This window comes from Arachis stenosperma, chromosome 5, assembly GCF_014773155.1.
Source record: "Arachis stenosperma cultivar V10309 chromosome 5, arast.V10309.gnm1.PFL2, whole genome shotgun sequence".
Lineage (NCBI taxonomy): Eukaryota > Viridiplantae > Streptophyta > Magnoliopsida > Fabales > Fabaceae > Arachis > Arachis stenosperma.
Genome location: NC_080381.1, coordinates 29,567,727 through 29,639,815, shown reverse-complemented (window position 1 = coordinate 29,639,815; position 72,089 = coordinate 29,567,727). Strand labels below are relative to the sequence as shown.

Genomic DNA, 72,089 nt, shown 5'->3' with positions numbered 1-72,089 from the left:
AAATCTCATTGGAAGTGGTTATTGTCAAATCAAATCCCTCTCTCCATCTAATCTCTTGAAACTAGGAAACCACTTTTTCAAAATCCCTTGGTTAATAACCGCACCATTATGGTTATTAACTTCCCCATCATCTCTCTCCAATCCTCATTAATTACACCACTAACCTCCTCTCTCCTCACTCTCGATCAGCACTCCCACCCTTTCATATTCAACTTCTCCATTCCTCCTAACATGAAAAAGAAAACGGCACAAAAGAGAAGTGGCCGAACCACCATTCCAAAAAGCCCACCGTTCTCAACACCTCAAACTCATACACATATCCATCTTCATTCTACCTCCTCTTCTACCCCATCACCTCCATCCAAAAGGACCGAAACCATGCGTCGCAAAGTCATCGCTCACAAATCTTCAGGGAGAGGAAAGAACAAGGAGCCTAGCGTTCAAGAAGAAGAAGAGGAATCACATACTTCTCCACCACCATCACCGCCGAAAAGACCCACTCCAACCACAAAAAGCTCTCAGAAAAGGCCAAAAAGCTTTGTTCTGCATGATACAAGAGAACCTGCAAATTTGGAGTCTCTCGACTTCAAGAACAAATTTCACAAAACTCACTCCCATTTTAATCCCTCTCGGTTCTACTCATGTGATTTCTATGAATTTCATAAAGAGGTTTTGCTGAAACGCCCTCTCTGTCTTTCATACCTGGTAAATCTTGAGAAACTGGCAACCAAAGGAATCAACTTTTCTTCCATGTTTGATGCTCTGAAGTGGACTCCACTGCTTCACATTCAGAAACTGGTGTACCCGGGGCTGGTCCGGGAATTTTATGCAAACATGCGTTTAATTGATGGCTCAATTCACTCTTACGTCAAACGTGTTTACATGACCCTCAATCTTCAAACCATCGGTGCTGCTCTTGGATATGAAGAAGAAGGGCCCAAAGTTTACATGGTTGATAAGTGGGATGATCAAGTTGGCATTACACAACAAACTGTCTTGCAACATATCTGTGCAAATCTCTCTGGTTTGGATGGACTAATTCCAACTCATCGAGCACTTGGCCCTGAGAACTCTCTGTTGCACCGTATCATCACTCACATTCTCACTCCACAAGGCGGTTCTCACCACAGAGTAACAGTTTCTGATTCTATCATTTTATTTGCTCTTCTTACTTCTTCCCAAATTTCATTTGCTTATGTTATGATACGTCATATGTGGGAAGCAGTAAAAAGTACAAAAAAGGCTAACCTTCTATATGGCATGTTTCTCACATGTATATTTGAGTATTTTAAGGTTGATTTGACTAATGAAACTGTTGAGAACAAGATTTCAATGATTAAAGGAGGAGGAATTTCGGGCAAGAAAGGCAAGAAATCTGTTCCCTCTGAACCATCTCTCAGTGATCTGGAGAGCCATCCTGAACCCTCAAATGTTACTGCATCAATCCGGGAGGTTCTCAATGAGATGCGCAACATGTCCAAGCTGATGTTAAAATCCCATAAGACTGCCAGGAAATTGGAACATGAACAGGAAAGGGCTTGGAAGAAATGTCATGATAGAGTTGGCTTCATGATAAAGAGCTTTGATGATGAAATAGGGACAGGGGATTTTGAAGCCGATTCCGGTTCAGAATTCAACCTTTCTGATGATTGATGGCTGCTGTTTACTTTTATTTGATATTGGCTTCATTAGGCTCAATCTATTTTTTGTATGAGCATGACTTGATACTCACTGCTCTGTGATACTTTGATACACTTTTCTTACTCTATTATGAATATTTTGCTCTGTTAATCATGTTTTGTGCAGGTGCCCCTTGGATGACAAAAGGGGGAGAAAATTTAGTTTCCAAAATTGAAATTGGAAACAAATAAAAATAGGGGATCAGAACAGGGTTGAAATTTTCAAATTGAAAATTCATGATCACCCTTGTTCAAAAATGCATGATGTTATGGCATTAGTTGTACTATGATCACTGAACTGCATTTGGATTTTTTGTTCATCATGATTAGCTTATTTGGCATTTGGTTTATAATGATGTTTAGTTTATGTTGACACCTGGCTATTGATTCATCATTGATAAAACTGTTGGATTGAAAATTTATTTTTGGCAGTTCCTTTAAATTGTATAAAGTATCAAAAACTGCCTTATTTTGCTCTACAAATATTTTCCATCATGTTGCTTTGCTCTGATATATATTAAATAGGAAAATATTTGAATATTTTGATGTATGTAAGTTTGAGCAGAAAATCAAATTATTGATAACAAATGAGTTTTGTATATCATTCAAATCTGCTCATAAATCAAGCATTTAGCATTATGAATAAATATGCTAAATAACATTGTTATTTTGAAGCTTGATTGAAGTGTTACAGGTTTATGCTTCCCTTGGTAAAATAGCATATGTTAAGGGGGAGCCATGTGACAATTTGAAAAGGGGAGAAATTCAATCTTCAAAGGGAGTACTCGTACTCTAACCTTTAATTTCTTTCCATTTCAATTTTAATAATGTTTGTCATCAAGGGGGAGATTGATGAGTTTGAAAAACTCCAAATTAATATTTGTGATGAGAAAACATTATTAAAATATTTAATTGCAAAATTATTAATTCAATCTTATTTGATTATATGTTAATTAATAATTTTGTAATGCAGGATTTGAATATGGGCCGAAAATAAAATAAAATGCTGCAGCCCTGGTGCGCGAAATTGTGAACAATACTTTTCACAACTCTCATAATCCCCGGTCATGAACTCCAAAAACTTGGTAGTTCAATTCCATGGCATTACACAACTTCGCACAACTAACCAGCAAGTGCACTGGGTCGTCCAAGTAATACCTTACGTGAGTAAGGGTCGATCCCACGGAGATTGTTAGTATGAAGCAAGCTATGGTCATCTTGCAAATCTTAGTCAGGCAGACTCAAATGTATATGGTGATGAACGAAAATAACATAAAAGATAAAGATAGAGGTACTTATGTAATTCATTGGTAGGAACTTCAGATAAGCGCATGAAGATGCCTTCCCTTCCGTCTCTCTGCTTTCCTACTGTCTTCATCCAATCCTTCTTACTCCTTTCCATGGCAAGCTCGTGTAGGGTTTCACCGTTGTCAATGGCTACCTCCCATCCTCTCAGTGAAAGCGATTGCATATGCTCTGTCACAGCATAGCGGAATTCAGCTGTCGGTTCTCGGTCAGGCCGGAATAATATTGATGAGCGGATAATTTGTACGCTTTTTGGCATTGTTTTTAGTATGTTTTTGGTAGTTTTAGTTGAGTTTTTATTAGATTTTTATTAGTTTTTAATTAAAATTCACTTTTCTGGACTTTACTATGAGTTTGTGTGTTTTTCTGTGATTTCAGGTATTTTCTGGCTGAAATTGAAGGTTCTAAGCAAAAATCTGATTCAGAGACTCAAAAGGACTGCAGATGCTGTTGGATTCTGACCTCCCTACACTCGAAGTGGATTTTCTGGAGCTACAGAAGCCCAATTGGCGCGCTCTCAACGGCGTTGGAAAGTAGACATCCTGGGCTTTCCAGCAATATATGATAGTCCATACTTTGCCCAAGATTTGATGGCCCAAACCGGCGTTCAAAGTCACCCTCAGAATTCCCAGCGTTAAACGCCCAAACTGGCACAAGAATGGGAGTTAAACGCCCAAACTGGCACCAAAATGGGAGTTAAACGCCAAGAAGAGTCTCTACACGAAAATTACTTCATTGCTCAGCCCAAGCACACACCAAGTGGGCCCGGAAGTGGATTTTTATGTCATTTACTCACCTTTGTACACCTTAGGCTACTAGTTTTCTATATATAGAACCTTTTTACTATTGTATTTTCATCTTTGGACATCTAGTTCTTAGATCAGATCTTGGTTCGTCTGGTTCCCTCTCTGGGGCCGAAACCAATGATCACTTTTGTTCTTATGTATTTTCAACGGTGGAGTTTCTACACACCATAGATTAAGGTGTGGAGCTCTGCTGTACCTCGAGTATTAATGCAATTACTATTGTTCTTCCATTCAATTCCACTTGTTCTTTATCCAAGATATCACTTGTTCTTCAACATGATGAAGGTGATGATTGACGCCCATCACCATTCTCACCCATGAACAAGGTGACTGACAACCATTCTTGTTCTACAAGCATCTGAGGCTTAGTGAATATCTCTTGGATTCTTCGGAGTCTTCGTGGTATAGGCAGGACCTGATGGCGGCATTCAAGAGAATCCGGAAGGTCTAAACCTTGTCTGTGGTATTCTGAGTAGGATTTAATGACTGAATGACTGTGACGTGCTTCAAACCCTGAGGGCGGGGCGTTAGTGATAACGCAAAAAATCACTGGATTCTATTCCGCGCCTGATTGAGAACCGACAGATGAATTCCGCTATGCTGTAACGGAGCATATGCAATCGCTTTCACTGAGAGGATGGGAGGTAGCTGCTGACAACAGTGAAACCCTACACGAGCTTGCCATGGAAAGGAGTAAGAAGGATTGGATGAAGGCAGTAGGAAAGCAGAGAGACGGAAGGGAAGGCATCTTCATACGCTTGTCTGAAGCTCTTACACCAATGATATACATAAGTATCACTATCTTTATATTCTATTATTTTCGTTTATCACCATCATACATTTGAGTCTGCCTGACTGAGATTTACAAGATGACCATAGCTTGCTTCATACCAACAATCTCCGTGGGATCGACCCTTACTCACGTAAGGTATTACTTGGACGACCCAGTGCACTTGCTGGTTAGTTGTGTGAAGTTGTAGTGATCACAATTTCGCGCACCAAGTTTTTGGCGCCGTTGCCGGGGATTGTTCTTGTGTATGGACAACTGACGGTTCATCTTGTTGCTTAGATTAGGTATTTTTCTTCAGAGTTCTTAAGAATGAATTCTAGTGTTTCAAAGTGATGTTCTTATCATCACCAAAGCTGATTGATCATCATCAATTTAGCTCTTGAATGCAATGTCCTGTTGAAGCTTAGCCGGCCATGTCTAATTCCTTTAGACTAAAGCTTTAGACTAACATTGCATGATTCCTGGAATTCTCATTAAGAATTTTGATACCTTTATTTTCCTTTTCACTTAATTTTCGAAAAAAGCCAAAAAAAAAATTACAAAATCATAAAATCCAAAAAAATACTTCTTGTTTGAGTCTAGAGTCTCATCTTAAGTTTGGTGTCAATTGCATGTTTCTGTTCTTCTTGCATTTTTCGAATTTATGCATGTGTCTTAATTAATCTTCAAGTTGTTCTTGATGATTTCCTTGTTTTGATCTTTGAATTCTATTGACTTGAGTGTTTTGTTGTTTCTCATATGCATTAGTGTCAGTAGTGTTCAAACTGCTAAGTTTGGTGTCTTGCATGCATTGTTATTTGATTCTTGTTGCATTTTAATTTTTCCTTATTATTAAAAATCCAAAAATATTTTTAAATTGTGTCTTTTCAAGTCAATAATACAGAGAATTGAAGATTCAAAACATACTGCAGAGGAATCACACAGAAAAAGCTGGGCATTCAAAAATGCCCAGTGAAGAAGACAGACTGGCGTTTAAACGCCAGCCAGGGTGCCTGGTTGGGCGTTTAACGCCCAAAAAGGTATAGGTTTGGGCGTTAAACGCCAGAATGTGCACCATTCTGGGCGTTTAACGCCAGGATGGCAAAGGGGGAAGATTGTGTTTTCAAAATCAATTTTTTTTCAAGTTTTCAAAGTTTTTCAAAATCAAATCTTTTTCAAATCATATCTTTTCAATCAAATGTTTTCAAAATCAATTTCTTTCCTTTTTCAAAGATACTTACTAACAATTAATGATTTGATTGAACATTTTTTGCCTTTTCTGTTGAGGAAGGTTTTATGTTTGAATCATATCTTTTCTTGTTAGGCAAGTCATTAAATTTTTAAAATCATATCTTTTCAAATTGTTTTCAAATCAAATCTTTTTAAAATTGTTTTCAAATCATATCTTTTCAATCACATCTTTTTAAAACCAATCATACCTTCTTAACCACATCTTTTTCAAAATAGTTTTCAATCATATCTTTTTAACTTCTAATTTCAAAATCTTTTTCAAAAATCACTTGATTTCTTTTCTATTCTTGGTTTTCGAAAATCAATTAGTATTTTTCAAAATGTTTTTAAAATCTTTTACTTAATTTTCGAAAATTACTTCCCTTCTTCTCACATCCTTCTATTTATGGACTAACACTATTCCTTAATGCAAAATTCGAACTCAATCTTCTTTGATAAGTTCGAATTTTCTACCTCTGTCTTCTACCTTTCTTTTCCTCTGACACTTAAAGGAATCTCTATACTGTGACATAGAGGATTCCATATTTTCTTGTTCTCTTCTCTTTCATATGAGCAGGAACAAAGACAAAGGCATTCTTGTTGAAGCTGACCCTGAACCTGAGGGGACCTTGAAGCAAAAGCTAAGAGAAGCTAAAGCTCAACTCTCTGTTGAGGACCTGACCGAATTCTTCAAAGAAGAAGAACATATGGCAGCCAAAAACAACAACAATGCCAACAATGCAAGGAAGGTGATGGGTGACTTTACTGCACCTACTCCTGATTTCTATGGGAGAAGCATCTCTATCCCTGCCATTGGAGCAAACAACTTTGAGCTAAAGCCTCAATTAGTTTCTCTAATGCAACAGAATTGCAAGTTCCATGGACTTCCAATGGAAGATCCTCATCAGTTTTTAGCTGAGTTCTTGCAAATCTGTGACACAGTCAAGACTAATGGGGTTGACCCTGAGGTCTATAGACTGATGCTATTCCCTTTTGCTGTAAGAGACAGAGCTAGAATATGGTTGGATTCTCAACCTAAAGAAAGCCTGGACTCTTGGAAAAAGCTAGTCAATGCCTTCTTGGCAAAGTTCTTTCCACCTCAAAGATGGAGTAAGCTTAGAGTGGAAGTCCAAACCTTCAGACAGAAGGATGGAGAATCCCTCTATGAAGCTTGGGAAAGATACAAACAATTAGTCAGAAGATGTCCCTCAGACATGCTTTCTGAATGGAGCATCATAGGTATTTTCTATGATGGTCTCTCTGAACTATCCAAGATGTCCTTGGATAGCTCAGCTGGAGGATCTCTTCATCTGAAGAAGACGCCTACAGAGGCTCAAGAACTAATTGAAATGGTTGCAAATAACCAATTCATGTATACTTCTGAAAGAAATCCTATGAACAATGGGACTAGTCAGAAGAAAGGAGTTCTTGAGATTGATGCTCTGAATGCCATACTGGCTCAGAACAAAATATTGACTCAACAAGTCAATTTGATTTCTCAAGTCTGTCTGGAATGCAAAATGCACCTGGCAGTACTAAGAAAGCTTCATCTGAGGAAGAAGCTTATGATCCTGAGAACCCTTCAATGGAAGAGGTGAATTACCTAGGAGAATCCTATGGAAACACCTACAATTCTTCATGGAGAAATCACCCAAATTTCTCATGGAAGAATCAAGAGAGACCTCAACAAGGTCTCAACAACAATAATGGTGGAAGAAACAGGCTTGACAATAACAAGCCTTTTCCATCATCTTCTCAGCAACAGACAGAGAGTTCTAAGCAGAATACCTCTGACTTAGCAACAATGGTCTCTGATCTAATAAAAACCACTCAAAGTTTCATGACTGAAACAAGGTCCTCCATTAGGAATTTGGAAGGACAAGTGGGTCAACTGAGCAAGAAAATTACTAAACTCCCTCCTAGTACTCTCCCAAGTAATACAGAAGAAAATCCAAAAGGAGAGTGCAAAGCCATAAACATGGCCGAATATGAAGAGGAAAGAGAGGAGGTGGACGCCACTGAGGAAGACCTCAGTGGGCGTGCACTAACCTCCAATGAGTTCCCCAATGAGGAACAATGGGAATCTGAAGCTCAAATTGAGACCATAGAGATTCCATTGGACTTACTTCTGCCATTCATGAGCTCTGATGAGTATCCTTCCTCTGAAGAGGATGAGTATGTCACTGAAGAGCAAGTTGCTAAATACCTTGGAGCAATCATGAAACTGAATGACAAGTTATTTGGAAATGAGACTTGGAAGGATGAACCACCTTTGCTCACCAAAGAACTGGATGACTTGTCTAGGCAGAAACTGCCTCAAAAGAGGCAGGATCCTGGGAAGTTTTCTATACCTTGTACCATAGGCACCATGACCTTCAAGAAGGCCTTGTGTGACTTAGGGTCAAGTGTAAACCTCATGCCCCTCTCTGTAATGGAGAAATTAGGGATCTTTGAGGTGCAAGCTGCAAGAATCTCATTGGAGATGGCAGACAATTCAAGAAAACAAGCTCATGGACTTGTAGAGAATGTTTTGGTAAAGATTGAAGACCATTACATCCCTACTGACTTCATAGTCCTAGAGACTGGGAAGTGCATGGATGAATCCATCATCCTTGGCAGACCCTTCCTAGCCACAGCAAAGGCTGTGATTGATGTTGATAGAGGAGAGTTGATCATTCAAGTGAATGAAGAATCCTTGGTGTTTAAGACCCAAGGATATCCCTCTATCATCATGGAGAGGAAGCATGAAGAGCTTCTCTCAAAACAGAGCCAAGCAGAGCCCCCACAGTCAAACTCTAAGTTTGGTGTTGGGAGGCCACAACCAAACTCTAAGTTTGGTGTTGAACCCCCACATTCAAACTCTAAGTTTGGTGTTGGGAGGTTCCAACAAGGTTCTGAGTGTTTCTGAGGCTCCATGGGAGTCCTCTGTCAAGCTAATGACATTAAAGAAGCGCTTGTTGGGAGGCAACCCAATGTTTTATAGTTAACTATTTTCTTTTGTTATTTTATCTTTTTTGTAGGTTGATGATCATAAGAAGTCACAAAAATAATGAAAAAAAGCAAAAACAGAATGAAAAACAGGAAGAAAAACAGCACACCCTGGAGGAAGAACTCACTGGCGTTTAAACGCCAGTGAGGCTAGCAGTTGGGCGTTTAACGCCCAGTCTGGCACCATTCTGGGCGTTTAACGCCAGAAAGGGGCACCAGACTGGCGTTAAACGCCAGAAAAGGGCTAGAACCTGGCGTTAAACGCCAGGAATGGGCACCAGCCCGGCGTTTAACGCCAGAAATGGCTCAAAACGTGGATTTTGATGCTATTTGGTGCAGGGATGACTTTTCCTTGACACCTAAGGATCTGTGAACCCCACAGGATCCTCACCAACCCCACCACCCTCTCTTCTTCTTCACCCATTCACCACTCACCTCCATCTCCTCCAATTCTTCTTCTTCTACTCTCTTCTTTCTTCTTTTGCTCGAGGACGAGCAAACCTTTTAAGTTTGGTGTGGTAAAAGCATTGCTTTTCTGTTTTTCCATAACCATTTATGGCATCCAAAGCCGGTTCAACTGAGAAGGCATGACCTCAAGCCCATCACTAAGAAGAAGATGGAGCAAACAAGAGACCCCTCTCATCAAGAGATCCCTAAGATACCTCAAGGGATGCACTTTCCTCCACAAGACTATTGGGAGCAACTGAACACCTCCCTAGGAGAATTAAGTTCCAACATGGGACAACTAAGGGTGGAGCACCAAGAACATGCCATCCTCCTCCATGAAATTGGAGAAGATCAAAGGATCATGAGAGAGGAGCAACAAAGACAAGGAAGAGACATTGAGGAGCTCAAGCACTCCATAGGATCTTCAAGAGAAAGAAAGAGCCGCCATCACTAAGGTGGACCCGTTCTTTAATCTCCTTGTTCTTTATTTTTCTGTTTTTCGAAAATTATGCTTTATGTTTATCCATGTTTGTGTCTTATGATCATTAGTGTCTTAGTGTCTATGCCTTAAAGCTATGAATATGAATCCATCACCTTTCTTAAATGAAAACTGTTTTTATCACAAAAGAACAAGAAGTACAGGATTTCAAATTCATCTTTAAAACTAGCTTAATTAGTTTGATGTGGTGGCAATATTTTTGTTTTCTGAATGTATGCTTAAACAGTGCATATGTCTTTTGAATTTGTGGTTCATGAATGTTAAAATTGTTGGCTCTTGAAAGAATCATGAAAAAGGAGACATGTTACTGAGGATCTGAAAAATCATAAAAATAATTCTTGAAGCAAGAAAAAGCAGTGAATACAAAAAAAAAAAAAAAAAGAGAGAGAGAGAAAAAGAAGGAAAAAAACGAAAAAAAAAGGGGAGAAAGAGAAAAAGAAAGAAAAAGAAAGAAATAAAGTTGTGATCCAAGGCAATAAGAGTGTGCTTAAGAACCCTGGACACCTCTAATTGGGGACTTTAGCAAAGCTGAGTCACAATCTGAAAAGGTTCACCCAATTATGTGTCTGTGGCATATATGTATCCGGTGGTAATACTGGAAGACAGAGTGCTTTGGGCCACGGCCAAGACTCAATAAGTAGCTGTGTTCAAGAATCATCATACTTAACTAGGAGAATCAATAACACTATCTGGATTCTGAGTTCCTAAAGAAGCCAATCATTCTGAATTTCAAAGGATAAAGTGAGATGCCAAAACTGTTCGGAGGCAAAAAGCTACTAGTCCCGCTCATCTAATTTGGAGCTTAGTTTCATTGATAATTTGGAGTCTATAGTATATTCTCTTCTTTTTATCTTATTTGATTTTCAGTTGCTTGGGGACAAGCAACAATTTAAGTTTGGTGTTGTGATGAGCGGATAATTTGTACGCTTTTTGGCATTGTTTTTAGTATGTTTTTGGTAGTTTTAGTTGAGTTTTTATTAGATTTTTATTAGTTTTTAATTAAAATTCACTTTTCTGGACTTTACTATGAGTTTGTGTGTTTTTCTGTGATTTCAGGTATTTTCTGGCTGAAATTGAAGGTTCTGAGCAAAAATCTGATTCAGAGACTCAAAAGGACTGCAGATGCTGTTGGATTCTGACCTCCCTACACTCGAAGTGGATTTTCTGGAGCTACAGAAGCCCAATTGGCGCGCTCTCAACGGCGTTGGAAAGTAGACATCCTGGGCTTTCCAGCAATATATGATAGTCCATACTTTGCCCAAGATTTGATGGCCCAAACCGGCGTTCAAAGTCACCCTCAGAATTCCCAGCGTTAAACGCCCAAACTGGCACAAGAATGGGAGTTAAACGCCCAAACTGGCACCAAAATGGGAGTTAAACGCCAAGAAGAGTCTCTACACGAAAATTACTTCATTGCTCAGCCCAAGCACACACCAAGTGGGCCCGGAAGTGGATTTTTATGTCATTTACTCACCTTTGTACACCTTAGGCTACTAGTTTTCTATATATAGAACCTTTTTACTATTGTATTTTCATCTTTGGACATCTAGTTCTTAGATCAGATCTTGGTTCGTCTGGTTCCCTCTCTGGGGCCGAAACCAATGATCACTTTTGTTCTTATGTATTTTCAACGGTGGAGTTTCTACATACCATAGATTAAGGTGTGGAGCTCTGCTGTACCTCGAGTATTAATGCAATTACTATTGTTCTTCCATTCAATTCCACTTGTTCTTTATCCAAGATATCACTTGTTCTTCAACATGATGAAGGTGATGATTGACGCCCATCACCATTCTCACCCATGAACAAGGTGACTGACAACCATTCTTGTTCTACAAGCATCTGAGGCTTAGTGAATATCTCTTGGATTCTTCGGAGTCTTCGTGGTATAGGCAGGACCTGATGGCGGCATTCAAGAGAATCCGGAAGGTCTAAACCTTGTCTGTGGTATTCTGAGTAGGATTCAATGACTGAATGACTATGACGTGCTTCAAACCCTGAGGGCGGGGCGTTAGTGATAACGCAAAAGAATCACTGGATTCTATTCCGCGCCTGATTGAGAACCGACAGATGAATTCCGCTATGCTGTGACGGAGCATATGCAATCGCTTTCACTGAGAGGATGGGAGGTAGCTGCTGACAACAGTGAAACCCTACACGAGCTTGCCATGGAAAGGAGTAAGAAGGATTGGATGAAGGCAGTAGGAAAGCAGAGAGACGGAAGGGAAGGCATCTTCATACGCTTGTCTGAAGCTCTTACACCAATGATATACATAAGTATCACTATCTTTATATTCTATTATTTTCGTTTATCACCATCATACATTTGAGTCTGCCTGACTGAGATTTACAAGATGACCATAGCTTGCTTCATACCAACAATCTCCGTGGGATCGACCCTTACTCACGTAAGGTATTACTTGGACGACCCAGTGCACTTGCTGGTTAGTTGTGTGAAGTTGTAGTGATCACAATTTCGCGCACCAAATATCCATCGATACTTTTGCGTCTGTCACTAACGCCCCGCCTGCTAGGAGTTTGAAGCACGTCACAGTCATTCAGTCATTGAATCCTACTCAGAATACCACAGACAAGGTTAGACCTTCCGGATTCTCTTGAATGCTGCCATCAGTTCTTGCCTATACCACGAAGACTCTGATCTCACGGAATGGTTGGCTTGTTTGTCAGGCGAGCACTCGGTTGTCAGGCGATCAACCATGCATCGTGCAATCAGGAATCCAAGAGACATTCACTAGAGCCTTGGTTGCTTGTAGAACAAAAGTGGTTGTCAGTCACCTTGTTCATAAGTGAGAATGATGATGAGTGTCACGGATCATCACATTCATCAAGTTGAAGAACAAGTGATATCTTAGAACAAGAACAAGCGGAATTGAATGGAAGAACAATAGTAATTGCATTAATACTCGAGGTACAGCAGAGCTCCACACCTTAATCTATGGTATGTAGAAACTCCACCGTTGAAAATACATAAGAACAAAAGTGATCATTGGTTTCGGCCCCAGAGAGGGAACCAGACGAACCAAGATCTGATCTAAGAACTAGATGTCCAAAGATGAAAATACAATAGTAAAAAGGTTCTATATATAGAAAACTAGTAGCCTAAGGTGTACAAAGGTGAGTAAATGACATAAAAATCCACTTCCGGGCCCACTTGGTGTGTGCTTGGGCTGAGCAATGAAGTAATTTTCGTGTAGAGACTCTTCTTGGCGTTTAACTCCCATTTTGGTGCCAGTTTGGGCGTTTAACTCCCATTCTTGTGCCAGTTTGGGCGTTTAACGCTGGGAATTCTGAGGGTGACTTTGAACGCCGGTTTGGGCCATCAAATCTTGGGCAAAGTATGGACTATCATATATTGCTGGAAAGCCCAGGATGTCTACTTTCCAACGCCGTTGAGAGCGCGCCAATTGGGCTTCTGTAGCTCCAGAAAATCCACTTCGAGTGTAGGGAGGTCAGAATCCAACAGCATCTGCAGTCCTTTTGAGTCTCTGAATCAGATTTTTGCTCAGAACCTTCAATTTCAGCCAGAAAATACCTGAAATCACAGAAAAACACACAAACTCATAGTAAAGTCCAGAAAAGTGAATTTTAATTAAAAACTAATAAAAATCTAATAAAAACTCAACTAAAACTACCAAAAACATACTAAAAACAATGCCAAAAAGCGTACAAATTATCCGCTCATCACAACACCAAACTTAAATTGTTGCTTGTCCCCAAGCAACTGAAAATCAAATAAGATAAAAAGAAGAGAATATACTATAGACTCCAAATTATCAATGAAACTAAGCTCCAAATTAGATGAGCGGGACTAGTAGCTTTTTGCCTCCGAACAGTTTTGGCATCTCACTTTATCCTTTGAAATTCAGAATGATTGGCTTCTTTAGGAACTCAGAATCCAGATAGTGTTATTGATTCTCCTAGTTAAGTATGATGATTCTTGAACACAGCTACTTTATGAGTCTTGGCCGTGGCCCAAAGCACTCTGTCTTCCAGTATTACCACCGGATACATACATGCCACAGACACATAATTGGGTGAACCTTTTCAGATTGTGACTCAGCTTTGCTAAAGTCCCCAATTAGAGGTGTCCAGGGTTCTTAAGCACACTCTTTTTGCCTTGGATCACAACTTTATTCTTTTTTCTTTCTTTTTCTCTTCTCTTTTTTTTTCGGTTTTCTTCTTTCTCTTTTTTTTTTTTTTTTTGCTTTCTCTCTCTTTTTTTTTTGTATTCACTACTTTTTCTTGCTTCAAGAATCATTTTTAATGATTTTTCAGATCCTCAGTAACATGTCTCCTTTTTCATCATTCTTTCAAGAGCCAACCTTCATGAACCACAAATTCAAGATACATATGCACTGTTTAAGCATACATTCAGAGAACAAGAGTATTGCCACCACATCAAAATAATTAAACTATTATAAAATTCAAAATTCATGCAATTCTTTCCTTTTTTCTCAATTAAGCACGTTTTTATTCAAGAAAGGTGATGGATTCATAGGACATTCATAACTTTAAGGCATAGACACTAAGACACTAATGGTCACAAGACACAAACATGGATAAACATAAGCATAAAATTCGAAAAACAGAAGAATAAAAAACAAGGAAATTAAAGAACGGGTCCACCTTAGTGATGGCGGCTCTTTCTTCCTCTTGAAGATCCTATGGAGTGCTTGAGCTCCTCAATGTCTCTTCCTTGTCTTTGTTGCTCCTCCCTCATGATTCTTTGATCTTCTCTAATTTCATGGAGGATGATGGAGTGTTCTTGATGCTCCACCCTTAGTTGTCCCATGTTGGAACTCAATTCTCCTAGGGAGGTGTTCAGTTGCTCCCAATAGTTTTGTGGAGGAAGGTGCATCCCTTGAGGTATCTCAGGGATCTCATGATGAGAGGGGTCTCTTGTGTGCTCCATCCTTTTCTTAGTGATGGGCTTGTCCTCATCAATGGGGGTGTCTCCTTCTATGTCAACTCCAACTGAATAACAGAGGTGACAAATGAGATGAGGAAAGGCTAGCCTCGCTAAGGTAGAGGACTTGTCCGCCACCTTATAAAGTTCTTGGGCTATAACCTCATGAACTTCCACTTCTTCTCCAATCATGATGCTATGAATCATGATGGCCCGGTCTAGAGTAACTTCGGACCGGTTGCTAGTGGGAATAATTGAGCGTTGGATGAACTCCAACCATCCTCTAGCCACGGGTTTGAGGTCATGCCTTCTCAATTGAACCGGCTTGCCTCTTGAATCTCTCTTCCATTGTGCGCCCTCTTCACATATGACTGTGAGGACTTGGTCCAACCTTTGATCAAAGTTGACCCTTCTAGTGTAAGGATGTTCATCTCCTTGCATCATAGGCAAGTTGAACGCTACCCTCACACTTTTCGGACTGAAATCCAAGTATTTCCCCCGAACCATAGTAAGATAATTCTTTGGATCCGGGTTCATACTTTGATCATGGTTCTTTGTGATCCATGCATTGGCATAGAACTCTTGAACCATCAAGATTTCGACTTGTTGAATGGGGTTGGTAAGTACTTCCCAACCTCTTCTTCGGATCTCATGGCGGATCTCCGGATATTCACCCTTTTTGAGTGAAAAGGGGACCTCGGGGATTACCTTCTTCAAGGCCACAACTTCATAGAAGTGGTCTTGATGCACCCTTGAGATGAATCTCTCCATCTCCCATGACTCGGAGGTGGAAGCTTTTGCCTTCCCTTTCCTCTTTCTAGAGGTTTCTCCGGCCTTGGATGCCATAAATGGTTATGGAAAATGAAAAAGCAACGCTTTTGCCACACCAAACTTAAAAGGTTTGCTCGTCCTCGAGCAAAAGAAGAAAGAAGAGAGTAGAAGAAGAAGAAATGAGGAGAAAGGGAACTGCCTTGTATTCGGCCAAAGAAGGGGAGAAGTGGTGTTTAGGTTGTGTGAAAATGAAGGAGTGAAGAAGGGTATTTATAGGAGAGAGGGGAGATGGAGTTCGGCCATTATGGTTGGGTTTGGGAGGGAAAGTGGTTTGAATTTGAAGGGTGAGGTTGGTGGGGTTTTGTGAAGGATGGATGTGAGTGGTGAAGAGAAAGATGGGATTTGATAGGTGAGGGGTTTTTGGGGAAGAGGTATGGAGGTGATTGGTGAAGAAGAGAGAGAGTGGTAGGGTAGATGGGGGTCCTGTGGGGTCCACAGATCCTGTGGTGTCAAGGAAAAGTCATCCCTGCACCAAATGTTGCTCAAAATCACGTTCTGAGCCATTTCTGGCGTTAAACGCCGGGCTGGTGCCCATTCCTGGCGTTTAACGCCAGGTTCTTGCCCTTTTCTGGCGTTTAACGCCAGTCTGGTGCCCCTTTCTGGCGTTAAACGCCCAGAATGGTGCCAGACTGGGCGTTAAACGCCCATCAGCTAACCTCACTGGCGTTTAAACGCCAGCAACATCTTCCTCCAGGGTGTGCTGTTTTTCTTCCTGTTTTTCATTTTATTTTTGCTTTTTTCATTGATTTTGTGACTTCTCATGATCATCAACCTACAAAAGAAATAAAATAACAAAAGGAAATAGTTAATTATAAAACATTGGGTTGCCTCCCAACAAGCGCTTCTTTAATGTCATTAGCTTGACAGAAGACTCTCATGGAGCCTCACAGATACTCAGAGTCATGTTGGAACCTCCCAACACCAAACTTAGAGTTTGAATGTGGGGGTTCAACACCAAACTTAGAGTTTGGTTGTGGCCTCCCAACACCAAACTTAGAGTTTGACTGTGGGGGCTCTGTTTGGCTCTGTTTTGAGAGAAGCTCTTCATGCTTCTTCTTCATGGTGATAGAGGGATATCCTTGAGCCTTAAATACTAAGGATTCTTCATTCACTTGAATGATTAACTCTCCTCTATCAACATCAATCACAGCCTTTGCTGTGGCTAGGAAGGGTCTGCCAAGGATGATGGTTTCATCCATGCACTTTCCAGTCTCTAGGACTATGAAATCAGTAGGGATGTAATGGTCTTCAACTTTTACCAGAACATCCTCTACAAGTCCATGAGCTTGTTTTCTTGAGTTGTCTGCCATCTCTAGTGAGATTTTTGCAGCTTGCACCTCAAAGATCCCTAGTTTCTCCATTACAGAGAGGGGCATGAGGTTTACACTTGACCCTAAGTCACACAAGGCCTTCTTGAAGGTCATGGTGCCTATGGTACAAGGTATGGAAAACTTCCCAAGATCTTGTCTCTTTTGAGGTAATTTCTGCCTAGACAAGTCATCCAGTTCTTTGGTGAGCAAAGGAGGTTCATCTTCCCAAGTCTCATTTCCAAATAACTTGTCATTCAGCTTCATGATTGCTCTAAGGTATTTAGCAACTTGCTCTTCAGTGACATACTCATCCTCTTCAGAGGAAGAATACTCATCAGAGCTCATGAAAGGCAGAAGTAAGTCCAATGGAATCTCTATGGTCTCATTTTGAGCCTCAGATTTCCATGGTTCCTCATTGGGGAACTCAGAGGAGGTTGGTGTACGCCCACTGAGGTCTTCCTCAGTGGCGTCCACCTCCTCTCTTTCCTCTCCATATTCGGCCATGGTTATGGCTTTGCACTCTCCTTTTGGATTTTCTTCTGTGTTGCTTGGGAGAGTACTAGGAGGGAGTTCAGTAATTTTCTTGCTCAGCTGACCCACTTGTCCTTCTAAATTTCTGATGGAGGACCTTGTTTCATTCATGAAACTTTGAGTGGTTTTGATTAGATTAGAGACCATTGTTGCTAAGTCAGAGATATTCTGCTTAGAACTCTCTGTCTGTTGCTGAGAAGATGATGGAAAAGGCTTGCCATTGCTAAACCTGTTTCTTCCACCATTGTTGTTATTGAAACCTTGTTGAGGTCTCTCTTGATTCTTCCATGAGAAATTTGGGTGATTTCTCCATGAAGAATTATAGGTGTTTCCATAGGGTTCTCCTAGGTAATTCACCTCTTCCATTGAAGGGTTCTCAGGATCATATGCTTCTTCTTCAGATGAAGCATCCTTAGTACTGCTTGGTGCATTTTGCATTCCAGACAGACTTTGAGAAATCAAATTGACTTGTTGAGTCAATATCTTGTTCTGAGCCAATATGGCATTCAGAGCATCAATCTCAAGAACTCCTTTCTTCTGACTTGTCCCATTGTTCACAGGATTCCTTTCAGAAGTGTACATGAATTGGTTATTTGCAACCATCTCAATTAGTTCCTGAGCCTCTGTAGGCGTCTTCTTCAGATGAAGAGATCCTCCAGCAGAGCTATCCAAAGACATCTTGGATAGTTCAGAGAGACCATCATAGAAAATACCTATGATGCTCCATTCAGAAAGCATGTCTGAGGGACATTTTCTGACTAATTGTTTGTATCTTTCCCAAGCTTCATAGAGGGATTCTCCATCCTTCTGTCTGAAGGTTTGGACTTCCACTCTAAGCTTACTCCATTTTTGAGGTGGAAAGAACTTTGCCAAGAAGGCATTGACTAGCTTTTCCCAAGAGTCCAGGCTATCTTTAGGTTGTGTGTCCAACCATATTCTAGCTCTGTCTCTTACAGCAAAAGGGAATAGCATCAGTCTGTAGACCTCAGGGTCAACCCCATTAGTCTTGACTGTGTCACAGATTTGCAAGAACTCAGCTAAAAACTGATGAGGATCTTCCATTGGAAGTCCATGGAATTTGCAATTCTGTTGCATTAGAGAAACTAATTGAGGCTTAAGCTCAAAGTTGTTTGCTCTAATGGCAGGGATAGAGATGCTTCTCCCATAGAAGTTGGGAGTAGGTGCAGTAAAGTCACCCAGCACCTTCCTTGCATTGTTGGCATTGTTGTTATTTTCGGCTGCCATGTGTTCTTCTTCTTTGAAGAATTCGGTCAGGTCCTCTAAAGAGAGTTGTGCTTTGGCTTCTCTTAGCTTTCTCTTCAAGGTCCTTTTAGGTTCAGGGTCAGCTTCAACAAGAATGCCTTTGTCTCTGCTCCTGCTCATATGAAAGAGAAGAGAACAAGAAGATGTGGAATCCTCTATGTCACAGTATAGAGATTCCTTGAGGTGTCAGAGGAAAAGAAAAATAGAAGAAAGAAGGTAGAAGAATTCGAACTTGATGAGATAAAGTTCGAATTGTGCATTAAGAAGGAGTAGTACTCCATAAATAGAAGGATGTGAGAAGGAGGGAAGAGAATTTTCGAAAATTAATTAGAAAGATGTCAAAAACATTTTAAAAAATTGATTGATAATTTTCGAAAATTGAAAGTGGAAAAGAAATCAAGTGATTTTTTGAAAAAGATTTTGAAATTAGAAATCAAAAAGATTTGATTGAAAACTTATTTTGAAAAAGATGTGATTAAAAATATATGATTGAAAAAATTTGATTTGAAAACAATTTTAAAAGATATGTTTTGAAAAAAAAATTTTTTTTTTAAAAGATTTGATTTTGAAAATCAATGACTTGTCTAACAAGAAAAGATATGATTCAAACATTAAACCTTCCTCAACAGAAAAGGCAACATATTTGAGATGTTCAATCAAATCATTAATTGTTAGTAAGTATCTTTGAAAAAGGAAAGGAATTGATTTTGAAAACATTTTGATTGAAAAGATATGATTTGAAAAAGATTTGATTTTGAAAAGCTTAGAAAACTTGAAAAAAAATGATTTGAAAAACAAAATCTTCCCCCTTTTGCCATCCTGGCGTTAAACGCCCAGAATGGCCTCCATTCTGGCGTTTAACGCCCAAAATGCTACCTCTTTGGGCGTTAAACGCCCAACCAGGTACCCTGGCTGGCGTTTAAACGCCAGTCTGTCTTCTTCACTGGGCATTTTTGAATGCTCAGCTTTTTCTGTATGATTCCTCTGCAGCATGTTCTGAATCTTCAATTCTTTGTATTATTGACTTGAAAAGACACAAATTAAAAATATTTTTGGATTTTTAATAATCAAAATGCAACAAGAATGAAATAACAATGCATGCAAGACACCAAACTTAGCAGTTTGTATACTACTGACACTATATGAGACGCATAAACACTCAAGCCAAAAGAATTCAAAGATCAGAGTAAGAAATCATCAAGAATTACTTGAAGATCCTTAAGATACATGAATGAATGTATGCAATTGACACCAAACTTAAGATGAGACTAGTGTCTCGACAGGGAACATAACATATTTTTGGTTTTTATGAAATTTTTTTTTTTATTTTTTTGTGTTTTTCGAAAATTAAGTGGAAAAAGATATCAAAATTCTTAATGAGAATTCCAGGAATCAGTGCAATGTTTAGTCTAAGACTTCGGTCCAGGAATTAGACATGGCTTCACAGCCAGCCAAGCTTTCAAAGAAAGCTTCGGTCCAAAACACTAGACATGGCCAAAGGCCAGCCAAGCCTTAGCAGATCACTGCTCCAAAAGCAAGATTGATAAAAATCAACAAGCTCTTGTGATGATAAGTTGAAACTTCGGTCCAATGAGATTAGACATGGCTTCTCAGCCAGCCAGATTTCAACAAATCATCATGAAACTCTAGAATTCATCTTCAAGAATTTCGAAAAAAAATACCTAATCTAAGCAACAAGATGAACCGTCAGTTGTCCAAACTGAACAATCCCCGGCAATGGCGCCAAAAACTTGGTGCTTGTTGCCGGATCAGAAATTTGGCACTGATGTTACCGGACAAAAAGCTTGCTCAAAACTTGAACAATCCCCGGCAACGGCGCCAAAAACTTGGTGCGCGAAATTGTGAACAATACTTTTCACAACTCTCATAATCCCCGGTCATGAACTCCAAAAACTTGGTAGTTCAATTCCATGGCATTACACAACTTCGCACAACTAACCAGCAAGTGCACTGGGTCGTCCAAGTAATACCTTACGTGAGTAAGGGTCGATCCCACGGAGATTGTTAGTATGAAGCAAGCTATGGTCATCTTGCAAATCTTAGTCAGGCAGACTCAAATGTATATGGTGATGAACGAAAATAACATAAAAGATAAAGATAGAGGTACTTATGTAATTCATTGGTAGGAACTTCAGATAAGCGCATGAAGATGCCTTCCCTTCCGTCTCTTTGCTTTCCTACTGTCTTCATCCAATCCTTCTTACTCCTTTCCATGGCAAGCTCGTGTAGGGTTTCACCGTTGTCAATGGCTACCTCCCATCCTCTCAGTGAAAGCGATTGCATATGCTCTGTCACAGCATAGCGGAATTCAGCTGTCGGTTCTCGGTCAGGCCGGAATAATATCCATCGATACTTTTGCGTCTGTCACTAACGCCCCGCCTGCTAGGAGTTTGAAGCACGTCACAGTCATTCAGTCATTGAATCCTACTCAGAATACCACAGACAAGGTTAGACCTTCCGGATTCTCTTGAATGCTGCCATCAGTTCTTGCCTATACCACGAAGACTCTGATCTCACGGAATGGTTGGCTCGTTTGTCAGGCGAGCATTCGGTTGTCAGGCGATCAACCATGCATCGTGCAATCAGGAATCCAAGAGACATTCACTAGAGCCTTGGTTGCTTGTAGAACAAAAGTGGTTGTCAGTCACCTTGTTCATAAGTGAGAATGATGATGAGTGTCACGGATCATCACATTCATCAAGTTGAAGAACAAGTGATATCTTAGAACAAGAACAAGCGGAATTGAATGGAAGAACAATAGTAATTGCATTAATACTCGAGGTACAGCAGAGCTCCACACCTTAATCTATGGTGTGTAGAAACTCCACCGTTGAAAATACATAAGCATGAGGTCTAGGCATGGCCGAATGGCCAGCCTCCCAATGATCTAAGATAGCATAAAACGAAGATAGCTACCAAAAGTCTAAAGACTCAATAGTAAAAGGTCCTACTTATAGATAACTAGCAGCCTAAGGTTTACAGAAATGAGTAAATGACATAAAAATCCACTTCCGGGCCCACTTGGTGTGTGCTTGGGCTGAGCAATGAAGCAATTTCGTGTAGAGACTCTTCTTGGAGTTAAACGCCAGCTTTTATGCCAGTTTGGGCGTTTAACTCCCATTTGGGTGCCAGTTCCAGCGTTTAACGCTGGGATTTCTTGAGGTGACTTTGAATGCCGGTTTGGGCCATCAAATCTTGGGCAAAGTATGGACTATCATATATTGCTGGAAAGCCCAGGATGTCTACTTTCCAACTCCGTTGAGAGCGCGCCAATTGGGCTTCTGTAGCTCCAGAAAATCCACTTCGAGTGCAGGGAGGTCAGAATCCAACAGCATCTGCAGTCCTTTTCAGTCTCTGAATCAGATTTTTGCTCAGAACCTTCAATTTCAGCCAGAAAATACCTGAAATCACATAAAAACACACAAACTCATAGTAAAGTCCAGAAAAGTGAATTTTAACTAAAAACTAATAAAAATATACTAAAAACTCAACTAAAACTACCAAAAACATACTAAAAACAATGCCAAAAAGTGTATAAATTATCCGCTCATCAAGCCCAAGTGTGAATTTGCTTTCCAATTCAGCATTGATTCAAAAATATTCAATGATATATGGCTGAATTTTTGTGATGACTAACTGGGCTAGATTAATATTGTTACTACAAGCCCAAAGAGTGCTTCCTATGTTTGATCCAAAATCCATCAGGAAAGCAATTGTTACTAGTTGGGCCAAGAATAAACCTTATTGCAACCAAGCCCAAAATTATAGTATGCTTCCATGCTTTACCCGAATCCATGAAGCAAAGCCTTAATGCTTCCAACGGATTCCAATTCACTCTTTTGAAGGATTTGAAATTTAATTAAACTAGCATGGGGAACATGAGAGAGAAAGTGTGATTGACATGATGGTGATCATAATGATACACGCCACTCTAAGCTAGGGAAGTGGGACTTTAATTTCACTTTGTTATTACCCATTAGTTTGAGTTCAAATTTCTCTATCCTCTCTCTTACCTCTGCTTCTTCTCTTCGGTTATTACACAGGAAGCCATGGAAGCTATTTGGAGCTACCAAAAGGAAAGGGAAGCAAGCCTAAAGACCATCGAATTGATGGCACGAAAAAGAAAAAGAAAAGTATGATGTGGCTGAGATTATCACCTAATCTGGTAAGATTTGGTGAGGTAATCTCGGATCCTTCATACTCAAAAAGAAGGATGAAGATTCGGCCAGTAGAGAAGATCCTTGAAGGCATGGCTTGTCTTTGGTTCTGCTCAACCACCACAGGAAGTAGCTAGAGTGGCAAAGTGATGGTTGAGGCAGAGATTGAAGCAGATGAAGTCATCATCATCATGAAGCATCAAGGGCCAGAAATCCATCTTGGAGAGGAAGCCAAGGATGGAGCGCTCGTATTGATGAAGAGTGATGATCAAGGAAGGACTAGAGGTAATTGCATGTTGGATTTTGCATGGTTATCTCTTCTCTCTCTATGTGGCCGAACTGGTTCTGTTTGTTGAAGGAGGAAGAAGTTGGTTTGGGTGTTAGCTTCAAGTGTGAAGGCTTCCCTCTTCTTTAAAAAGAGAGAACAGTCACTGTTTGGAGCAAGGAGTAAGATTTGAGAGTGCAAGGCACAGAGTTCTCAGAGCTACCTAAGCTAGCAGTTCTCTTCTCCTTCAATGTTTTCTGTTTAGTATTTTTCTGTTTAATTTTGTCATGTCTTGAGTCTCATGGAAAAAGGCAAACAGTGAGGTTTGTATGAAAAAGCCATAGAGCGGAAAAAGGCAAAGAGTGCAAAATTAAAAGAAAAAGCCATAGATGTCTTAGAGTTCCTTTGTACATCTGTGTTGTGTTTCATGATTCTGTGGGAATCCCCTTGTAAGTTGGGTTAGCACTTTACAAGTTGTAATCTGGATGATTATAGTGAAATTCCATCATTGTTGTGATGGAGACTGGATGTAGGCTGCACTGCACTTAGCAGCTGAACCAGGATATATCTGGGTGTTATCTTCTCTCTCTTCCTACTTCAATTCTGGTTTTTACTGTTCGAGATGAAAAATCAAAAATGTCTCGTGTCAAATGACGAGACAAAATGAAAATGTCTCGTGACTAGGAACGAGCTAAAAACAGAAAAGCTTTCTCTAAGTCCAGCAAGTGTCAGCAAGCAAAAAAGGGGCTAAGATTCAACCTCCCTTCTCTTAGCCACTGAAACCATCAGGGATGGTTTGGTTTGAAACTGTTTGAGAAGACCGAGAATTCTTAACTATTGATTGATGCTGTTGGTTGAAGTCGGTTTAAATTGTGATTTATAGGATTGGTTGATTGGATTCTGAATTTTGTAATTTCCTTGGGTTGAGTGTTGTTGTTGTGATAGTGGTTATTGGAAGTGATTTAACTGATTAACAGATGTTTGGTTTCGTTTGGTTGGGACCCAAAAAGGGTGGCAGAATCCGAGTTTTAGAGGAGATACTGCCGAAATTTTATAAAATTATAAATTTTGTTTTAAGTAATCGTTTAAAAAGATTTAGTTCTTAAACGTTATTTATTTAAGATTGATTTATTTCGAAAAGAAAGAATTATGTTTTGGATTGAGATTGTTGATTAACGGAAAGAAGGACGATGAGGATTAATTTGAAATATGATTTTTGATTAATTTGGAAGTGGGATATGGATTGACGAATGATGATGATATTAAGAATGGCTTAGATATTGATGAATGATGAATGAATTATTTATATGGCTTATGAATTTGAAATATCTGAGATACGAGGTTCCCTGGATTAAGTGTCGTGGCTTGCCACCACGTGTACCAGGTTGAAAACTCGATACTTTGTTGACCCTACGACGTAAGTGTGACCGGGCACTATATAATTTCCCGGGGGAGTCATGTGACAATTAGAAATGGGGAGAAATACAAATCTTCAAAGGGAGTACTCTATACTCTAATTCTTTGATTTCTTTCCATTTCAATTTTAATAATGTTTGTCATCAAGGGGGAGATTGATGAGTTTGGAAAACTCTAAATTAATATTTGTGATGACTAAACATTATTAATATAATTAATTGCAAAATCAATTTTGGATTGAATGTTGATTAAAATAATTTTGCAATGCATGTTTATTTGGGCCGAGCAGAAAAGAAAAATTATTGCAAGCCCAATATGCTTATAAGCATTCAGCCTTGTTGAATGTTTCCTATATCAAGTGGCTGAAGCAATTTGTGATCATTTAGGCCTGATTGAATCATTACCATAAGCCCAAACTAATATTTGCTAAAAAGACCAAATGCATGGTCCGAATCCATTTAGCAAAGAAAGTGGGGATTCACTGCAAATACTAGTTTGGCTCATTATTGCCGGGATAATGGACTACTTCTTCATATCCATCGTGCAATGCACGCAGTTATCGATAGACAGAAGAATCATGGTATGCACTTTCGTGTACTAGCTAAAGCGTTACGTTTGTCTGGTGGAGATCATATTGTCTATCGTTGGCCTCTATGGTAGAATCAGTCGGGGCCTGAGAGGCGGTGGTTTACCCTGTGAAGTTCCCTTGCTTCCAATGGATTTATTTATTCACCATGTGATGGAATTCAAAATTCATTAAAGTTAAGTTAATACATGGGAACTATGAGAGAGAAATTGTCAATTGATTTGATGGCTTCTTTAATGCTGCACGCCACCAAGAAAGAAAGGGAAGTGGACATTTAATTTGCTTTATCAAAATCCATTAGTTAATGTTCAAATTTTTCTTTCTTCTCTCTCAACTTTCTTCATCTCTTTTCGGTCTTTACAGAGCCAGCCATGGAAGCTACATTGAGCTACCGAAAAGAAGGAAAGGCACGCAAAAAGACCATCACAATGATGGCAAGAAAACATAAAAGATGTAGTGGCTGAGATTCTTATCACTTATGGTAAGATATGGTGATGAAATCTTGGCTTCTTCATACCAAAAATGGTTGAAGAAGATTCGGCCAGCAAGGTGAAGATCCTTGGAGGGATGACTTGTCTCTGATTTTGCTCAACTACCACAGGAAGTAGCTAGGGTGGCTATGTGATGGAAGAGGCAGAGATTAGAGCAGATGAAGCTATCATCATCATCATGAAGCATCAAGGGCTAGAAATTCATCTTGGAGAGCAAGCCAAGGATGGAGCGCTCAGATTGATGAAGATTGATGACCAAAGAAGGACTAGAGGTAATTGCATGTTGGGTTTTGTATGAGTTATCTCTTCTCTCTTTCTGGCCGAACCGGTTCTGTTTTGAAGAAGAAGAAGTTTAGCTTGGTTTATTTGGTTTCAACCGTGAAGGCTTCTCCTTATAAGTAAGGGTGAACAGTCAGGGTTTGATTCAAGGAGAAAGAAGTTAGAGTGCAAGGCACAGGGTTCTCAGAGCTACCTGAGCTAACATTTTTTCTTCTCCTTCAATGTATTTTGTTTTGTATTCTTTTGTTTAATTTTGTCATGTCTTGAGTCTCATGGAAAAAGGCAAACAGTGAGGTTTGTATGAAAAAGCCATAGAGCGGAAAAAGGCAAAGAGTGCAAAATTAAAAGAAAAAGCCATAGATGTCCTTAGAGTTCCTTTGTACATCTGTGTTGTGTTTCATAATTCTGTGGGAATCCCCTTGTAAGTTGGGTTAGCACTTTACAGTCTGTAATCAAGAAGATTATAGTGAAATTCCATCATTGTTGTGATGGAGACTGGATGTAGGCTGCACTGCACTTAGCAGCTGAACCATGATATATCTGGGTGTAATTTTCTCTCTCTTCTACTCCATTTCTGTTTTCTACTGTACAGGAGCTAAAACTGAAAAATATCTCGTGCCAAGTGATGAGACAAAAATAATAGTCTTGTGGCTAGGAACGAGACAAAAATAAAAAAGTCTCCAGAAGTTGCTTCAAAGACCAGCAAGTGTTCTGAAGTAAAAAGGGGCTAAGATTCAACCCCCCTTCTCTTAGCCACTAAAGACCATCAATTGGTATCAGAGCTTGGTCTCAAAGAGATCAAGCTTTGCAGCTTGGAGAAAAGATCTAGATGGCAGAAAGCAGTGGCTCAAATCTGGTGTCATACAACCTTACAGAAGGACAGTCAAGCAACAGACCGTCTCTTTTCAATGGGAAAAACTACACCTATTGGAAGGATAGAATGAAGATCTTTGTGCAAGCAGTAGACTACAGACTATGGAAGATTATCCTGGAGGGTCCTTAATTTCCAACCACCACAAGTGCAGAAGGAGTAGTTTCTCTCAAACCTGAAGCAACCTGGACCGAAGAAGATAGAAAGAAAGTAAAGTTAAATGCCAAGGCTGTAAATCTACTCAACTGTGCTATCAGCTTCGAGGAATACCGACGGGTATCACGATGCACAACGGCAAAGGAAATCTGGGACAAACTGCAAATCACTCATGAAGGAACCACCATTATGAAGAAGACTCGAATAGACATGTTGAACAGAGATTATAAAATGTTTGCAATAAAGGAAGGAGAATCTATTGATGAACTGTTTGAATGGTTCAACACCATCATTGTTGGCTTGGATGCTATGGGAATAACACATTTTGATTCTGTGCTTGTGGGAAGAGTGTTGAGATGTCTCACTAAAGAGTGGGAAACAAAAGCTTTAATCATTTCTGAGAGCAGTAGTTTAGATTCCATGACATATGATGATCTGAGAGGAAACTTACTTGCTTTTGAAAATACTTATTTGAAAAAAGATTCAAAAAAGAAAAGAATTACTTTTGCATCTGTGACTAACCCCCTGGATGATGAATCCAGTGATAATTCTTCTGAAAATGAGTTTGTGTTGTCTGCCAAAAAATTCAAGAAAATGATGAAGTCCAAGGAGAAAGGCAAAGGAAGCAGCTTTAGAAAACAAAGAAAGGATCTCAGGAAGGTTACATGCTACAACTGTAAAGAAATCGGGCATTTCAAGTCAGATTGCCCTAAGTTGAAGAAATAAGAGAAGCCAAAAGGAAGAAAGAAAAAAAGGGGCTGATGGCATCATGGGAGGACTTGGAAAATGACTCAGACAGTGATGAAGAATCCGAGACCAAGTCACAACCATGTCTCATGGCAGATAACATTGAACAGGTAGTCTTTCACAACCCTAACACTGAAGATCTTCATCTTATGATAGATCACCTTTCTGAAAAAATAAAATGTTTTTTACTTGATAACCAAGATCTTGAATAACAAATCACCATCCTCAAAGTTGAAAATGATTTTCTCAAAGAAAAGCTAAGGGAGGCCGAAACTGCTACAGAACTTGTTGAAGAAAATAAGCAATTAAAAGCTCAACTTAAAAGCTATGAAAGTAACCATTCTGTTGTTGCATATGTAAACTATTTTAAAGAAAATGAAGAGTTGCAAAAAAGGATCAAAAACCTTGAAAATGACCTAGCCAAGTTCACTCAAAGTTCTGAAAATTTAAATCAAATTTTGGCTAGTCAAAAACCACTTTTTGATAAAGCTGGCTTGGGGTTTCAAAAGACTTTCAAATTTGTTGAAAAACCTTGTTTTGGAAATATTGCTTCATCTTCTAATGACACAAGGTTTCAAAACCCAACCTACTTTAACAAAACAGCAACTCCAAGGTTTTGTAGACTATGCAACCGAAATGGCCACTTTCCCATTCAATATTTTTTTGGTGAAAGGATGATTGGTGATAAAATTTGCAAAGTTATTTTTTATTATAATGGACTAGGACATAAGAGATGGTTTAACGTGAAAGGATCCAAGAAGATTTGGATACCTAAGGTCACTTGAGCTTGTTTTGTAGGTGTGCCTAGCATCCAAACGGAAGGAAAATATGTGGTACATGGACAGCGGATGCTCTAGGCACATGACCGGAAAGACAACCTTCTTCATAAAACTTGATGAGTATGATGGAGGACTTGTCACTTTCGGTGATGATGGAAAGGGAAAGATAGTGGCCATTGGAAAAGTTGGTAAAAGCTTTTCATCTTGTATAAATGATGTTCTTCTTGTAAATGGTTTGAAACATAATTTACTTAGTGTAAGCCAATTGTGTGATCTAGGCTTTAAAGTCATTTTTAGAAAGTTTGTATGTTTGGTTGTTTGTGAAAAAATTGGGGATATTTTATTTGAGGCTAAAAGATGCAATAATGTGTATAGATTGACTCTTGAGGACTTGAAAGAACAAAATGTAACATGTTTTACTTCTCTTGAATCTGAAAAATGGCTATGGCATAGAAAGTTGGGTCATGCTAGTATGTACCAAATTTCTAAGCTAGTCAAGAAAAATTTGGTGAGAGAAATTCTAAGTATCAAATTTGATAAGGATCTTACTTGTGATGCTTGTCCATTAGGCAAACAAGTAAAATCTTCTTTTAAACCAAAAGATGGAATTTCCACCAAAAGGCCATTAGAGATGTTACACTTTGATCTTTTTGGTCCAACAAGAACTCAAAGTTTAGGAGGTTAATACTATGGTCTAGTGGTGGTAGACGATTACTCTAGATTTGGTTGGGTACTTTTTCTTGCTCATAAAAATGATGCTTTTCATGCTTTCTGTTCCGGGGGTTACCTGAAACTGTAGGTCGATCTCGGACGAGATCTTCTGTACTGGTCGGAGCGGTTGCGTCTGACTTGTTGGACTTGGTGGTGGTGCTGATCCTTCATCACCGGAGGGTGGGGGTACCTGCAAGGGACTCCGATGCTTAAGTTAGCAAAGGTATTAAGCAGGTTTTTAGTAGAATCAGAATATGAATTATACCTGGGTGCTCCAGTATATTTATAATAGTGTGGAGTGACCTTCTTTAGATAAGATAAGTTAGTTATCTTATCTTATCTTTATCTTTGAGCGAGGTCATCTTATCTTTAAGGGAACTGCCTTTATCCCCATAGGCTTGGGCTGCCCTTGGATTTGGGTCGTGTTCCTCTGTTTGGGCCTTTTAATGGGCTTTCCTAGTAGTTGGGCCGAGCTCTCAGAGGAGAGGTCAAATTGTCCTGACCTGAAGAGGTCGGTCGCTTTGTCGGTAGAACATCCCGGGTCGGACAGCTCGACCTAATGTATGAACACTTTCTCAACCCTTTGCAAGAAAATTCAAAATGAGAAAGATTTAAAAGTGGCCCACTTGAGAAGTGATCACCGAAAGGAATTTGAAAACCAAGACTTTGAAAAATTCTATGATGACTTTGGAATTGCTCATAATTTTTCATGCCCTAGAACACCTCAACAAAATGGGGTTGTTGAAAGAAGAAATAGAAGCCTTCAAGAGATGACTAGGGCTATGTTATGTGAAAATGAGGTTCCAAAATTCTTATGGACTGAAGCTGTAAACACAGCATGTTACATTTTGAATAGGACCATTATTAGAAAAGGGTTAAAGAAAACTCCTTATGAGCTATGGAAAGGAACCCCTCCAAATCTTAAGTATTTTCCATGTTTTTGGATGCAAATGTTTTGTACTAAACAACAAAGAAAATATTGGTAAATTTGATCCAAAATCATATGAGGGAATGTTTGTTGGATATTCCACTACTAGCAAGGCCTATAGGATTTATCTCAAAGAACATAGGACCATAGAGGAATCCATACATGTGACTTTTTGTGATTCTAATTCAATTCCCAGTACTGTGATAAATGATGACACATATTGTGAAAAAGTTATCAAGAAAGCCAGTGGTGAAAATCCCAAGTCTGCTCAAAATAAAGAATCTACCAGTCCAGTTTTGTCTCGTCAGATTGGAGGAGATATTTCCATTTTATCTCCTGAGCCAGCACGAGAAACTGAAACAGTAAGACCCACAGAAACTCATCAAAGCTCAACACCACAAAGGAAGCCTAGAGAATGGAAGTTCATCAGGGGTTATCCTCATGATTTTATCATTGGTGATCCCTCTCAAGGTGTAACAACAAAATCCTCAACCAAAAGGCAATCCGAACCAAGAAATCTTGCCTTCTTGTCACAAATGGAGCCAATAATGTGAGACAAGCTCTTGAAGATCCATCATGGGTCAAAGCCATGCAAGAAGAGCTTGCTCAATTCGACAAGAATGAGGTTTGGACACTAGTACCTCATTTGGATGGTAAGAAGGTAACAGATACTAAGTGGGTTTTTTAAAAAAAAAACTTGGTGAGGATGGACAAGTTGTTCGTAACAAGGCTAGATTAGTGGCCCAAGGTTACGATCAAGAAGAGGGAATAGATTTTGATGAGTCGTTTGCTCCGGTAAAAAGGGGCTAAGATTCAACCCCCCTTCTCTTAGCCACTAAAGACCATCAGTTAGGTTCTCACCCCCCTACAGCTTTACCTTTTTCAGGAACTGGCTGAAGCATTATGAAGCGTTATACTGGGTTTGCCTTATATGTTGTTGTATTAATTAGATTATTTTCTTCCCTCATCTTTGTTATTACAAGTTTGTAAGAGGGATAGGAGTTGTATGTTTTATATGTATATTATATTATATGATATTATGTAAGGAGTCTTGTATATGAATCTATGCCTGCTTGATTTTTTTCTTAAGATAAAGTATTTATTTCCGGTTTTCAGAGAAAATAGCGATACGGTATTGAGTCACAGGCTCCTATTTTAATATTAAGTATATAAAGTAGTCGTAATACTTTTTGCTATCAGAGTAGCGCAGCCGGAAGCGTGACCATCTGATAGTGAGGGTGTTACATCATGCGTACGCATGGGTGTAAAAATTGACAAAGTCGCGTACGCGGGGGTGTTGAGCAGAGAACATTTTTTGCATACGCATGCCCTGTGTTTTTCAGAAAAACTGTTAAGTCTGTAGAAATCAATTTTACACACCCAGAAAAACTGTTAAGTCTGTAGAAATCAGTTTTACACACCCAACTTCGAACTCGCATAACTTTTTTGTAAAAAATCATTTTCATTCCGTTCTTTGAACGTTATAAACTTCACGGACCCAATTTTCTTTCAAAACATGGTTTACAAAATTTAAGGGTCCAGAAACCAAATTATGGCCTGCCAAAGTTAGTCGAAAATAAGCTTTTACCAAAGTTTATGAAATAAATATCTAGTTTTCCAAGATTCTCAATTTCAAACTACTAATTTCACAACCAAAACAATTCCAATTTCTCCTACATCTTTTTTCAATTATTCCACACCTAATTGCTAAATTCAATTCACAATCCACCATTTTCAATCTTCATCAAACCTCATCAACATCAACAATTATCATCATTTTATAATCATCAAATCATACTCTAAATATAACTCACTCAATCTTCATTCATAATTCATATGCCACATACACAATTCAATCAACAATTCATTCAATTCATCCCTATATGAAGGTTTTCTAGCCTAAGTTTTCACATGACATTATACATTAACTACAAGAAACTAAAACCATACATTGGCCGATTCCTCCTTAAGCCAAAAAAAAAAACACTGAGCTAGCTTCAAGTTTCAAAGACTCCAAATCAATCCTAATAAATTCCAACCACCCAACCCTGAGTTTCAAGCGCTCCAATTCACTGGTTCAACACCAAATTCAACATAATTTCAATCTAATTCATACAATTCATAAAAATTAGTACTATGATTCACAAAATTGGACAAATCACAAGGATTTAGAGTTTATTACTTTATTTACATTACCCATTGATGATTGGAATAAAACTCAGCAATTATCTTATGTTAGATTGCACCTAAACCACTAAAATCATCAAAATCTCTCAAAATCTAAACCAAAAACATAAAAAAGAGGGAAATAGAGAACTGGACACGAAAATCAAAGATCCTTACCACTCTATTTGTTTAGAATCGAAGAGCTCGACGAAACAAACGCGTAGCCGCAAACATTGCACCGATCGGACTTCGAATTGAAAGTTATGAGATAAACAAGAGAAGAGTGAATAGTGGACTAAGGGTTTGGCTCCTCCTTCCCAAACTGAGCGTGTTTCATCATTAATGAAGGGGAGAGGAGGCTGGATTAGAATTTTATACTTTTATATGTTAGACTTGGGTCTAATTTAGATCCGGTTCAATCGGTTTGATTCGTCGGCTTAATTTTGAATCAAAATTTTTAAAATTGATGTTAAAATTCATATTTTTTAAATATTTTAATTTTTTTAATTTATAAAATGTAAATTCCTTAATTTCTTAGACGCATAATTAATTTATTAATTAATTCCTTACTATTTTTCAGGGTTTTACACATTTTGTAAAGCTATAAAAGCTATATTATTGTGATAAAATAATTAGTTGTGAGTGAATATATGTCAATTATTGTGAAACCCATTTGTCTTTGAGATACATGACTTTTGTTTAATTTCCCATCATAGCATGTAACCTAGAATGGCTTCTATACATGAATGCTCTTGTTTTGCAACAAAGGAGCCGTAGAAGAAGATGATGACACAGAGTCACATCTTCCATTATTTTTCTCATCTACCATCTTTTCTTCTTGATCCTGCCCCCATATCACGCCATAAAACCCAAGAGCTATAACACCAGCTCCAATTATGCTACATATAAACCAAAGAGAATAGTAATAAGTATTATAAAATTTATTTCATCATAATGATGAATAATAAAATTAAAACTTGAATAATAATTTGTAGTACATAGATACCTTCCTAGATAGAGCGTGTCCTTAAGAAATGTGACCCCCATGGCAAGTGAAATTACCATCCCCAAAGGATTGAACATAGCAACATACACAGGTCCTCTTTTTCTACATGCCCATATATGCACAATGCTACGCAATGACACAACAAATGTTCCCTGCATACCAATTTACTTTAGTTTCTCGCATTCATCAAATTCAATTTAATTTGTACATTACATTAAATAAATTAGCTTACTGAATACACTATAGCTATCAACTCTGTGTCAGGTTTGAGCAACCATGCTTGTGCACTTGAGTCAACAATGAGAGCTACTATACTTGAAAGGATGATCACAAAACTACAAGAAATTGTTGCTACCATTAACTCTTCAGGGTAATCCTTGATAATCCATGTCTACATTCATTTTTATATAACTGTTATTAGAAAATCAAATCAGAGCAGTGTGCAATGTCTGAATGATAATGAGGTTAATTAGTTAGTTATTCAATCACCTTGACAATGAAGACGAGCGAAAGACAGAAGCTGCCGGCCGAAAGAAGGAAGCCTCCGAGCACCCAATCCGATGGTTCAGGAATTAAGTTTTCACCCGAGACGACGATGTTATGCGTCGGACCACGGTGACTTGTTAATGGGAAGCCTTCGTGTAGGGTCACCACCAATGCCCCTACAATTGAGACCACAGTGCCTATGCTTTTTGCCTTGCCACTCCGTAGTTTCATGTTAAGCTTTTCCAACCTGAAAGAATGGATGCACATAATTACATAACACTTTGTGACTTAGAGCTTTACACCCTTTATATTTTGCAAGAGTTTCTATGGTACCAAACTACCAACCATAGCTAATAATTAGTTACAGAATAATATCTTCGATAGTCGCAAAATATTTGTAGCAGGACAATTCAATTTTCAAAAAAAATGTAATTATCACTTTAATTTTTAACCTTTTATTTTGTTAGATATATTAATTCTCATGTCAAATTTTGACAAAAAGTTAAACAAAATAGTCTTATATTTGTTGTTATTAATAAAAGATATAATAGTTTCTAAAAATGTTTAAAAGTCTTATATTAGTCGCTTCGTATAGATGAACAATCTGATGTGAAACTGTTTTTTTAATAAAATAAAAATTTTGAAACTGATTTGGTGATTAAAATTTGTTAAAAACTAAAGTTATAAACTAATTTAGAGTATTTCTCTTCGATATAATACATTTTATACAATATGATTTAGAGTAAAGTATCGTTTGAGGCAAGTCGCAAAATTATCCGTAACATTTAAATCATTCTATTTAAATATCCAATATTTCAAAATCATCTCAATATTATTCTATAGTTAATGATTTGTTATTAAGAAAATTGCCAGTAAGACAAAATTAAGACGATTTTGAAATGTTAAAGACTTAATTAGGATAAAAATATTGAAGAAAAAAATAATATATTATTCTTAGAAGAATTATCAAATCAACTAAAATGGTAGTAAATTTTAATAGAATGAATTGCATTATGAATTCAAAATTTTTACTCATGCTTGTAAAATAACCCGTAAATAAACTTCAAAAAAAGAAAACAAAATATAGTATATATATAATAAAGTATAAATTATATCTTTTTGTTTTTAATATATTAATTTTTTATGTTTAATTTAATTAAACGTTATTTTTAACTTTAAATAAATTTTATTTTTTTATTTTTTACGATAGATAATTATTCAATTTATTATTTTCTCTTAATCAAAAATAAATTTATTTAGAATAAAAATAATGTGAAGAGTAAAATTAAAAAACTAAATTTATTTAGAATGAAAATAACGTGATTAAGAATATTTTACTTAGATTAATTAAACAAATAATTTTGAATAAAATTTAATTGATTAAAAAATTAATATTATTAGAAGATAAAATTAAATTTTATTTTAAATTAAAAATAAAATTTAATTAAATAAAACATTAAAAATATTTGATACGTTGCAGACAAACATGTATAATTTATACTCTATTATTATATATGTACTATTTTTTTTACAAATTTATGTATTAACCATTCTATAAATATTCTATGATGAGTAAAAATATTTAAGAATAAAATTTAAAAAATAAATTTACTTACAATAGAACTAATATGATTAAGAGTAATTTACTTAGATATAATAAAAAAATAATTAAATAACTATATATTATAAAAAAATTAGTATTATTAATAATGTATCATTTTTATCTCCTAGCATTTTCATTATATTTTAATCCATAGTATTTTAAAATTGTCTCAATTGAATAATCTTTTTTTATATATATCTTTTATGAGAAATAGATACATAGAGAAGATTATCATAAAGAATTTTATAAAAAACTCTAATAATACTAGAAATTAGTTACTAAATTAATTATTATGTGTTTGTATATTTATCGATATTTCATGTAACTTTTAAAATAATTAATCAATAAAATAAATAAATTTATCATAAATATCAAATATATTTTTGTTTTGTATTTTCTTTTGTACTTTGCTATAAAATAAACTTAATTTGATTATATTATAAATTAGTAGTTAATGTCAGATATGATATATTTAGTTTATTGAAAGTTTGAAACACAATAAAATGGAGGGTATGTAATTATTGACAAACCGGGAAATGAGAGCAACAATATAGGTAAAAGCTGGAGTGAGATCCACCATAGCTGAAGCCAATGTAGGAGAGCTATATCCAATACCAGTATACATCAACGTCTGTTCACAACAGCTATCACAAAAACACCCCACCACATAATCAAATCCAAATTCACACATACCTAATTCTGAAATTATTGTCAAATTCCCATTTTGAAATAAATTATAAATTTCTACTCCTAAAGTTGAAATGTTAACAAATTAAAAATTTGTTTCCTATGCTTTTTGTAAATGAAAATATATTGATAATAGAGTAAAGTATCATTTTTGTCTCTAGGGTAAATTTTATTTGTGTCTCTAATACTTAAATTGTCCTGTTTATATCCTTAAATTTATAAAAGTAATTCAATGTTATCCTATCGCCAATTATACTAACAAATCAGATTGTATTTTTTTAATTTTTTTCACTTGAATGTATTCATTTTCAATTAGGTCTCACTTAGATGTGTTTAATTTTAATATTGTATCTACTATTTGTGTTTAGATTTAATTATCTCCTTAAAAAGTGAATATGTGAATGTTGTAAGATTAGTTTCAACTTTTGATGAGTTATTATATATTCGGAGTAGATTATTGGTTCTGTCCCAAATATTTGTATTCTAATTTTAAAAAGAGATTTTTCAGAACTCAAAATAAAGCTCATAATCTGTAATTGACGACAGGATAACATTAAATTACTTTTTACAAACGTTAGAGATACAAATAAGATAATTTAAACTTTAGAGATACAAATAGAACTTATCCAAAACGATAATAAATAAAAACGTTAATTTACTCTTGATAATATTTCTTGAAGTAGTGGTATTTAAGCAATTAGTTTTTAAAATAGTAAATAAGCATTGTGATGTCGGTTAAACATACCTAACCATGCTAAGAAGAAATATTCTGGAGACAACTGCCCTTGTGATTGGTAGGAAACCTCTCTTTCTATGATTTTGAAGTGGCAAAGAAGAAGAGAAAAAGAATAAAGTGTCATTAAATCAAATACTAGAGTCCAACTACATGTGAAAATTCAAATGTAGTCGTCTTTGTTTGTTAAATTATTTTAATAAATTTGACTAAATAATTTTTTAATAATTTTTAATTATTAACTTCATAAAAAATTCACTTAAAAATAATATAGCAAATGGGAAAAATAATTAAATAAATTAGAACCTGTAATAGATAAAGGCAGAAGGTAGAAGGAAACAGAGGGCCATGGCATTTGAATACACAACGAAAACAAAGTCACTCATTCCTTTGGCTGTGGCTTCTTTGATTAATGTGTTCAAACCCACTTCCAAGCACTGAACTGTTACCATTAGTGTTGTCACTCCTGGAATCTTCATTGATTCTGTAATTTCTCTCTGCTCTCTTTAATTAATTCATCACTCCAACTTATTTTAATTTGTTTATACAAGTTCACAAATCAATATTACCTACTTATAGTTGATTTGAAATTCACGCAATCACGTTTATAGGAAGCTTCTGCTGTGTCGTAATGCTTTGTCTAAATTCCCAATTTACTCACTTTTTTTCAAGTACAATTCATAATGTACTTATCGTGGCCTTTGAATATACTCTAATTAAGTAGCCAAGATATCTTTGGCCACTAACACAGTAACACCTAATTGAGAAATGCTTTCAGTCTAATTTTAATTTTTTATTAAATGAAGAAATGAGAAATCTTACTTTATACATGTAGTGATGTAGAAATAAAGTATTTATCAATAAATCATTTTCCTTTCGTTTCTTTATTTTTGGTTAAGTATCTTCTATTAATAAATCAATGATCAAATTAATTGAAGCTAAACAATTTGAATATAAATGATATAAAAAATATTTTATATACACTAAAAATCAACTATTAAATTAGCTAATTATATAAAATATATATTAAAATATAAAACATATATTAAAAATAAGTTAAATAATATATATATTTATACACAAATATATTATAACTGATTTTTAGTGTGAATATAGTATTTTTGTAAATGGTATAGTTGGTTCTAAAGTCGTAATCCATTAAGATTATATCTTTTCAAAAAAAATTTACATTTACACATTTCAGTATTTTTCATCTCCAAAACTTACCAAGAGTACCATAAAAACTTGTAAACATCGAATCTCTTAATATCCGTATCAACACTACCTTCATCATTTTTTAAATTTCGATGCGATTCCACTTGACAGCATAATAAGATGTTGATGGATTTCCACTAGTTATTACTACGCGGTGTTTTTTTGCAAGAGGGGAACATTATTATTACAAGATGCTGATTCCAAGTAATGAATGTCAATCTTGTCCTCTTGAGCAGCCTTTCCCCACATCACAACATAAAACCCTGCTACAATTATAACCGCACCAACCAAACTGCACAGATACATGTTGGAATTCACTTAAGAAAGAGATCAGATAAGAAATACTTGAATTTGAATTTGAATTTAGGTACCTTCCAAGGTAAAAATGATCCCCCAAGAAGATTGCACCCATGAAAACAGTGAAGATGATTCCCACTGGCTTAAACATGGAGCAAAACAGAGGCCCTGCTCGTCTTACGCACCATGTCAATAAGATGAACCGTATCACGTTTGCGCCTATTCCCTATACACATTACACCAACAACCATCTTAAGTGTATACAAAAATTCAGTCACCAAATCAGCTACTTGAATAAAATATATATTAGAATACAAAATACACATTAAAAATAAATTAAACAGTACATATAGTTATATACAAAAATATACAGTAACTGATTTAGGAGCTCATTTTTGAAAAAAATCACGCTTTGGGTGTGAGATTGTTTGTTACCTGATATAGCATGGCAAGCCAACCTGTATGAAGCTTGAGCAACCATGCCTCTGCATCTCTAACCGCAAACAACGCAAATAATGCACACTCCAACGTTGAAAATAAGCTCTGGAAGAACACCATCACCATTAATTCAGGGCATTTCTTTGCAATTGAAGTCTGTAACCATATCATTATTATCATGTGTGTGAATGTAATTAAGTAAAATAAAAGCAACATATATACTACATAATTGAGTAGTGTTGTTTGTGTACTAATTAATTAACCTGATAAATATACCAAAGGGCACCTAAGAAAGAATCACAAGCACAGAAGAATCCTCCTAAGATCCAATTCACTTGCTGTGAAAATTGAAGTGAGAGTGTGGTGGACTGTGTATTATTCAAGATTGCTGGACCCTTGAAAAATATCACAACAAATGCTCCTCCAATTGACACTGCAGTGCCTAACACTTTAGCTTGAGTCCTCAAATCTCTCCAACATGCTTCTTCCATCCTAAACCATTCAATCATTTTTATGTTACAATTAATTACAATACAGTACTATCATCCGTCTAGAGAGAAATGCTATGAGCCATCAGAATTTATTATTTTTGACCAACACTTAGTTATCAACTCAATTTATTTAGTCTAATTTATTTAGTTTAATAATTCAACAACATACTTTATCTCATACTTTTAAACATTAGTGATTAACTAATGGCCAAAAACAATAAATTCTGATAACTTTTTAATATTTCTTGTCTAAAAGACACTTAACGTATAATTTTTTGGTATACTAATTACAAAAGATGTCTTGTTAATGTTATTTAAAATATATTCATCATTTAAGAATGAATATTTACTTTTTTTATGAGATTGTACCACAAATAATTACTTACACGGGAATTTTTCAAGAATCTAATGCAACCAGCAGGAATAATGTTCAAAATAACATAGAATTAGGTACAAATAAAATTACTCTAATAAAAGTTGTGGCGCTCAAAAAAAAACAATCCGAGAAGATAAGAATACACGGTACCTGAAAATAAGAGCTAATAGAAAAGTGAAAGCAGGTATGAGGTTAAGCATGGCGGAAGCAAGAGTCGGTGAGCTAAGTTCTATGCCAACGTAACTCAATATCTGCCCTGAGCATCTGCACCGTTAAAACAATAATAGAAATCAATGGAACCAAATTTGTGTATATGTATATGTACGTAGAATGTAATAAATTGTAATTAAATGGTTTCCTTTTTTGGTAAGATTAACATATACAAATACCAACCCAATCAAACCAAGCAAAAAGAAGCTCCATAGTGAGGAGAACGTGAGCGTAGTAGTACCCTCATCAGATCTGCTAAGGACAAAAAAACGAAAATTAAAAGACCGTAGAAAATGCTAATTCATATATATAATTAAGGAAGGAATTGATTATTTAATAAGAAATTGTTAAAGAACCTGAAGTAGTGAAGGATTGGAAAGGGGAGGAGGAGGAAGGTGGAGATGAAGTAAGAATAGAGAAGCATGACATACTTATTCATTCCATCACTCATAGCGGCTTTGTTTATCACCATTCCCCCACTCTGTGACATAACAACCATCACCATTCCCACAAATGGGAACACATTTTTGTTCACCATTCTTTCTTTCTCTTGCTTGTTTGTTTTGTTCAATCTTAATCACACTACTTATTCTTCTTGATAGGCTATACGTGACAAAAAAGACACATTTTGCCTTGCTTCTTAAGAAGGGAACTACTCTATGTGACTATGACTCCAGTTATTATGGTTTGCACGGCGCAATTCGCGTTGATTGCGACTATATATGCCATATAAATAAATAAATGCATAATTCATGAATAGTTTTAAGCTTTTAATTAAAGTAAAAGATTAAGGTATTTCATGTGAAGTTAATAGTTGAAAATTATTAGATGATAATTTAATTAAATTTATTAAATTATTTAATAATTCTTAACTATCAATTTCACATAAAATTAGGAATAAATCTATATTTTTAAATTTGTGGAGCAAGTGCCCCACTAATAACATTTTTAATATATATATATATATATATATATATATATGGCAACGGATTCCTTATTCCCACTTTTGTGTGGGAGTATTATTAACTATAGAAAAAATATTTACAAATAGAATTCCGTTTTTTTTGTTTCTGAAAGAACTAAAAATAAGACATTTACTCCTTTCATGTGTTTAGCTTTTTAAAATTCTCCGTTCTTTTTTAGCCAGTCTTTCGAAGAAAAGAGTCTCTGTTAGGGTTCTCTATCTCCTACACTCAGCATCAGCACCATTGGCTTTGTCAAAATTCTTTTCTTTGATGTCTTCATGTCAGCTACTACCCTCCCGTCGCACTACACTTTCGTTCGGTTTGTATTCTTGTTCTTCGCCATCGCGTTAATCTGCTAGGTTTTTCTAGTATCGTCGCAGATTCTATAATCCGTGGAAGGGTGTGTTGAGATTTTGGACCGATGTGCTGGCTGGTAGCTAAGTCTGAATGACAGGTCATTACCGTTACCGTTGAAACCTGAATGCTATTCAACCTTCCATACACATCAACATCACCGATCCATATATCTCCTTTCAATTACAACAAAAAATTCTACTTCGTTCTAAGCACTTGATTCTTCAAGTACGAATTTCTTAATCTCCCCCTCAATTTGTGTTATTCTGCAACCTTTTTCCACATCCCTTATCAATTTATGGTTTTATCGGAGTTTATTGTTCTCCCATATTGGATTCCACTTTGCTTATGTAGTTCCCAATCGCATGCACTTATTTGCAGGCTGAACCCTCTTCTTTCAATTTTAAGGATTATAGCGTATCATCTTTTCTGATTCTATTTTGCTAATTATTAATTTCTTGCTCTATTTTATTTGAGAGAACAATTGTCGTTACTCCCGTGCTTGTTCATAGGATTTGCTTCCATGGCTTTCGCTTTTAGTTCTGGGTTTTCGTATCCGTGAATTTAGTTATATTTGAACATACTGTCATCTGGACCAAATTGTTGTATGAATTCTGGGTATCAATCAATCATTTGGCTAATGCAAGTTTGATGTTGTTGATTTTAGGATAAAAAATATGTGGGATTGGGTTTTTGACTTTTAGGTACTATTATATGTTTAAACCATTTCAGATATGCAAAGAGTTGTTTGTGAAAAGGTATGGAAATGTCATTCACTTATTCAATAATAAAAAGAAGTGATATCTTGTATGGCAAATTGTGATTGAAACAATGTAATGTCTATTAGGTGAATTAGGTTTGAAATCATATTGCATTTTAGCTATCTCATAAAAAATATGGCCTTTATTCTCTTCGTTATGTCATTAATTTACATAGCTGCTGCTGCTACTGTTTTTGTTGTTTTAATATTGTATTGGACTTACCTAATGCTGATTTTAAATCACTAGATTTTCTTTCTCTGTGCTTATGCAGCAGGCACTATGATAGAATAAAACCAAACTTTTGAATATCAGTGTGGTTAGTTTACACCTTTATCTTATCTATGACAGCTTTGTTAGAAATTAGAATTGGTTTTGATTTAGTATTTTCTTCTGATTTAATATCCATATAGCATTATGGTAATGAGATTTCTTACTTTAGCCCTTTTTTTGTGTAACATGAGGTGAGTTGAAGATGGCAAACTTACTAGGATATTTGCATTCTTGCCTAAGCACGAGAAAACTTACCTTTTTGGCAATCTTAGTCTCTGGAGAATTGTCTTGCAAATTTTGGTCCATGTTTTCATTGTTAATAAATGCATCACATCTTATTGATAACGAAGTAATTGTTGCTTACCTAATTGCATCTGTGTTATGTGACAGGCATGTGCTTTGTATAATAATGGGTGACTGATGCTAAATGGTGAGATAAAGCATCTCTGTATTTATTTCTTGAAGATTTAAGGGAATGAGATGTTAATGTGACTGAACATTCTTGGTTTATTATTACATCTGGTATTTTGTTTTCTTGTAGCTATAACATATGTGCTACTCCCAATGCCTCTGCTGTTCTTTGCGGGGTCTAATGGTTCTTCTGTATTTTCTGAATATGATAGCAGGTAAAAGTTGTTATTATTCACGCATTAATGAAAAAACAATTTAAAAAGAAAAAAAAGATAAGATTGTATACCGAGCCAAGGTTATTAATAATTCAACTTTTCGTTTTGTGGTCTGATGAATGATGGAGTAACTAGGTGAATTTAGCCAAATTCTTGAGTGGATTCTCAACTGATGAGTTTGGAAAACTCCAAATTAAATTGATGATGATCAAGCATTATTAATATAATTAATTACAAAATTATTAATTTAAATTTTAATTCATATTTGCTAATAAATAATTATGTTACTTGTAGAATATGCTTTGGGCCGAAAAATAGCAAGTCCAATGGAAAGATAAAATTCAACCTTATGCAAAAATGTTTAATATATTGGCTGAATTATTGTTATGCATTATTAGGCCTAAAAATCTTTAAGTCAGCCCAATTGTTTCCTTGAAGTAAGACCAACAAAGCTTGGTCCAAAATTGAAAAAAAAAAAAGCTACATGCTTCCGCAGATACCACATCTTTCATTTTGTGGAATTCAAATTTTTGTTAAGTGGAGTTAATGCAAACATTAGAAACATGAGAGAGAAAATGCAATTGATTTGATGGCATCATTAATACTACACGTTATTAAGCAAAAGGAAAGTATGAAATAATTCATTTTGATTTCTTTGTTCAAATTCATTGAATACTTTTCTTTCTACTCTCTCTCTTCTCTCTCAAACTTTCGGTCACATCCATCAAAAATAGAAGCTAAGGCAAGTTATCAGAAAGAAGAAGAAGTTAGTAGCAAGGCCATTGTGATGATGGCATCAAGAAAAATAAATCTGAAGTATGGTGTGGCTGAGATCTTTACCACAAAAGGTAAGATGTGGTGAAGTAATCTCAAGCCTTCCATACCCGAAAATGGAAGAGATCCACTTCGGTCAGAGGAAGAAGATCCTTGGAAGCATGACTCGTCTCTACTTTTGATCAACCACCACAGGAGGTAGCTACTGTAGCTACGTGGAGGAAGAGGCAGAAGTTAGAGCAGATGGAGCTGTCATCATCAAGAACTCATCAAGGGCTAGAAATCTTTCTTGGAGTGCAAGTCAAGATGGAAGGCCCGGATTGATGAAGATTGGTGACAAGGGAAGACACAGAGGTAATTGCATGTTAGGTTTAACATACAGTTTCCTCTCCTCTCTCTCTGGCCGAACCGATTTTTGCTTGAAGAAGAAGAAGATTAGCTCGGTTCAAGAGTTTCAACTTTGGAGGCTTTCCCTTCTATAAATAAGGGAGAACAGCCAGGGCTTGAATCAAGGAAAAGAGTGAAAGTACAGTGTTCCTATAGGTACCCCAGCTAACAGAAATTCTTCTCCTTCAATGTTTTTTGTTTTGTAATTTTCTGTTTAGTTTTGTCTGTCTTGAGTCTCATGAAAAAAAAGGCAAATAGTGAGATTTGTATAAAAAATCCATAGAGCGGAAAAAGGCAGAGTATCAAAGTTAAAGAAAAAATCCATAGATGTCCTTAGAGGTCCTTTGTACATCTGTGTTGTGTTTCATGATTCTATGGGAATCCCCTTGTAAGTTGGGTTAGTACTTAGCAGTTGAAAGATTGGTAGGTGACCAAGTCAAGTTCAGGATTGGGGATTAGATTCTGGACTTGTCCCGGATAGGAAAGGTAGTTCCTAGGGAGAATTGGTGTATGTAATCATGATGATTATAGTGAAATTCCATCATTGTTGTGGTGGAGACTGGATGTAGGCTGCATTGCACTTGGCAGCTGAACCAGAATACTTCGTGGTGTGATTTTCTCTCTCTCTTCTACTCTATTTCTGTTTTTGCTGCATAGGAGATAAAACTAGAAAATATCTCTTGCCTGGTTACAAGATAAAAAGAAAAAGTCTCTTGGTTAGGTACGAGACAAAAAGCAAAAGTCTCCGGAAGTCATTTCAAAGGCCAGCAAGTGCTACAAGCGAAAAAAAAAGGGGGCTAAGATTCAACCCCTCCTTCTCTTAGCCACTGATAACCATCAATTGGTATCAAAGCTTGGTCTCAAAGAGATCAAGCTTTGCAACTTGGAAAAAAGATCCAAATGGCAGAGAACAGTAGCTCAAACCTAGTGTCCTACAATCTGACAGAAGGACAGTCAAGCAACAGACCTCCTCTTTTCAATGGGAAGAACTACACCTATTGGAATGAGAGAATGAAGATATTTGTGCAAGCAGTAGATTACAGACTATGGAAGATCATCCTGGAGGGTCCTCAATTTCCAACCATCACAAGTGCTGAAGGAGTAGTCTCTCTTAAAGCCGAAGCCAGTTGGACCGAAGAAGACAGAAAGAAGGTGGAGCTCAATGCCAAGGCTATCAACTTGCTCAACTGTGCAATCAACTTTGAGGAATACCGACGGGTATCACGATTCACAACGGCAAAGGAAATCTGGGATAAACTTCAAGTCACTCATGAAGGAACCACTATAGTGAAGAAGACCAGGATAGATATGCTGAACAGAGAATATGAAATGTTCTCAATGACGGAAGGAGAATCAATAGATGAAATGTTTGAAAGATTTAACATCATAATTGTTGGCTTGGATGCTATGGGGATCAAGTATCCTGAATCTGTGCTTGTGAGGAGAATTTTGAGAAGTCTCACAAAAGAGTGGGAAACTAAGGCATTAATAATATCTGAGAGTAGTGGTCTTGATTCCATGACATATGATGACTTGAGAGGAAATTCACTTGCTTTTGAAAACACTTATTTGAAAAAAGATTCAAAAAGAAAAGGAATAGCTCTTACATTTATTTCTAACCCTCTGGATGATGAATCCAGTGATAACTCCTCTGAAAATGAATTTGTTTTGTTTGCCAAAAAAATTCAGAAAAATGGTAAAACTCAAGGAAAGAAGCAAAGGAAGCAGCTCAAGAAACAAAAGAAAGACTTCAGCAAGGTGATATGCTACAACTGCAAAGAGACTGGCATTTCAAATCTGATTGCCCTAAGTTGAAGAAGGAGGAGAGGCCGAAGAAGGGAAAGAAGAAAGGACTGATGGCTTCTTGGGAGGACTTGGAAAATGACTCTGAAGATGATGAAGAATCAGACACCAAGTCTCAACCGTGCCTTATGGCAGATCACGTTGAACAGGTAGTATTTCATAACCCTGACACTGAATACCTCCATTTCATGATTGATCATCTTTCTGAAAAAATTAGATGCTTCTTACTTGATAACCAAGATCTTGAATCATAAATCACTATTCTTAAAGCTGAAAATGGTTTTCTCAAAGATAAATTAAGGGAGGCTGAAACTGTTGTTGAACTTGTTGAAGAAAACAAGCAGTTAAAAGCTCAACTTAAAAGTTGTAAAAGCCATCATTCTGTGGTTGCATATCTAAACTGTTTTAAAGAAAATGAAGAGTTGCTTAAAGAGGTCAAAAGGCTCAAAGAAGACTTAGCCAAGTTTACTCAAAGTTCTGAAAATTTAAATCAAATCTTGGCTAGTCAAAAACCTATTTATGATAAAGCTGGTTTGGGTTTCCATAAAACTTTAAAATTTGTTGAGAAATCTTCTTTTGTTAACATGACCTCATCTTCTAATGATACAAGATTTCAAAACCCAACAAGCTTTAGCAAAACAGCAACTCAAAGATTTTGTAGATTTCCCATTCAATGTTTCTTTGGTGAAAGAATGATTGGTAACAAAGTTTGTAAAATTGTTTTTTACTACAATGGTTTGGGATAAAGAAGATGGTTTAACGTGAAAGGATCCAAGAAGATTTAGATACCTAAGGTCACTTGAGCTCATTTTGTAGGTGTGCCTAGCATCCAAGCGGAAGGACAATATATGGTACATGGACAACGGATGCTCTAGGCATATGACCGGAAAGGCAACCTTCTTCATTAAGCTTGATGAGTATGATGGAGGGTTTGTCACTTTCGGTGATGATGGTAAAGAAAAAATAGTGGCCATTGGAAAAGTTGGTAAAAGCTTCTCATCTTTTATAAATGATGTTCTTCTTGTTGATGGTTTGAAACACAATTTACTAAGTGTGAGCCAATTATGTGATCTTGGATATGAAGTTATTTTTAGAAAATTGGTGTGCTTAGTTATTTGTGAAAAATTTGGGGATATTTTGTTTGAAGCTAAAAGGTGCAATAATGTGTATGGTTTCACTCTTGAGGATTTAAAAGATCAAAAAGTAACATGTTTTACCTCTCTTGAATCTGAAAAATGGCTTTGGCATAAGAAATTGGGTCATGCTAGCATGTACCAAATTTCTAAGCTAGTTAAGAAAAACTTGGTTAGAGGAATTCTAAATATTAAATTTGATAAGGATATTACTTGTGATGCTTGCCAATTAGGCAAACAAAATCCTCTTTTAAATCAAAAGATGGAATTTCAACCAAGAGGCCATTAAAAATGTTACACATTGATCTTTTTGGTCCAACAAGAACTCAAAGTTTGGGAGGTAAACACTATGGTTTGGTGGTGGTGGATGATTACTCTATATTCGGATGGGTACTTTTTCTTGCTCATAAAAATGATGCTTTCAATGCCTTTTCAACCCTTTGCAAGAGAATTCAAAATGAAAAAGATTTAAAAATAGCCCGCTTAAGAAGTGATCATGGAAAAGAATTTGAAAATCAAGATTTTGAAAAATTCTGTGATGATTTTGGAATTACTCATAACTTTTCATGCCCTAGAACCCCTCAACAAAATAGGGTGGTTGAGAGAAGGAATAAAAGACTTCAAGAAATGACTAGGGCTATGCTATGTGAAAATGAGGTTCCAAAATTTCTATGGGCTGAAACTGTAAATACAGCTTGTTATATTTTGAATAGGACTATCATTAGAAAAGGGTTAAAAAAAATCCCTTATGAGCTATGGAAAGGAACCCCTCCTAATCTTAAGTATTTCCATATTTTTGGATGTAAATGTTTTGTACTTAAAAATAAAGAAAATCTTGGTAAATTTGATCCAAAATCCTATGAAGGGATGTTTGTTGGATATTCCACCACCAGCAAGGCTTATAGAATTTACCTCAAAGAACATAGAATCATAGAGGAATCCATACACGTTTCTTTTTGTGATACTAATTCAATTTTCAGTGTTGTGATTGAAGATGATACAGATTGTGAAGATGTTGTCAACAAGGAAGCAAGTGAAGAAAATCCCAAATCTGCCCTATTGAAGAATCTGTCCGCCCAAATTTATCTCATCAGGATGAAGGAGACATTTCTGCTTTGTCTCTTGAGCCAGTAAGAGAATCCGAAACAGAATAATCTATTGAAGCTCATCAAAGCTCAACCTTACTCCAAAAACCAAGAGAGAGAAAGTCTATGAGGGGTTATCCTCATGATTTTATCATAGGTGACCCTTTCCAAGGAGTAACCACAAGATCCTCATCCAAAAAGCAAGCCGAGCCAAGTAATGTGGCTTTCTTGTCCCAAATGGAGCCTCACAATGTGAAGCAAGCACTTGAAGACCACTCTTAGGTCAAACCCATGGAAGAGGAGCTTGCTCAATCTGAAAAGAATGAGGTTTAGACACTAGTATCTAATCCGAATGGTAAAAAGGTAACGGGTACTAAGTGGGTTTTTAAAAATAAATTGGGTGAGGATGGGAGTGTTGTTCGTAACAAGGCTAGACTAGTGGCCCAAGGTTACGATCAAGAAGAGGGTATAGATTTTGATGATTCTTTTGCCCGGTAGCAAGAATGGAAGCAATTAGGTTGCTTCTTGCCTATGATGCCCACAAGGGGTTTAAAATGTTTCAAATGGATGTCAAATATGCTTTCTTTAATGGGTTTATAGATAGAGAAGTATTTGTGGCTCAACCCCCCGGTTTTGAAAGAAAGAAATTTCCAAATCATGTTTTTAAACTTTCCAAGGCTCTTTATGGCCTAAGGCAAGCTCCAAGAGCTTGGTATGAAAGGCTTAGTGCCTTCTTGTTGGAAAATCAATTTCAAAGAAGAACCACTAATACAACTTTATTTATAAAAGTATCAAATGATGATATTCTTCTTGTTCAAGTTTATATGGATGACATAGTGTTTGGATCAGCCAATGAATCCTTGTGTGAAGAGTTTGGAAAACTCAAGACTAGTGAGTTTGAAATGAGTTTAATGGGAGAACTAACATTCTTTCTTGGTCTCCAAATTAAGCAAACTCCTAATGGCATTTTCATTCACCAAGAAAAATATGCGAAAGAGTTAATCAAGAAATTTGGCCTAGAAAATTCCAAACAAATAGGAACACCAATGCATCCAAACACTAAGCTTGATAAAGATGATGATGGCCGAGATGTGGATGAAACTCGGTATAGAGGAATGATAGGTTCACTCATGTATTTTACCTCCTCTAGACCGGACATTGTTCAAAGTGTGGGTGTGTGCTCAAGATTTTAATCTCACCCTAAATAATCCCATCTTTCAGCCGTAAAAAGAATCATAAGATACATTAAGGGAACTTATGATTATGGTTTGTGATATCCTAGAACTAATAATTTTGGTGCAGTAGGGTTTTGTGATGCAGATTATGCGGGAGATCGGGTGGATAGAAAGAGCACCTCCGGAATGTGTTGCTTCCTTGGAAGCTCACTTAACATGTGGTCAAGCAAGAAACAAGCCACAGTTGCTCTATCCATAGCCGAAGCTGAATATATTTCTGCCTCTGCTTATTGTTCACAATTAATTTGGTTAAAAACTCAGTTGGAAGATTACAAATTAAAAATCAATAGCATACCCTTATTTTGTGATAACATGAGTGCAATAAACATTTTCAAAAATCCTGTTTTGCACTCTAGAACCAAGCACATTAAAGTGAGATATCACTTTATTAGAGAACATGTGCAAAAGGAAACTATTGATATTCAATTTGTAAAATCCAAAGAACAGCTTGCAGACATTTTTATTAAACCCTTGTGTGAAGACAGATTCTGCATGTACTCTGAGAAACAATTTGAAAATATTAGAATTAAAATCTGTTGATAATTTGTGAATCTTCTGATTCTGTGTGATTTTGTCTCATAGGTAGGGAGGAGACAAATTGAAAGACGTGACGAACTGGCATTGATACAGGGGGAGACTCATTCTGTTTTTAGTGATCATGGGCCCAACCAAATCTTCTATTAACCATCCATAACCTTGGCCCATTTCCTTTTGATCCTCATTTTTTAATCGCACCTTTAGGAAGTTGTCATATCAAATCTTGTAGGAAGGTGTTGTTGTCAAATCAAAATCTTTTTCTTCCCTCATCCCTTGATTCTAGGAGCTAACCCTTCAGTTTTAATTTTAAAATCTTTCTTTGATTGATAACCACGCCACTTCATGGTCCATTACCCACATTACCCTCTCTTTCCAATTAGCATTAAATGCTCTCATAACCTCCTACCTCTCCCCAATCTATTCGGCCACTCTTTCATCTTCTCTCTCCCTTCTCCATTTTCATAACATGAAAAAGAAAGTTGCTCCAAGAAAAAGTAATCGAACCCCTCTCTCCAAAAATCCTCCATTTTCTCCTACCCCTCAAACACATACTCATATTCACATCCACTCTACGTCCTCCTCATCACCATCCTCCTACTCAACGGAAGCTATGAGAAAGAATGTTATTCAGCCAAGACAGTCATCTCGAAAGAAAGGAAAGGAAAAAAAACCAATGATTGATGAAGAAGATGAGTCCCAAACTTCTCTGCCTCATTCACCACCAAAGAAAGCTACTCCTCAAGCTGGTGGGCGCAGTGTACAGCATGCAAAAGGTTACATTTTTCGTAACACCAGGGAACTACCAAATTTGGAATCACTTGATTTCAAAGATAAGTACAACAAAGGTCACTCACACTTTGATCCAGGAAGATTTAACTCATGTGCTTCATATGAGTTCCATAATGAAGTCCTGAAGAAGCGCACTTATGTGCAACCCACTTAGTGAACTTGGAATCACTTGCTACAAAAGGAATCAACTTTGTTACACTCTTTGAAAATCTGAAATGGACTCCTCTATTCAGCATTCAGAAACCTATGTATCCTTCCCTAGTTCGTGAGTTCTACGCGAACATGAGATTTATTGTTGGCGCTATTCATTCATATGTCAAGCGGGTTCACATGTCCCTGAACAGAGAAACAATTAGTGCTGCCTTGGGATATGTCGATGAAGAAGCAGCCGCTTATATGACGGGAAAATGGGATTCATAGATTGGGATTAGTTATCAGATAGCTGTGAACCAAATATGTGAGAACTTCTTCAGTCTGGATGGCACAGTTCTGACCCACAAGGCTCTTGGTCCTGAAAGATCACAGCTGCACTGGATCATCAACCATATTCTGATGCCTCAAAGTGGTTCATATCACAGAGTAACCGTTTCTGATACTTTAGTGCTTTTTGCTATTATCACTTCTTCTCCTATCTCTTTTGCATATTTAATGGTAAGACACATGTGAGAATGTGTTAGAAGTGACAAAAAGGCTAATCTTTCTTATGGAATCTTTCTTACATGCATCTTTGAATATTTTAATGTTGAATTAACTAATGAGGATGTAGAAAATAAAGTTTCCATGATCAAAGGAGGAGGCGCTACTGGTTCCGTAAAAGGTACCAAAGGAAAATGCTCCATGTCCTCTGAACCATCTGAAAGTGATCTTTTAAGTCATCCTAACGAGCTAGCCAAGGTTGCAGAATCCATCAAAGAGGTTCTCAGTGAATTCTCTAATATGTCAAAAATAATGGTACAATCCTACAAAGCTGCTCAAAAGCAAGCATATGAGAATGAAAAAGCCTGGACCAAATGCAAAGAAAGAGTGAATCTAATGATTCAGAATCTTGAACAAGAAACGGGGGCTGCAAATGAGGATGATGCATCTGGCTCTGAGTATAACCTGTCTGATGATTGATCTATTTGTCACTTGTTGAACTCTAGTTATGTTTTGGTATTTTGTATGCTGTTGGATACTCTGGACCACTGTTATTTTGTTAAACTCTTGAATATTCTGATTCTAGTTATATTTGTTTGCATACCATTGTCTTTGATTTTTACAGGTTTCCCATTGATAACAAAAGGGGGAGGAAGAGCTGAAAATTAACAGGGGCTGAAATCATTTTGATTCATGATCACCCCTGTGCATAAGTTCTATATTCCAATGGTCATGCTTTATGATTAATGATCTGATTTATGATTAATGATCTAATAAGTTGATATGTTTGCTGTTTGGAACTTATTTATGTTTTGATAATTCCATTGTGGTCTGATATGTTGAATGAATGCTTTATTGGATTGACAATTTTCTGAAATGTTGAATGATTATGTTTTTGCTTTGATTGCTGAAAAATTTTCCTTTTGATCAAATGATTAGGTAGCAAAATTTTTTGGGATTATCAATTGATGAGTTTTTAATTGAAATGTACTCAGTACTCAGGATTTTTATGTTTGTATTGAGAAGAAAATCATTTATATGATAACAAATTAGTTTTGTTTATCACTCTACTTCTGCTCATAAATCAAGCTGTTCAACATTTCAAATATTCCATATGTTGAATACATTATGGCTTTAAGCTTGATTCTAAAAGTTACAGGTAAAGCTTCTCTTAATAAAATGGTTTGTATTAAAGGGGAGCTATGTAACATTTGGAAAGGGAGAGGAATTCTAATCTTCAAAGGGAGTACTCTAATCTCTAATTTCTTTCCATTTTAATTTTTTAATAATGTTTGTCATCAAGGGGGAGATTGATGAGTTTGAAAAACTCCAAATTAAATTGATGATGATCAAACATTATTAATATAATTAATTACAAAATTATTAATTTGAATTTTAATACATATTTGCTAATTAATAATTCTGTTACTTGTAGAATATGATTTGGGCCGAAAAATAGCAAGCCCAATGGAAACATAAAATTCAGCCTTATGCAAAAATGTTTAATACATTGGCTAAATTATTGTTATGCATTATTGGGCCTAAAAATCTTTAAGCCAGCCCAATTGTTTCCTTGAAGTAAGACCAACAAAGCTTGGTCCAAAATTGGAAAAAAAGGCTGCATGCTTCCACGGATACCACATCTTTCATTTTGTGGAATTCAAATTTTTGTTAAGTGGAGTTAATGCAGACATTGGAAATATGAGAGAGAAAATGCAATTGATTTGATGGCATCATTAATACAACACGCTACAAAGCAAAAGGAAAGTAGGAATTAATTCATTTTGATTTCTTTATTCAAATCCATTGAATGCTTTTCTTTCTACTCTCTCTTCTCTCTCAAACTCTCGGTCACATCCATCAAAATGGAAGCTAAGGCAAGTTATCAAAAAGAAGAATAAGCTAGTAGCAAGACCATTGTGATGATGGCATCAAGAAAAAGAAAATCTGAAGTATGGTGTGGCTGAGATGTTTACCACAAAAGGTAAGATGTGGTGAAGTAATCTCAAGCCTTCCATACCCGAAAATGGAAGAGATCCACTTCGGTCAGAGGAAGAAGATCCTTGAAAGCATGGCTTGTCTCTACTTTTGATCAACTACCACAGGAGGTAGCTACTGTAGCTACGTGGAGGAAGAGGTAGAAGTTAGAGCAGATGGAGTTGTTGTCATCAAGAACTCATCAAGGGCTAGGAATCCTTCTTGGAGTGCAAGTCAAGATAGAAGGCCCGGATTCATGAAGATTAGTGACAAGGGAAGACGCAGAGGTAATTGCATGTTGGGTTTAACATACGGTTTCTTCTCCTCTCTCTCTGGCCGAACCGGTTTTTGCTTGAAGAAAAAGAAGATTAGCTCGGTTCAAGAGTTTCAACCTTGGAGGCTTCCCCTTCTATAAATAAGGGAGAACAGTCAGGGCTTGAAGCAAGAAAAAGAGTGAAAGCACAGTGTTCCTATAGCTACCCCAACTAATAGAAGTTCTTCTCCTTCAATGTTTTCTGTTTTGTAATTTTATATTTTGTTTTGTCTGTCTTGAGTCTCACGAAAAAAAGGCAAACAGTGAGGTTTGTATAAAAAAGTCATAAAGCGGAAAAAGGTAGAGTATACAAAATTAAAGGAAAAAGTCATAGATGTCCTTAGAGGTCCTTTGTACATCTGTGTTGTGTTTCATGATTTTGTGAGAATTTTCTTGTAAGTTGAGTTACCACTTAGCAGTTGAAAGCTTGGTAGGTGACCAAGTCAAGTTCAGGATTAGGGATTAGATTCTGGACTTGTCCCAGATAGGAAGGGTAGTTCCTAGGGAGAATTCGTGTATGTAATCATAATGATTATAGTGAAATTCCATCATTGTTGTGGTAGAGACTGGATGTAGGCTGCATTGCACTTGACAGCTGAACCAGGATACTTCGTGGTGTAATTTTCTCTCTCTCTTCTACTCCATTTTTGTTTCTGCTGCATAGGAGATAAAACTAGAAAATATTTCTTGCCTGGTTACGAGATAAAAAGAAAAAGTCTCATGGCTAGGTACGAGTCAAAAAGCAAAAAGTCTCCAGAAGTCATTTAAAAGGCCAGCAAGTGCTACAAGCAAAAAAAAGGGGCTAAGATTCAACCCCCCCTTCTCTTAGCCATTGATAACCATCATCAACTATTGGAAGCATTGCCATTCCAAGCATTCTAAAGCATTCTGGTGTTATTGGTTGGTGACCATTTGCAATGGAGCGTTCATCTTTCTTCATGTTTGTATTAGCCATATTGTGTTTCATGAGGATGAGTGATGAAGATGACTATTACAGTATGATATGAGATGGAAATCTACTAGGCATAATTTCATGTGTAAAAATGGATTTATTCTTTGTGCGCGCTATTGGTTCTCTTGCTTTTATAAGCTTTCACCTAGACATTTCCCCGTTTCAAACCATTGAAATTGAATGCCATTACCATGTTATTGAAAATGATTTCCAAACCTCAGCAACTGTAGGGGAGCTTTCGACCAAAACCTATGGAAACTTGACGTACTTTGTATATGTATGTATGATTTACCGTCAGTTGGGGAATGAGGCAACAGTGTTATTATCATAATTGAGTTACACTTGTTTAGATAGTGGATTGCCACTTCAATACAATTGTGAATTAAACTCTTAGGAAAGAAATTTAATCAATTTATCGTAACTACGGTGCCCCAAGTTTTTTCTTACAGAATTGTTAAGGCTAATGCTATTTTCGTTGAATTTGATTGGAAATTGGATTGATATTCTAATAATTGTTTATGAAGGAACTTGTTAATACGGGATGAAATAAGGATAAAGAATTTTTTTTTTGGGTATAAGTAAGGATAAAGATTAAAAATGTGTTTAGAAAGCATAAAATTAGAATTTTTTTGAGAATTAAATTCTTTTTCTTGCTTTTAAAACATAAAAATTACATGAATTCAAACTCTTTTGAGAATTTTAATTCTCATCTTCAAGCCCAAGATAAATTACAAATCCAACCTAATGAAATTTGAATTTAAAGTTAAAATATCTAAACTAATCCTAACATAATTTGATTTTTCAAATATTCCCATTTCTCTTTTCTTTTCTCCCTTCCCTCAATATAAGGTAACATTACATATATTTTAACCATTCCTTTTTCATTTAATTCTTTTTATTCCAAATTTAATAAGTGGGGTGAGAATTGAATTGCATATCAATTCTTTCTAGAATTCAATTCAATTCCATCTCATTAAAATTTTTAAACACACTCTAATTAAGTGCAAATTCTAAAACTAAGCAGCATTCGCAATAGCCACCAAAGGGTTCAAGAGGACCGATCATATGAATGTTAGTACAACCAAGGAATTCATTTGCCCATGTCAGCAAATCTCTCTTAAGTCTCTAGACTAAGAAAATCACTAACAAAAATAGAATTTTCTGACTACAACAATCACCTTGGAAAGACATGAGCATGAGCAAATAACTTAGAACATATGCTTAATTCTGTAGTGTCCTTTTCTCACTTTCTTCTGTATTCCGTATTCTGTAAAACATTTTCAAGTAGCATTCAAAAAATACAGCATGAAAAGAGTAGGACCTCCACAACTCAAACCACCACAGATTAGAGCCTCTGAATGGATGAACAATTCTAATTATTGACATAAAGATTCACATCAATTGTATTTCCCATTTAAAATGCACAATCATTTGTTCTTTGCACACAACCACACCATATAACCATTGCACTGCACATTAATTAGGGAAAGATTATCATATAGCACGCCCAAGTTAACTAAGAATCTAAGATATACTGTACAAAGTCAAAAATTGTCTTAGAATCAGAATTTACAGAGTGATAGTTCATAATGCAAAGTATATAGTTCATTCACAGTCACAGTTAAAAAGAACAACAATTAAGAATACTGAAATTCAACATCGAAAAGAGTTAGATTTCGTTTGAAGCAGAACCTCTAACACCAAAAATCACATAAATTCTCAATCTTTTTTCGAGCTTACGGTGTCAGAAGACAACGCGAAACTGTGGCGCATTGGATTCAATGGCGGAGAGAAACTCTATCCTTACAGTATCATCAGCCAAGGCGAAATCCCTGAGTCAACAATCAGCTCAATTCCATCCTGCCCAAGAGCTTCCTCCGCAGCATAACCATACAGATTTTTGGCACTCCGGTTCCTGCAAAATCATTGCAAATCAAATCCAAGAAAGTGAAGGGGCGGAAAAAATTCTAAATGTAGGTCCCTCACTCCCCACAATTCATGCAATCAACAAGACAAGGACAGAACATATCAAAACCAACATGCACATCCATTTTTAGCTAATACGGTTGTGCTGCGAAGATGAGCGGACGAGAGAGACGACAGAGGAAGAGGAAGAGAAAAGACATCCATAAATTGAAAAGGCATAATGACTAACTAATCTTCAAGTGTTGAGGCAGCGTCTTGCACGGTGGCGGCGGAAGTAGGTTGCGCGGCGACGAAAGTAGGTTACGGCGTCATCTGAGGCGTGTTGCGGCGGTGAGGATTGGCGAATGAGAAATACAGCAGAGGAAGAGGATGAGAGAATGGCGATGATTGAAATTGGATGAAAAACCCTAGCAGATATGCTTCTCTTATCTGAATCTGAAATTAAAAGAAAAAAGAAAAAAAGTGTAAAAAATAAAAATTAGAGAGATCAATATCTAATTATTATTTTTTTTAAAAATAGAGTATATTTTATAATTATTTTTATGATATATATATATATATATATATATATCCTTATTGTAAAATTGTGTTTGCTTCTAGATTAAAATAAAATTTATTTTATTAAATTTTGTATCAAAAAAATTATTTTATGATAACAACGATGATGATAAAGATATTGATATGACATAGTAATAAAGTTTTTATGATTTAAAATCTAAAGTTTAATCATTGAAAATGTGTTAAAAATATAATCATTCATGGACATCTTCTAAAGGCTTAAACTTTTGGGAAAAATCTATTATATATTAGTATATTACTAATTTTACAATCAAAATGTGTCACATGTCACTTTTTCATTGCAATTGAAATCAAATCTTTCCCTTTAAAATTAAAGATTTCTACCTTTCTCCGTACTAATTTTACAACCAAAATGTGCCATATGTCAGTCCCTCATTACAATTAAAATCAAATCTTTCTCTTCAAAATTAAAGAGTTCTTTCTTCCCCCTACTAATTTTACAACAAAATGTACTACATGTCATTTCCTCATTGTATTTAAAATCAAATTTTTTCCTCCAAAATTAAAGTGTTCTCCCCTCCTCCCTCTCCCTTTATCTATTCCTCTCATTTCTTCAACCACTTTATCTCTTTTATATATTATTATCAATATCAATGACTAATTATAAATTTGACAGTCAAAATGTGCAACATGACATTTTTTTAATTATATTAAAATTAAAATTGAAATATTGAAATTGAAATTAAAATATAGCTATATTGTATATTATATTATATTATATATTACTATCTAATTTAATAACAAAATGTATCACATGACACTCTTATTAAACTTGAGAAATAATATTTCCTTCCAAAATTAATAAATTTCCTTCCTAAATTATCTCATCTATCTCTCTCTTCTTTCTATTTCTCTCTACCCTTCTCACTTTATATATAATTTATTATATATTTATATATTATTATCTAATTTAATAACCAAATGTGTCACATAACATTCTCTTATTAAAATTGAGAGAAAATATTTTTCTCTAAAATTAATAAACTCTCTTCCTGAATTTCTCATATTTCTCTCTCTTTTTTTTTCTATTTCTCTCTACTCTTCCCACTCTATATATAATTTATATTTTATATTAGTAATTTGACAAATTAAAATATGTCACCCGATATATTTTATTATAATTAAAATAAAATTTTTCTTTTAAAATTAACAAACTCCCTCTCTCTGTCTTCATCTTTATCTTTCTCTCTCTTTTCTCTCATTCTCTATTTTTTCTATCTTTTTGTTCTATAAAAAATAAAATTAAAAAAATATAATTCAAATAAAAAATATTATTGTTATATAAATGTTTTTTTAGTTTTTTTCATTTAGTTTTAAATTTTTATTACTTATTTTTCTAAAAAATATTTTTATTTCTCTTCTTTCAAATATTTATTAAATATAATTTAGAGAGAATATTAATATTATGATTAAAATTTAAATCAAGATTCAATTATTTAAAAAATTAATTTTGAGTTAATTTTATAACTATCAATATAATTTTTTTATGCTAATAGCTAATTATATTTTTATATACATAGAAAAAAATATTATTTTTAAATAACAAGCATAAAAATTAATTATTTGTATTTGTGTAACAAACTTAACACCTAAGTCAAAGTATACAAATTAAATCGTTTCAAATTTTAGATAACGAATATTAAAATTAATTATTAGTAATAAATCAAATTCTTTCAAATGAAAATAATAACTAAAAATCTTATAATTTAATTTTTTATCTACGGAAATCTTGTTTTTTTTAGCCAACGGAGACTTTTGTCCTCTATGATCTTTTTGTAAAAGTAGTTTGATTCTATAAAATCTTTTGTCCTATAATCTATAATATCAGAATAAAATTGACATAATTTTAAAAAATTTATATTCCCGTAATGTAATTTCGGATGAAAATCTAGTATCACTATAATATCGTTTCTATATCTGTATATCATACATTCTTTTATGAGTAAATGAGATATAAAACTCATCTAATATAAATTTCACGATGCAATTAATAATAAAGAAATATATGCTTATTCACAAATGATCTTATAGAAAACAGTATTCCTAATATATATAGAAAAAAACGTGTGAGAATTATTACAAGAAGAATGCTAGGGGGCTAGCAATTTTTGTGATTGTTAGCCATCAACTAGCCATCAATGATGATTTGATGGTGTGAGATTGGTGTGAGATTTCATCCAATGGCTCACCTTCCTCTGCTGGTTACATGCTGGCCAAAATTCAATAAAATTGCTGGCCTCCTAGACTTTTCCTTATTACAAATATAAATTGAAGAATATTTATGTACAATCCGTGCTCTTTTTGGGCAACAGAGGTGCTGTTGAAGATGGAACAAATTCATTGTTTTTTACCATATTTTCCTCTTGAGCCATTGCCCACATCACAGAATAGAATCCTATAGCTATTGCAACAGCACCAATCACGCTGCACAAAATATATAGCAGTAATTAATTAATTAAGTAATAAATTCACTGTTCAAGATGATTTATATATATATATAGTCCTAACTAAAAATTAGGAGAGAGAGAGTATATACCTTCCAAGATAAAGAGTGTCACCAAGAAATGTTATACCCATAGCAATAGCAACGACCATTGCTAAAGGATTGAACATGGCTACATACACTGGCCCTTTCTTACGGCATGCCCATGTTGTCACCACGCTTCGTATTGATACCACGAAAATTGCCTATAAACCAACCATTATATAATCTAATATATATACATTAATAATGACATAGTTTCTTAAAAGTATTTACAAATATCCCCCTAAACTCTTTTCAATGATATAGCTTTCAATTTGTACTTACCGAATAAAATATGGATACCAATTCCATATCAGGCTTAAGTATCCAAGCTTTTTTATTATGCTCTGCAAACAAGGCTACTATGGCGGATAGGACTACAACAAAACCGCAAGCTGTCGTTGTTACTACAAATTCTTCAGGATAATCCTTGATAATCCATGTCTGCAAAATTAAAGCCAAATAAAATAATACTTATTCTAAAGTACTGCAAACACAGCCATTCACAAGGGCAGTTTTCTATTTATCCTATAATATAATGCGAACTTTATTGTTCTTTAGTTTTCAAATTTTCAAAGCGTGGTTTAGTAAGATTCTCGAACTTTTAATTTTTTATATATAGTTTTTAACTTTTCGTTTAAATTTCTGTCATATATTCTTAATTAGTCCAACCAATTAGCTAGCTATCTTTGTATACTTTAAGAAAAAGGGGGAAATCTCCCAACACATAATACAGAATCTAGTGCATGTGCATTGGTTCATCCTAAAACTTATAAGACGCCTAAATAATTATCTAATGGTTGGATTGGCATAAAGTTTGATAAAGTGACTAAAATTCACAGATTGCAAAATTTAGACACTGCATATGTACAATCTTGAAGATTGAGCATCCATGTAACTTTGGTTTATCCTGTTAATTTGTTTTTATCTATCTGCCATCCTAAAAAATTGAATGCATTCTTAATTAGATCAATAAATCTAAATACAAGTACATAATATATCATTTGTACTTAGATACATTGATCTAGTGATGATGTACTAGTTCAACATTTAGAAAAAATATTTACATGTTGTGAATAAATCACAATTAAACTCGTAAAATTAGATTTAACTAAAGAACTTATCTAATATGTGTCATAAAGGCAAAGATTACTATTAGTAAAAGTTTCTAAATATTTTACTTTAATAGATGTATAATAAATATATTTAAAACATAAATTTTGTATATTTTCTATACAGTAATGCTATATAGCCAGCAAATATTATTATTTAAAATCAATATTTGACTATCAATAATTTATATTTATATTTACAAAAATTTGCACACAAAAAACATATAGTTTGTAGGAATTGCAATATAATAATATTGCATCTTTTTGGTAACCCGAGGATTAAGAACCGGTTTGATTAGAGTTGAAATATTCTCAACCTGCGGGTAGAGTAGGATTGAGTTTATATAAAAATCTCAACCTGCAGTTAGGGTTAGTGTTGGATCTAAATCCTACCCTACCCTACCCATTGCCAACCTAATAATTTGTACCTATATTTATCCGAGTTTGTACACATAAGTTAATATAATTTGCTCTTACATAATTTGCACACATGAATTAGTAAAATTATTTATTGAAAATAATTTAGTATTTATACTAGCTAGGTCAAAATAGTACTGACCTTAAGAATTTCTGTTTTCCATGAAAACTTCTTCAATTAGTAATAGTAACATGAGCTAGTGTTATATAATTGCAAATTGCACCAGACGAGTCATCATCATCGACTTTAACGTCCACCATTTAAATAGGATAATATAATTAGATGATAGCAATTTGCTTAGTTACCTGAACAACAAACAAGATTGAAAGGCAAAAGCTAGCAGTTGCAAGAAGAAAACCACCAAGAATCCAGTTTGAGTTTGCTTCTGCTGAGAGATAATTAGTTCCAATTTTATTTGGCAAGGAACCACTAGTACCACTTAATGTTATTGGCATCCCTTTATATAAGGTAACGATTAATGCCCCTGCAATGGAAACCACTGTCCCAATAATTTTTGCATAGCTGCTATGTCGTTTCATATTCAGATTTTCCATCCTGCTTGCAAGCCCACATCGTTATGTTAATTATTAAGTCCAAATTTCTTTTCTTTAATTTCTTCTCATGTAATGATTAAATTAAATATGTATATATTAAGGAAAAAATAAACAGGGAATTCAATCATAAAATAATGAAATTAGTTGACCAAGAGAGTCATCTACAATCTCAAATCAATTTTACAAGTTATCGATGGATGGTGGTTGTAGTTGCTTAGAAGTAAAGACATGAGTGTGTTTAGAAGTCTCATCACAAATCAAGTATTTAAAAAAGGAAAAATCTAGGGGACAAGCAACTTTTATGTTTTCTGGCCAGCACTTAACCATAAAAAAAAAAGTGAGTGATTTCTCATCATTGGATGTAATCTCACACTATTAAAAAAATTATTGATGGTTACAAAATACCAAAATTGCTGCCCCTGACATTGCTCTTTAAAAAAATATGACATGATGATCGAGTGTAGTCTACAATAATCTAAAATTAAGTAAATCTTTAAGTTTCTACTATTATAATAAGAATTGGGAGAAGTTTAATGCATAGTTTTTTTTTAATATCCATAAAATGGATTTTGTTCTTTATAATATTTGAATACTATTTTTGTTGGGAATAAGTAGTATGACCATAATCTAATCAATCATGTGTTAAATAATTTATTATTGTTATTATATTAAAATATTAATATAATAAGGTCCTTGATTAAATTTAGAGATTTATCATTGTGATAGTGATCATAATATTGAGAGATAAATCTTTTATAATTTAATCTAAATTGTTCTTGGTCATAGGATTATTAAAAAAGACATTAATAATCCAGAAAGATCAATATATATATAATGGTCTTCATTGGATGAAGATTAATAGATCTCATTTATTAAATTATATATATAGATGGTGCATATAGAGATATAACCATTGAACTGACTCACTTTGAGAATTCCTAATGGTTATAATTACCGTATATTTGTCAATAGGATATTCTCAAGATGAACATAGTAATAGAGTTTCCTTTGACCTGCGACTGTCATAGTAATTAACAATGTATTTATTATATTTTGATTCCGGACACCTAATACCCTAGGGTGCTAGTTGAATGGATATTGGGTATGATTTAGATACTTGTAGAATTAATGATTAGTCAATAAGGAATCCATCAACTCTCGGTAAAGAGTTTGAGCTCTATGATTATAGTGACTGAGATGAATAAAACCTTGGCCAAGGAGATTGAATGAATGAAGAAATGAGTTTCTTAGGTCATTCACAATTCATTATAATAATGGTAACAAGTTAGAGTTTGACAATTAAACCATACTCTAAGGGTTAACCAAGAGTTGGAAAGATGGAAGGAATTATACTTTGTTCTTCTAAGGTTCTTAGTAAAAATATATTACTTCATACTATTGGGTCGTTGAGGAGTGTTGCTAGACGCCAACCTTGATTAGTAAATTTAGTATGACTAATTTACTACCCGCTTAGTATTGAACCTATGGGGTCACACACTAACGAGTGTTCTAATATTTGCTATAGAATTATTTAATTATTATTTTAGTTTGATCAAATAAATAATTATATTAATTCAGATGGAATATTATTATATTTTTTGCTAGCACCAAAAATATAATAATAGTATGATAATTGAGAATATTAAATGAGATTTGAGAATAATTAGTTATTCTATTTCTAAATTTGGATGAGATCCTAACTGATTCTGTTTTCAAATTGAGTTATGATATGATTCATAAAATTTGAAGGATTCAGATTTGGAATTTCAAGATATGATTTAAATTTGAATTGAGAATTCAAATTTAAAATCAATAACAAATCTCATACTATATATATGTACGTCAAGAGTACAGGAAAGTAACGAGAATAAAACACAAGGATTTTATTCCTTTACCTCTACGCACATAAATGTATGTGAGCCTAATTCTTAGAGAAGAATTTTATGGTGTGCAAAGAGTTGCAAGAGGTTTCTCAATTTAGATCAGATGTCTATTGGTCAAGGGGTTGACAGCAAATGTTCGTCTCGGTGTGGATACGCATAGTGCCTTCGTACCATCGAAGGAGAAAAAGATTTTTACTACTCAGGTATCTAAATCTGATCTACTATTATATTATATTATAGGAATAAAGTTTACGCATAAAATAAATCTTTAAGGATTACTTTCTTTTCTTCCGCTGCGTGTTATGAACACATGTAATCCTTCAATTTTAACTAATTTCACATTTTATTATTCTTATATACATTTAATAAATAAAAGAGTAGGTTAATAAGCCCGTTACACTAATAATTATTAAGCATTATTTGTGTGCTCAATACATAAATTAAACCGTCTAGTTCAAACGAGTTTTTTTCTCTGCCACCGAACTGAACTGAACTAAGCTATGCAAATAAAACTACTTCAATTGTTTCAATACTATATTTTCGTCTAACTCAAGCAATTAGCAAAGATAAGTTACAAGATTTAAATGACAGCAAAAAAAAAAAAAAAAAAAAAACACAAAAATTGTGATTAGTGGCGAGAATTGAAACCTGGAGAAAATGGCAATAATGAAAGTGAAAGCAGGGATAAGATCCACCATGGCAGAGGCCAGAGTAGGAGAACTGTATCCAATACCGGTGTACATCAGGGTCTGCACCGTAGTACTGCATCGAAAACGTTAAAGGCGAAATTCGTACTTAGTCGAAACACGAAAGAGCAATTTAATTTACTCCATAAGTCCAAATATATACCTGAGACAACTAAGGAGTAAAATTCTAGAGAGGACAGAGGTGGGTATAGGAGGAGGAGGAGGGGCATTTCTGTAAAAGAAGAAAGTGGACGGGAGAAGGAAGAAGAGTGCGAGAAGGTTGGAGTAAAGAATGAAGACATAGTTGCTCATTCCATTGGTATTGGCGGATTTCACCAGAGTGTTCAATCCCACCTCCAAGAACTGAACTGAGATCATTGCGGCGGTTATGCTAACTCCCACTCGCGTCGCCATTAATTCGTTCGAGAAAGTGATGAACTGTGAACTGTGACGATGAACGTCGAGGACATTCATTTATGTGTTTGTGGTCCACCTTACTTTCTTTTCTGGTTCCACGGTTTCTGCGTGCACGCACTATGAACCAGATGAATATAATTAAAAGGTATTAATCTAATAAAATTTAAAAAGTTTTTATGTTAGTTCTTGTCTTTAGTTTTTTCGGTCCTTGTAAAATACATATTTTTTTAGTTTTAATACCAAAAATATTATTTGTTTTTTAAATTTCAGTTTTTAGTCTGTCTTTAAATTTAATAATATATTATTTAATTTTTTATACTCACTTTTATGGTTTGTTGTGGTAGGCTTAGAGAAGTGGGGTTGAATTTATGTCTTCCTTTTAAGTTGCTGTTATGTCCTTTTAAAATAAACTTTCAATTTTGATTCTGTTTGTACTCAGCAGCGAAAATTTATGAGACAATTTATTTTTGTCTCATTAATATCAGAAAACATAACACATTAGAGAAGAGAAAAGCTAACATCAGCATGTATCCTGGTTCGGTTGCCTTGTACTATGCAACCTACGTCCAGTCTCCTCCACAACAATGGAAGAATTTCCACTATAGTTAAAAGTATTACATACACCAATTTCACAGGGTTGACCCAATCCTTTCACACTCAAGTTCTAACCTAACTTGACATTGGCTATGCTAATACCTAACTATTCACTCTTAGTGTTAACCCAACTAAGAAAGGGATACCTTACAAATACAAGATACAAGACATAGACATACCTAAAGAAATCAGAAAATAACTCTAGGCTTTTCTCTCAAGTGTATCACTCAACCTTTTTCCACTCATGGCTTTTACTTGAGTTTTCTCACAATGCCTTTTCTCACAAGAAATTACAGAAAGATAAACATAATAAAGTACATCACAATCTGTAAAACATGAAGGAGATTGACTTCATTGGCAGCTTCTTTGCTATGTGCAAAACCATATTTACAAACCTCACCGAATGCTTCTTTGAAAGAAAGCATTATCCAAGTAGATGAACTTCTTTATAGAACACAACTTTCAAACTCTGGTTTTCTCTCCTTGGTTATGAATGAGCAGAAAGCTTCTTTTTATCTCCTTGCATGATCCTTGGTTGCTCACCCTAGGTCAACTTCTTGAGCCTTGAGCTTCACCAACCCACAAACTCATTTTTTTTCATTAAACATCAGAGTAGAAACTTTGCTTTTGACTTCTCCATTTTGACCGAAAGCCATAAAATAGCAACCAAAAAAGTCTTCCAATGGTAAACCGAATCTGAACCCTTGAAAACCAACTTGGTCCCTATGACATGTTTGAGATCATGAATTTACAACAGAGAGGAACATAAATCCTCTTTTCCATATAGCTTAAAATGGAGTGGCAGAGAGTTGAAGATGAAGAGAAGAAAGTGTGTTGCATGTAAAAGAAAATGGGTTACCTTTAACCTAAGCTTGATTTAGTTTGTATTTGCTGATTAGACTTTTGCGTTTTAAGCTTGAACTTTCTCTTTCTTGTTTCTTTGATGATCATCTTAGGGAAAAAGCTTTCTCTTTCTCTTTCTCACTTTTCTGAGTTTTGTAATTCGACTAAGACAGATGAGAGAAGAACGTTGCTTTGGTAGTGAGACCGAATTGGAGGGATTTGAAATTGAGTTGGGTTTGGATCGGATATCCATTAAGCAATCCGTTTGGCCCATCTGACTTCTTTCTTTACTTTTCCTTGGGCTTCTAATTTTTTTGCTTTCAGCCCACTATCCTTGCTATTTGCTTTTCATTCTATTTGGGCTATAAAATTAAATTTTGGTCTGCAATAATAAATAATTAGTAATATGCAATTATAATTAATCAACACTAATTATTTATTTTGCCCAAAAATAATGTTTGTCATCACTAATTAATTTAGTTAATTTCTTAACTCAACAATCTCCCCCTTGATGATAAACATATTTAAATAATAACCAAAACGGATTGAAATTTCAGTTAAGTTAGAAAACTTTCCTTTGATTGATGTTTTTTGCTTTAGTATTGCTCCCCCTTTCCTTTTCAAGATTAGCTCTCTCTGGATTTATGCTCTTTCCTTTTTGTTCCTGTTTACATTAAACTTACAAAAAGAACTTTACAACATATAACTTGACTGAGGGATACTACATAATCAGCAACACATATAACAGCAAGTTTCAATTGTTATGTCAATATAGTCCATTCAGCAGCAGTCAAAATCAATCAATTCAAATGCAATTCAGAATGCAAGCAGCCTATTACTCTCCTTTTTGTCATCAAGGGTGGATAAGAGGTAAGACCAACAAAAGCATCAACTGTAAATCCTGCAAGAAAGAGTCAGTGCACAGTCCATCAAATGAAGTAAAATAAACTTAAGTGGCTGGATCTTCATCCTTTTGAAGGTTATCAATGAATGTCATAAAAACCGCCACTCTATCCCTTGATTTTCTTAGGAAATTTTCATGTTTGCTTGCTAATTTCCTTTTCTCTTTGCTCATAGCAATCATGTGATTGGATTGAGAAACGAACTCCTGAACAACATCTTTGACTACATTCAGCAAAGCAGATTTTTGGCCAGTAGAGATGAAAGTGCCCTCGGTGGAAAGAGGACGAGATTCATCGGGAATGAACTCTTCATCATCATCATCTAGAACCACTCTTTTAGATCGAGTAGGTCCTTTTTGCTATTTCACTGCACCACTTCCCTTTAGATATGAATGTCTATTTTGATAATCCTCATTGGTCAAGTCAACACCAAAATACTCAAATATGCAAGTTAGAAACATGGCATAAGGAAGTGCTTTGTCTTTTTCACTCCTAACAGAGTCAAACATGTATCTAACCATCAAATATGCAAATGAAATTTCAGTTTTGGTGAGAAGGGCATATAAAACAAGAGTATCAGTGTAGGAAACCCTTTGATATGAACCACTTTGAGGAAGTATAATGTGGTTGACCATTTGATGCAACTGAGCACGCTCATATCATAGGGCTTTGTGAGTGGGTATGATGCCATCAATTAAAGAAACATGTTCACAGATGTGAGCCAATGCATCATTGTAGGAAATACCAACACCATCATCCCACTTAACTGACGTGTAAGCACAAGGCCCAACATCAGTATACTTCAAAGCATCACTGATAGTTTCATTGTTTAAAACTATGTCTCGACCCTTTACATATGAGTGAGCAGTGCCTTCATGATATATCATGTTGGCATAAAATTCTTTGACCAATAAGGGATAAACAGGCTTTTGAAGGAAGAGAGGCAGTAAAGTGAGTGGGAAGAAACCGAAGGAGGATAAGTTATGGAAGGAAGAGATGGAGTATTGGTAACCGTACCCAAAGGAAGTTTTTCACAAACCATGCAACTGCATCATCTTTTTGAAAAGACTTTAAAAGACATGACCTCATAAAAGAAAGATTTTATTTGATTTTAAACTAAAACTAAAAATTAATTTTAAATTTTGAAAACCCCTTTTGAAAAATTAAATCAAATCTGAAAATCTTTTGGACCAGAAAACATTAAATGAAACCCTTTCAAAAAAAATTAAACACTCAACCCAACAAACAATTAACCAAACAAAAAAAATGTAACATTCATATTTGGACTCAAAGATGGTTGAATTTAAGGAAACACATAGGACCACCCATGATCTAAATTTTTGAGGTTGGCCCAGATCAACTTTCACTTGAAGCAAGCCTAGACCACGCTGATTGAAGGTAACGTTCATCACCTGCCCAGCATTGTCTCATGCCTATTTATGAGACAAAATGCTCCAGCAAACACATTAGCAATTTTCAAAAATTGAATCATAACTCAAAATTCCAAGACTAGTCCTAAGCATGCAGAATTTGTCCTCAGGCAATGGTTTAGTAAAAATATCTGCCAATTGCTCTTCTGATTTAACAAATTGAATGCTAATATCCCCTTTTTGAACATGTTCTCTTATTGAGTGAAATTTCACTTCAATATGTTTAGTCCTTGAGTGCAAAACTGGATTTTTAGAAATATTAATTGCACTCATATTATCACACAGCAGGGGAATATTTTCAGCATTTAACTTATAATCAGCGAGCTGTGTTTTTAACCACATAAGCTGAGAACAACAAGAAGAAGTAGCTATATACTCAGCCTCTGCAGTGGATAAAGCCACTGTTGGTTGCTTCTTACTTGACCAAACATTTAAGGACTTTCCAAGGAAGCAACAAAAGCCAGAAGTGCTCCTTCTATCAACTCTATCACCTGCAAAATCTGCATCATAATAACCAACTATAGAAAAATCATCAATCTTAGGATACCAAAGACCAAAGTTGGATGTGCCATGAACATATCTAATGATCCTCTTAACTGCAGAAAAATGTGACTCTTTTGGTTTGGATTGGAACCTTGAACACAATCCAACACTTTGCACAATATCGGGTCTAGAGGAAGTTAAGTACATAAGAGAACCAATCATTCCTCTATACCTAGTCTCATCTACATCTTTCTCAGTTTCTCCCTTATCTAATTTTGAATTAGGGTGCATGGGAGTTCCCATGGGTTTCGCATTTTCCATACCAAATTTCTTAACTAATTCCTTGGCATACTTCTCTTGATGAATGAAAATACCATTTTCAGTTTGTTTAATTTGCAGCCTAAGGAAAAAATTAAGTTCACCCATCATAATCATATCAAATTCACTTGTCATGAGTTTTCCAAATTCAGAACAAAGGGATTCATTGGCTGATCCAAAAATAATGTCATCAACATATATTTAGACTAAAATGAAAGAATCATTAGAATTCTTAATAAATAGAGTTGTGTGTGTGGTGCCTCTTTGAAAATTATTTTTCAAAAGAAAAGAGCTAAGTCTTTCATACTAAGCTCTAGGAGCTTGTCTTAAACCATAGAGAGCTTTTGATAATTTGAAAACATGGTTAGAATGCTCTTTATTTTCAAAACCAGGTGGCTGCTCCACATACACTTCTCTATCTATCACACCATTCAAGAATGCACACTTCACATCCATTTGATATAATTTAAAATCACAAAATGCAGCATAAGCTAAGAGAAGTCTTATAGCTTCCATTCGGGCAACAGGGGCAAAGGATTCATCAAAGTCTATTCCTTCTTCTTGGTCATATCCTTGTGCCACTAGCATTGCCTTGTTTCTTGCAATGCTGCCATCTTCTCCCAACTTGTTCCGAAATATCCACTTGGTGCCGGTCACTTTCTTTCCACTTGGCCTTGGAACCAAAGTCCACACTTGGTTCTTCTCAAACTCAAGAAGCTCATCCTCTATTGCTTTAACCCAAGAGGGGTCACTAAGGGCTTCTTTGACATTCTAAGGCTCCATTTGAGAGAGAAGGACAATGTTTGTCTCTTCATTGGACTTTCTAGTTGAGGACCGAGTTCTAACTCCATGAGAAATGTCTCCAATAACAAATTTCTCAGGATAATTCTTTAAGAATCTCCATTCACGAGGTCTGGTGGACTTGGAGGCAGATTCAGGTACCACTGAATTCTGGGGGCTGTTGGCTTCAGGATTTCCTTCAGATTCATGAGACAAAATGGAATTGTCTCTCGAATTTTCAGCAGTTGCAGTTTCTGGTTCAGCTTGTCCAAAATTTTCATTTTCATGATTTTGAGCAGTTTCATTATCCTTTTGAGCTTGATTCTCTGCATCACAATCTTCCAAAATACTTTGCACCAAGTTAGTATCACAAAATGCAACATGTATGGACTCCTCAATAATCCTAGCATCTTGATGATAAACTCTATATGCTTTACTAGTTGTGAAATATCCTACAAACAAATACTCATACGCCTTTGGATCAAATTTACCCAAATTATCCTTATTATTTAAAAAAAAAAATATTTGCATCCAAAAATGTGCAAGTAGTCTAAGTTTGGTGGGTAACCTTTCCAAAGTTCATAAGGGATTTTCTTCAAAAATTTCCTTATAATTGTTCTATTCAAAATGTGGCAAGCTATGTTAACTGCTTCAGCCCAAAGGAATTTTGGAACATTACTCTCACAAAACATAGTTCTTGTCATCTCTTGTATGCTTCTATTTCTTCTTTCTACAACACCATTTTGTTGTGGTGTCCTTGGACAAGAGAAGTTGTGAGATATTCCAAATTCCTCACAAAAGGATTCAAATAAATTATTTTCAAATTCAGTTCCATGATCACTTCTTATAGAGGAGATTTTTAAATCCTTTTCATTTTGAATTTTCTTGCAAAAAGGTTCAAAGGCCGAAAATTCTTCATTTTTGTGTGCAAGAAATAAAACCCAACCAAACCTAGTATAGTCATTTACAATCACTAAACCATAATGTTTACCACCTAGGCTTTGAGTTCTTGTTGGACCAAATAAATCAATATGTAGCAACTCAAGTGGTCTTTTAGTAGAGATGTCTTCCTTAGGTTTAAAAGAACTTTTTGTTTGTTTTTCCATTTGGCAAGCATCACATGTGATGTCTTTGTCAAACTTTATCAAAGGAAGACCTCTTACTAATTCTTTCTTTACAAGTTTGTTTATTTAAAACATACTTGCATGGCCCAATCTCTTGTGCCATAACCACTTTTCAGATTCTTTAGAATAAAAACAAGCTACATTTTGATTCTTTAGTTCATCAAGAGTAAGTCCATACACATTATTAAAACGTTTGGCAATAAAAAGCACTTCATTTATTTTCTCATCAACAACACAGCATTCAAGTCTTTTGAAAGTCACTAAATATCCTAAATCACACAGCTGACTTATACTCAAAAGATTGTGCTTCAAACCACATACCAAAAATACATCATCAATGAAAGTGGATTGTTCATTACCTACTTTTCCAACAGCAATAATTGTACCTTTACCATCATCTCCAAAGGTCACAAAGCCTCCATCATACTTGTTTAGTTTGATGAAATAAGTTGACCTTCCAGTCATGTGCCTTGAGCATCCACTGTCCATGTACCAAATGTCTTTTTTGTTCTTGGATGCTAGGCAAATCTGCATGGAGAGTTTCAAGTAGCCTTAGGTATCCAAATTAATTTGAATCCTTTGAAGTTAATCCATCTTGGTTGCCCAATTGCATTGAAATCACAAATAACATTATAAATTTGGTTTTCCACAACTCTCTTTTCAATGAAACATTGTTCATATGAGTGACCAAATTTTTTGCAATTAGAACCATGATTTTCTGATGCATGTTGCTGAAAATTTGATGAGCTACCATACTGGAAATGATTAACTAACTGAAATTTTCTGGTTTTTGGAAGAGGTGCATTTCTTTTGACAAACTGATTTTTGTTATAATTATTCCTCTTTGCAAAAGTATTTTCACCAGAATTTTTGAAAACCTTTGGATTTTTCAAAAATGAGGTTTTGTTGTAAAAAGGTGGTTTCTTGAAAGCTACCTCATTTTTCGAGTTGAATTCCAAACCTGGCCTATTTGAGATAGGTTCGGTTCTTGGTGAAGGTTTAGTTTCACTTGTGTATACTTCATTAAATTTTTCTTCAAACGTTGGAACATATCCAATACCAGATTTGATTGGTGTGGATTTAATATTTGATGAAGAAGGCCACAAATTTTATAGAGGAATCATTAAAAATTGCATCTTCCTTGGCTATATAACCTAAACCAGATTTTTCAAATAATGGTCTTTGACTTGCATGTAATTTGTCCAAGTTACTAGAACTT

General features: G+C 35.4%; 3 protein-coding genes, 1 non-coding gene and 1 pseudogene across 7 annotated transcripts; 2 read left to right on the top strand and 3 right to left on the bottom strand.

The window, feature by feature from the left end:
• The first annotated feature begins 18,054 nt into the window (after window positions 1-18,054).
• LOC130984181 (small nucleolar RNA R71) lies at window positions 18,055-18,162 on the top strand. The gene has a single exon (XR_009088131.1). It is a non-coding gene; the product is annotated as a small nucleolar RNA R71 (small nucleolar RNA).
• A 14,566-nt stretch (window positions 18,163-32,728) lies between these two features.
• Window positions 32,729-37,377, bottom strand: LOC130982765 (WAT1-related protein At3g28050-like). Of its 2 annotated transcripts, XM_057906847.1 has the most exons (7): window positions 36,980-37,374; window positions 36,686-36,751; window positions 35,784-35,897; window positions 33,654-33,897; window positions 33,397-33,555; window positions 33,165-33,316; window positions 32,729-33,057 (listed from the first exon to the last, which is right to left on the bottom strand). In XM_057906847.1, the coding sequence occupies exons 1-7, from the start codon at window positions 37,150-37,152 to the stop codon at window positions 32,895-32,897; spliced, it is 1,071 nt and encodes a 356-aa protein (XP_057762830.1). In that variant the 5' UTR covers window positions 37,153-37,374; the 3' UTR covers window positions 32,729-32,894. The 2 variants fall into 2 exon arrangements, with proteins under 2 accessions (XP_057762830.1, XP_057762831.1); XM_057906848.1 differs by lacking the exon at window positions 35,784-35,897 and having other exon boundaries at window positions 36,980-37,377.
• A 442-nt stretch (window positions 37,378-37,819) lies between these two features.
• Window positions 37,820-40,295, bottom strand: LOC130982737 (WAT1-related protein At5g40240-like). 3 transcript variants are annotated; one of them, XM_057906813.1, is made up of 7 exons: window positions 40,132-40,295; window positions 39,884-39,952; window positions 39,641-39,754; window positions 38,887-39,115; window positions 38,621-38,779; window positions 38,260-38,411; window positions 37,820-38,180 (listed from the first exon to the last, which is right to left on the bottom strand). In XM_057906813.1, exons 1-7 carry the CDS (start codon window positions 40,236-40,238, stop codon window positions 38,036-38,038), a joined length of 975 nt encoding a protein of 324 aa, XP_057762796.1. In that variant the 5' UTR covers window positions 40,239-40,295; the 3' UTR covers window positions 37,820-38,035. The 3 variants fall into 3 exon arrangements, with proteins under 3 accessions (XP_057762796.1, XP_057762795.1, XP_057762794.1); XM_057906812.1 differs by having other exon boundaries at window positions 37,823-38,180; window positions 38,621-38,728; window positions 40,057-40,293; XM_057906811.1 differs by having other exon boundaries at window positions 37,824-38,180; window positions 40,057-40,293.
• A 1,957-nt stretch (window positions 40,296-42,252) lies between these two features.
• LOC130980639 (vacuolar protein sorting-associated protein 55 homolog) lies at window positions 42,253-54,352 on the top strand (annotated as a pseudogene).
• Window positions 54,353-58,708: 4,356 nt separating this feature from the next.
• LOC130982199 (WAT1-related protein At3g28050-like) lies at window positions 58,709-64,498 on the bottom strand. The gene is made up of 6 exons (XM_057906091.1): window positions 64,143-64,498; window positions 63,942-64,055; window positions 61,162-61,411; window positions 59,612-59,770; window positions 59,339-59,490; window positions 58,709-59,226 (listed from the first exon to the last, which is right to left on the bottom strand). Exons 1-6 carry the CDS (start codon window positions 64,451-64,453, stop codon window positions 59,082-59,084), a joined length of 1,131 nt encoding a protein of 376 aa, XP_057762074.1. The 5' UTR covers window positions 64,454-64,498; the 3' UTR covers window positions 58,709-59,081.
• Window positions 64,499-72,089: the final 7,591 nt, after the last annotated feature.

Bases quoted from the DNA above. Each gene is read 5' to 3' on its own strand.
- LOC130982765 (XM_057906847.1), bottom strand. From the start codon at position 37,152: ATGAAGATTCCAGGAGTGACAACACTAATGGTAACAGTTCAGTGCTTG. The intron at 33,898-35,783 runs GTTTGTCAATAA...CCATTCTTTCAG, and splicing joins ATTGTTGCTCTCATTTCCCG to GTTGGAAAAGCTTAACATGA. The intron at 33,556-33,653 runs GTGATTGAATAA...AAATGAATGTAG, and splicing joins CGCTCGTCTTCATTGTCAAG to ACATGGATTATCAAGGATTA.
- LOC130982737 (XM_057906811.1), bottom strand. From the start codon at position 40,238: ATGGTGAACAAAAATGTGTTCCCATTTGTGGGAATGGTGATGGTTGTT. The intron at 39,755-39,883 runs GTTGGTATTTGT...TTAACGGTGCAG, and splicing joins TTTTTGCTTGGTTTGATTGG to ATGCTCAGGGCAGATATTGA. The intron at 38,412-38,620 runs GTAACAAACAAT...TAATGTGTATAG, and splicing joins GGCTTGCCATGCTATATCAG to GGAATAGGCGCAAACGTGAT.
- LOC130982199 (XM_057906091.1), bottom strand. From the start codon at position 64,453: ATGAATGTCCTCGACGTTCATCGTCACAGTTCACAGTTCATCACTTTC. The intron at 61,412-63,941 runs GTTTCAATTCTC...GCTTGCAAGCAG, and splicing joins ATTATTGCCATTTTCTCCAG to GATGGAAAATCTGAATATGA. The intron at 59,227-59,338 runs GTATATACTCTC...TATTTTGTGCAG, and splicing joins GACACTCTTTATCTTGGAAG to CGTGATTGGTGCTGTTGCAA.